The sequence below is a fragment of the Diadema antillarum genome, unplaced genomic scaffold (genome assembly GCF_040938485.1).
Source record: "Diadema antillarum isolate AM-2024a unplaced genomic scaffold, OU_Dant_1.0 scf00000022, whole genome shotgun sequence".
Classification (NCBI taxonomy): Eukaryota; Metazoa; Echinodermata; class Echinoidea; order Diadematoida; family Diadematidae; genus Diadema; species Diadema antillarum.
In genome coordinates this window covers 1578026-1638973 of record NW_027270911.1, presented here as the reverse complement: position 1 = coordinate 1638973, position 60948 = coordinate 1578026, and the positions used below count along the sequence as shown (strand labels likewise).

Below are 60948 nucleotides of genomic sequence, written 5' to 3'. Positions count from 1 at the left end.
TTCTTTTTTCTTTTTCTCCCCATCGCGAGCGACTCACGGGGACTGGGAGTCTCCATTCTCCATCTTCATCATCGTACACGGAGGCTGATGTGAACGAAGGAGCAAACGGGCGCCACTGGCTCGCACGCAGTAGATGTGCACAAAATACACACTAGTGTGTGTGTGTGAGAAAGAGAAAGTGCGCGGTATATTATGTGTGTGTTTGCATCCTCTGCCTCGTATACACACAAGACTCAACGCACGCGCTCTGGAGCTCCCCTCCATTCATACAATACACGCATTGTGCAAGTGCAACGACGGGGAAGCTAGGTTGGAAAGCTAGCTTGAGTGCGGATGCTCGATACAGCCCCTCGACCGTCCTCCTAAACAGGTCTTTCGCGTGCTCAACCGTGTCGTCGAACTGAACGAACACGGAATTATACGACATCGTCAAGGTCATCGATGATATCCAACACCACGGCTGGCATTTCTATACATTCCAATTAACGTCTGCCCACTTAAGCAGCTCTTGTGGGGAAGTATCTTTGTCCTGTTTGTGGCGTTAATAAGCCGGGATGGATGCCTACGGTTTCTCCTACAAGGCGCCACAGTGGACGGCTAAACTGAAGTCATCATGCAAGGGAGCATTTGACTTATACTCAGCGGTGCAGGATTTCATCGTTCCAAAATACTACTATGACAGATCTAACAGGTTAGTTATTCTCATTAAGTAAACCCTATGTCTGCATGCATGTCCACCCATTGTAGTCTCTGACCAGATTGCAGTCTTTGTTTGTTGTGAATGGACGACAATCGTTTTTTTTTCCCCCTTGAGTTAATGATTACGGGATGTTATCGCATTGACCACTGCTTGATCAGCGAGCAATTCATGTACGTGGTCTCAGCCTTCATAGTTCCTTTAACCTCCATCGGCTGACAAACTCGGTCACCAATGCGATTTAAATTCTGTCATTGTCGTTATAGAGCAAGACCGAACTCTGCTTGTGATTTACGGGTTCTTGAATGTCGCAAGAAATCTATTTCTCCCCCTGGACGTCCTGATTTATTCATTTGAGTACCGCTAATACCGGTAGCAGACTATAGCCGCGTTAAATGATAAATTACTAGTATTTTCTTCTTGTTGAATGTAATGCGTCTTTTCGTCTTAAAGGGTTATAACTAAAACATTAAAAAAATGGACTCTTCCATAATATATAACACAATAAAGCCCTTGTAATGAATATACAGAATTAGCAAAAGTATAAATGCAAATCACTTTCCTATCCTTGGGATATCTTTGATTATCGTCAAGGCATCTTTTTGCAGTGTGAGAAAAAGGCTGCTATGCAGTCCAGTCGCATCAGACGCAGCGGCGAAAATATGACTCTGTTACACGCGGACACATACTTACATACACACACACACACACACACACACACACACACATCCTGTATATACAGCACAGTTACTTAGATTAATGTTCATAGATGTTTATGATATATGCACGTATAACATAATACGATATGAACATGCCAAATAAATCTTAGTGTGGATATCACAGTGATTTTATTCCCACAAACTTGACGGTAAAAGGTGACACTGCGTTGCTGTAATTTTACTCCTGACAGCTTTTCCCATTATGGTAATATATATATATATATATATATATATATATATATATATAATATATATACATGAAAATAATCATTTTAATAGAGTACATGATATCATGGTGTGCGACAGCACAAGACGATCTATCTATATATATATATATATATATATATATATATATATAAACATATATATATAATACATCTACGTTATATAATAACAAGAATATATGATATATATACATTATACATATAAAGAGAGAGAGAGAGAGAGAGGGAGAGAGGATTAGATTTTGAGTGTATGCGTCATAATTATAACTGTATTGTGTTTTTTTATGGTTTGCTAAATGTATGCATAGTGTACGTGCCATGAAATGAGATGGATGATAAAACATGAAGCTATAATATTTATTAGCTCCGTAGTGAACAAGACATTCGAGTCTCTGAAATAATCTCACAACAGATTACAATCATTAACAGACATTTAGTGATACATTGTATACTGAGTAAATTCCAAGTCTGTTTCAATGAGAAAAGGTCTCGATCACTTTATCGTGACAAAGATTCAATTCAATGCAAAGCACAATTCTATCGCCAGTATCACATTTTCCCGATGTTTAGATACAAGAGAAATGTAATACAAAATCATATGAACATATATATGAAACTTTTTGTTCAAAATCATTGTATTATTGAAAAAGAGGGGCCGACGTAAAAGATACCTTACTTGGATTATATAGAAATAATGACGTCTGCGTACAATTCTGTCAGAAAAAACCCAGAACACGAAACCCGGCAGTCACAATTCATTATGAAGGAGTTGATGAGGAATATAGCGCAGATCACTACGAGTTACTCTTTTGTTGATAACACTGATGGACCATGATGTATTATCAATTTCCATTTCACCCCTTGCACAGAAAGGGTAAGACAAGTTGTAAATGCATAATATTTAGACTGCGCACGAGATGATTAACACGTTTCGCACATGACATTTTCCTTAAAAAGAATTTTATTATCATCAGAGGAAAACCCTCCCACAGGCAACGCTCTCACCTGAATGAAAAATTCATCAAACTCCTTGCGCGCGCGAACTCTAACATTTCCAAATCCAAATCTTATCATCATTATCTTATCATCTCTCTCCCGCTCTCCACCTCCCCCTCTCTCTCCCTCTCTTTCTCAATGCATGATTATATGGGACATTTACGCAGCACTAAATATTACACCATTTCACGCACTCGCTCATAAAGGTAAAAATAGTAAATTGTACACACAGAGATATCTTTTCTGTTTTGATTGTATATGTATACGTGACATAATTATTACACGTACATGAAGAGTCTATATCAAAATAATATCGTGCACATGCACACAAACCCTAAACGAATACATACACGCATGTTTATCTATTGGGAGAAAGAGAGAAGAGAGTCGTGTGTAGTAATTGCCCACTTGTCAATAAATCAAAAGATAAAAAGGTCTGTAAACAGATCTTGTCAAGGAGAGATTTCTCTTAATACCTGTTCTTATCGGAGTTAAAGTATAGCGTTATCTATAGATTATCGATACATCAAGACAAAAACAAAAACAAACACAAACACAACTTTTCCGTTAATCACAATTAGTTAACAGAGCTTATACTGTCAGATGGTTTTATTGGATTTTAGCCAAACGAGATGGGTCTGCCCTGTAATGGAAATTTTGATAAGAGAGCGATTTCACACCAACCGTCTTGAATGAAAGCGTTTGTCAGAAAAGGAATCCTCTATATAAAAGGAAATGGTAACCGATCTCATTATTTTTTTTAATTGATGAAAAACCTACACAAATTCAGAATGTTTGAAAAGATTCTAGGACGACAGTTTCAGAGAGAGAGAGAGAGGGGGGGGGGGAAGGAGGAGAAGAGAAATAAAGCTATCATATAGTCAGAATCTCTCAAGAAAACGGTCTGATAATCCCCTTCAAGATTTGATACTTACACGCCTGCAGGAATGATCCTGTGAGATCAGGTAAATGCGTCCGCGCCATTCAAATAGTTCCCATAGTCCAAAATCCATCGGTGTCCTCATGGGATGAACCGTGACGTCATCATCTCTGTCATAATACTCACCTGAGATGTCTCAATGACAGGCATCTTACCATGAGATGATATGCGATGCTGGAAATAACCTTTAAAGCGATGGAGTAGAAACTATAGGGAATATCACAAATCAAGATCTGGCAATCACTTAAAAACATAACCAGTAATGTCGTTGTTTCCCATTCACCGTCAGATAGTGTGCCAAAAACCATTCGTCATAACTCATTTAAGGTTTAACTGGATTTCATTTATAGCGGAACTCAACGATCGCCGTCGATTATTTTGACGGTTTCACTTTTCGAAAGCGCGATTGTTACTCAAAAAGATGTGTCATAATAAATGGAAAATGACGTTGTTGCCATGGTTACTGAAGAGGCGCACAATATTCGTGGGGTCCAGTTATAGAGAGAAAACTGTATTGTTGTGATATGGAAGATGTTGTGATATGGAAGATGGAAGATGCCAAGATTTCCTCAATGTGATGTTATCCGAGTCCTTTTCGCCTCTTATAAAGAAGCCCACTCGAATTTCAGATGTCACAGCAACTCTAATTGACAACATCTTTGTTAATAGTTCTTTTTCCAATATCACGTTTGGTGTAATAGTGTCTGATGTATCCGATCATTTTCCGATTTTCACTGTTCTGCCCAATGTTAACATAAGTAATGCCTCTTTTTATTCGCCCAATTCTGGTTTTCGAGAAATGTCAGAAACTAATCTTAATAGACTTAGGGAGAGACTAGGATCCGTTAATTGGTCAATTGTTAATAACCAAAGCGATGCAAATTTAGCTTTTGAACACTTTTTACAAATATTATCATCCGCATTCAATTCCATTATACCCGTTAAGCCATTTACTCGTTCAAACCGTAAAAAGGTTCCAAAGAAACCATGGATTACGAAATCTCTCCTGAGGTCTATTAACCGTAAAAATGCTCTTTTCTACAAATACCGAAGTGATCCTAACAGTCGAACTCGGTCTCGGTATGTGCATTATCGCAACGTTCTTACATCATCCATACGTTTAGCCAAACGAATGTATTTTTCAAAGCAATTTATCAAGCATAAAAATGACATTAAGAGTACGTGGAAGGTGATAAATGAAGCGCTGAACACTAAAAATAACATTGAACCACCTAGGCATATTATTAATAATGATAAGTACATTGAAGATGAAGCTGATGTGGCAGAAGTATTCAATGAATACTTTGTAAGCATAGGACCTAATCTTGCCAGCAGTATTCCACATTCAAATACTGATTTTTATTACTTTCTAAAAGACCAGAATCAGCAGTCTCTTTTTTTTTGAACCTGTCATTGAAGAAGAAATCAAAGATATCGTGCAAAACCTGAACACTAAGAAAAGCTCTGGATGTGATGGAATCACCAATTTTCTCCTTAAAAACATCATTAATGAAATAGTTATACCAGTAACACACATTTTTAATTTATCGTTGTCTACTGGCATAGTTCCACAAAAAATGAAAATAGCTAAAGTAGTACCAATTTTTAAAAAAGGACAAAAAGAATCTGTGACAAATTATCGCCCTATATCTTTGTTAACTTCATTTTCAAAACTTCTTGAAAGGTTGGTATATACGCGCACACACAAATTTCTCGAAAAGTGTGAAGTTTTTTGTAACTCCCAGTTTGGTTTTAGGAAAAACCACAGTACGACCCATGCCTTACTCACTTTTATCCATAAAGTTGCTCATGCTATAGATGATGTCTCCCACACTATTGGAGTTTTTCTTGATTTTTCGAAGGCCTTCGACACAATTGACCACGATATTTTGATTTACAAGCTACGACATTATGGTATACGTGGGAAGGCTTTGGACTGGTCTCGAGATTATTTATCAAACAGAAAACAATTTGTGAGTATAAATGGCCGTGATTCTCAGTTAAAGTTAATTTCATGTGGTGTTCCACAGGGCTCCTTACTAGGCCCACTATTGTTCATTTTGTACATTAACGATCTTCCTAGTTCCTCGCCAATTCTTTCCTTTATATGTTTTGCTGACGACTCCAATCTGTTTTTTACACACAGAGATCCTTATACTCTTGTTAACACAGTGAATAAAGAACTTAAATCGGTGCAATCTTGGATATACGCCAACAAATTGTCACTTAATATTGATAAAACTCATTGTATGCTTTTTAGCAATAGTCTTAAAACCCTTCCTTTTCATATTAAGTTTAATGAAACTGAATTAAATCAAGTCAGTATATAAACATAGTATAAAATTTTTAGGGCTTTTTATTGATAGTGATTTATCTTGGAAATCCCACGTTAGTTATTTAAGTAATATTCTTTCTAAAAATACGGGTGTTCTTAATAAACTTAAGAGTGTTTTTCCAAGTCAAATTCTGCTTAATCTTTATTCTACTTTGATTACTCCGTACCTTAATTATGGTATTCTTGTGTGGGGGAATGCAACTAGAAATCTTCTTGATATACTGTTCCGTATTCAAAAACGTGCCATCAGAAATATCAACCATGTCGGATATTTGTCCCACACGAATGATTTATTTTTGAAAAATAAAATACTGAAAATATCAGATCTGTTCAGTTACAACGTCGGCATATTTATGTACAAATTTTCTGCCAACGAGTTACCGGATGTTTTTACTAGCATGTTCAGAAAAAACTATTTGATTCATAATTATCCTACCCGCCAAAGTGACGCATTTCACCTTCCACGTACTCGAACAATTTTCGCTAAAAAAATGATAATGTATACGGGCCCTAGATACTGGAATGACCTCTCCCCCGAAATAACAAGCTGCTCGTCTTTATATTCCTTTAAACGTAAATTAAAAGAGTTTTTATTGAGTGCATATTTTGCAGACACTGAACAGTCGTAATGTCTTATGTAATACTGTGGTATGTTATTGTCCAATCAAACATTTTGTCAACACGTTGCAGATTCCATTTAGGGTCTTGCCATCGGGCTCTCTGAATTCATCATTAGCAATTCCACATTCTACTTCGTTTCCCTCTCTTCCTCTTTCCCTCTACCCCTCTCTAACCTTCTATGCAGAGCTTGACGGCAGGCACCAAATGGCTTAATAGTTGTACATGTTACTTTTTGTGTCTTACTGATCATATCCTGGTGAAAGTTTTAATGCAACAATAGTTTATAGTATATATACCAAAGTAGGCTGTATAATAATGATGGCTCGGTCACAGTAAGTTCATATTAATGTATAGTTTGTTTTTTTTCTTCTTCTTCTTTTTCTTCTTCTTTTTTATTACATAAAATTTGGCAACCTTACATCATCATTCTGGTCTCATCTTCTATCCGTTCTCCGTTTCTTTTTCACAAACACTGATTACTCGGGGCTTACAGCCAAACAAGCTAGCTTTCATGTAGGTCCCGTCATACTTCTCTTTGATCAACCCCATTTCGATTTCGATTTTGACCAGTTATCATTACATGTAATTACTGTGTTATCACCATGTATATTGTTTGTTTTCTGCACATTGTTCACAAGGTAAAAGAACTTGTCTGGTTTCTGTTGTAATGTTCATAAATGAGAAGTATGAAAATAAAATGAATTGAATTGAATTGAATGTGCGGCATCCAATCACGTCTGATATAATTATGGCCATTGATTTAGAGCCATTATTTACCATTTTCAGGTAAAACCAAATCAAGCTTTAGTGCATCCAAATAGTTCTAAAATGTGAGATATAACAGGGAGAGAAACACCCGATGTAAATTTGCTAATCAGTATTATGTATAATCAATGTTAAATATTATTAAATATACAAGAAGTGAACAATAGTTATGATAAAATTGTTTGTAGACTAAACCGTCTACAGTTATGGTTTAATGAGAAAATAGTGATATCTCCTTATATTTTAGGTTTCATTGCAATTCTTTATAATTATGGTAGGATGTTTTGTGATACAACTGACCTCCACTAATGCTTCAAATGTGATAACTCGAACATTTTTAAATCACTGCTCCCAATGGTAAATAATACCTTTTAAGTTCAGGAGTAACGTATGAAGTTTAATGCACGGGTGGCTCGATTCAATTCAATTCAATTCAATTCAGTTTAATTCAATTCAATTCAATTCAATCCAATTCAATTCAATTATATTATATTATATTATATTATATTATATTCAATAGTTTGTTTATTTCCATCGTCAAAAAAGAAAAAAGAAAACATGATTCAAAGCGGTACAACCTGATAAGTTATCGATTTGTCTTTCATTTATCTGATAAGAACAGTTTTTTTCGAGTGCAATATCATAAAGTATATGCACGAATGATGTCAAAAAATGAAACAATGCACACTTTATCACGGTAACAAAGTGTAACAAAATGATCTTGGAACTCCAATCTGGACTTCTGTGAAGACAAGTAAGTGCTGTATCTATGGTAGAGGCAGTTGAAAAAGGTTGTATCTTCTCATCTTTCTCTTTTTGAAACTCAGTATTTTATCGTGATGTGCGTTTGCTGACGTGTCATTTTGTGCCTTTTGAAAACATGATTCCAAAATAAATGAATGCAACCAAACAATCGTAAGTGCGGCACGTACTTTATATAACACTAAATGTGATAGAGACAAGAATGCTTATGTTTTACAAAGCAGGAATCCCAGGTTATCATATATATAGCACTTTCTGTTATTGATCAAAATGGTGAGTGTCCAGTCGTTCTTTCGTCAACAACATTACGGTTTTACAAGATGCCTGTTTTCTTCATTTTTCCCTTTTCTTTCATTATTATCATCACAGTAGAATGAACGTGCCAAACGATGGGTTCAAATTGCCCGTGGCATTTTCTATCTAGAAATGTCACCTGAATAATCCATGAATCCTATATTTAACCCCATCCTTCTCTTATGTATAGGCTGAATTCGATCTCAGTCGCCTAAACAAACAAGTCCGCTAATTTTCTAAAGTCGTTTTCGAGCAGATCAGAGGTTGAACGAGAATAGATTTATTCAAGGGCCAAAACATCCATGGATGATGCTATACAATAACGAGCCAGGACCAACTTCCATTATTGCAAAATACAGGGTATATGCAGAATACAAATGCGCTTTGATTATTATGCTTAATCTGTCAATAATTTCATACAAATTAGTATAAATTTTGTCTAAATACTCCCTATATACAACTTCATAATTTTATACACCATCACCTCGGATTCTGTGCATTGGAAAGAGCTCGCATTGTTCCCGTTGGTTGAGAATTACATTGTGGATTACTTAATTTTCTTTTTAAGAAGAAAACGGGTCTTTATTTGGGTCTTTATATTCCCGATTCCATAATACATGTGGTTACAAAAAGCCCTTTATCTCACTCTAATCTCACTCTATTCCTTATGATTATGGTGTATAGACCTATACTTCAGAAATGCAACGTTGGATGGGTTTGTAACCCTCTTCACAACAAAACTGAAAGATGTAATTTCATTAGGATTTAATTTACGTTGCTGCTTGATAATGCAATTAATAGGTAAGTTATGATCATACCCAGGGGCGGATCCAGGAATTCCGTAAAGAGGGGGCGCCTTTACAAAATTAAAGGGGAGGGGGCACCCGGCACGCCCCCGCCTGGATCCGCCACTGATACCGACTGTTTTAAGTCCCCTCCGGAAGCTTCTTAAACATGATCAAATTTAATTATTCATCGACGTCGTAAACTTCATCGTCATATTTCTCTTTTGAGTATCCTCGCATCAATAATCGCATATCAATAATTATGACGATGATGATGATGATAACAATACTAATGATACTAATGCTAATAATAGCAATAATGATAATAGCAATAGCAATAATGATGATGATGATGATAATGATAATAATAATAATAACAACAACTAAACGCATTTTATAATAAGACCTGGTCCAATGCGCGAGCTAGACACTATATATTAGCATTGTTAAGCTCCTTGCTTGTCAAACAGCCCACTTTATCGATGTCCATCTATAGCTTTAAAAACGTAAATCGCAACAAATCAATCACACAATTATATACAAGCAGAATTGAGAATTTCCAATCGGGCCGTTGCTCAGGCCCGCGTCATTAAACCCCTTCCATCCATGAAAAAAAAAAAAAAAAACTACTCCTATATAAAGCTTATTCTATATCCATGTGTACCATATCCCCCTTATAGGAACTAAAAAAGTTTAATGAAATAAATATGATAATCTTGTGCGCCATCCTCAACTCAATAGTGCTCGCTTGCCAACCGATATTCGTAATTTTGAATGCAATAATGATCTATGCATGGTCGGTAAAACTGGACGCGAAAATAAGAGGCGAGCTCAAATTTTCATACACTTTGTGCCGATAACTTTTTAAGACCTCCCACGCTACATTGGAAATTAAATTTACAACTTGATTCTGGGTCGACGCCATGCATAAGGTTATTTTCAGCCACCGGTAACTATACGTAGGTACTGCAATGAGGCATCGTACCCGCTCGATCACAATTTGCGCGCATCGTGCTATACCAGTCCTGTTCACAATAATTTTATGTGCACGTGTTCTGAAAGTCAATATGCTGTGTCAGTCATAGTCCCTTTCTCTCTATCTGTTTACTTTCACAGTCGTGTATCTTCGTCATCCCTTGATTATTTCTATACGCTTGGCATGTACGACCATTGTGATGCCATTTCATTAACTCTTTGGCAACAATTTCATACACATTACTTCATTGTTGAGGATGAGAGGATTAAACCTATCCTCCCACGCAGTCCTCCACGTTAGCCTTGCAATGTTCATCGTAATTCTCCTTCCCCAGCAGCACCTCCATGTCACGTGTATTCAAGTTTCCAATACTATAGTACATAAGAGTCTATTAAACAGGAAATCGACCCCAAAAATAAATAAAATCTAAAAGAAAGAGAGGAAAAAAATTCTTCACAGAACGCTCCAAAAATGACAAAAGTCGGATAAGAAAGGAAGATACTACTTTTTGAAATTTCACCTTTTTTTCGGAGAAGATTTTCTTCACCAGTTCTTATGAGTATTCATTGAGCGAGTTGATGCCTTCACAATTTTTCATGTACGTTTGTTGTATGAAATTCGGGATGTTTCTTTCTTTTTTAGCTACATCATTTATATAGTTTATTACAGGTAAAAGCATATTCCCATACCAAAATGTATCGGAGTTAGCATTTGTTCTTTTTTTTTATTTTTGGGTGGTGTTAAGGCAAGTTTTGTATTCATACAGCTGAAATGTGAGATTTTTGTCATTTCTGTAAAATGAAATGAATAACAAATTGTGAGAGCATGTCATCATCAATTTGCTGATTTGAATATTCATAACGACTGGTCAAGAAGTGTTTTCAGAAAAAAAAATGAAATTTCAGAATGTCATGACTTCCTTTTTTCTTATCCGATTTTATGATAATAATCATAACAATCAACACCATCATCACTGTCGTCAGCATCATCGTCATCATCATCATCATCATCATCATCATCGACGTCGTCGCCGTCACCATTTCAAGCACAGCAATATACGCGCAGGTTTATCCCAACGATTATGAAAATCATTTTCATTATGAGAATAACAATCACAATATTAATCAATATCACTATTTAAAAAAAAAATTATATATGATTTTTTTTTTAGCAGAGAACATAAAAAGCCGCCGTCATATTACTGAAATAAAAAAAAAGATAATATTTTAGAATACGGATTAGAGGTAAGGAAATTAGCGTTAATGAGGGGAACTTTAATTATTCATGCAGTTTATTAATTCGAATTAATTGATTTCACGGGTTGTGATTAATTCAACGTGTCATTATTTCCTTGAATCGTGCATGCAATGCAGATGTTTCTGCTGTTGTTTTTTTATTCTTTATTTATATTTTGTTTTTGGGAGATAGGGTGCATGAGGTGTTGGTTGTTGGCTGTCGTTTATTGAGTGTTTTTACTTGTTCCCTTTGTCATTCTCTATTAATATCTTATATCTTATAAAATTTAAGCTTTTTCATATTCATCTGTCTATCTCATTATTTTGTTTGTGCCGAGCTCTCAGTCCTTCCTCTCCAATTCTTTTTTCTTTTTTTCTCTCACTCCCTATAGTCTCTCTATCTCTCTCCCTATCGTTATTGCTTGATATAACACTCAAAGTGCTGCCACGAGGCAAGGTCTAGCGTGGTAAATGCTCGCCCCAATAATGATCATTAGAGGGGTGTCTCATTAGGGCCGCCCTGATGTAGCAAGATGAGAAAACAACGTGTTGAAATTACACCGTCTGCGCTAAGATATAGCGTCGCACGCAACCTCGGCGATACGAAACAACACAGTCATTTTGGTTAACATATCACAAGCATGATATTCGCATCGTTGAAAACCACGCATGTTTAGGCGGAGGGGCCAATATTTTTTTTTTCGATAATCTTTTATTGATTTCGTATTCAATTTAAATACATGAGAAATCAAAATACTTATACCAAAATAAACAGCATTACATAATCTTAATCGATGAAAACAAATCCAGCTGTACTTTCAGCGAACAATACATTCAATAAAAAAATACCTTAACACATATAGATAAAAGACGTAGAATCTATTTGCCTTTTGTCTCTCCCATCCATTGTTAAAACCAATGCCCCCCCCCCCCCATTCTCTCTACCCCTCCACTCTCATCCCCACCCTTCCCGCCATATCTTTCTCTTCCTCTCCCACCCCACCTCCCTGTGGACACGTGGCTCCTGGTTCTTCCAAACTAATTTTTTATGCTTCAAAATTTTCCCATATGTAATTACAGTTCCTAATGCGAGGCAATCTCTTTTATCCCGTCTTCGCCTTTGCGGAAGAAGCATATCAAGAGATCATAGTATAACACACGGGAAAGAGGACTATACAATGCGTCATCATTTCTATTTTCATGCCATTTTTCGCGATGTTATCTTTTCTGTGTTTGTCTTCCTCAAGTCAGGATAAACCAAGGAGGTACTATAATAGGCTATTATACCTCTTTGGATCCTGGACCTATACAACTGGGTCCATGGTTGGATAAACTGACCAATAGCGTTTGCATCCAACTCCAATAAACGCCTCACTCAACTACTACAAGTCATGTGGCGGCAAAGCCGCCTCTCCGTCCATTACTAGTATGTTATTAGAAGTTGTCGTAACTGATTTATATTGCACATACAACTTTATTACGGTAGTATTATATCCGGGTCAAAAGAAATACATTATTTCTTAGGAGTGAATGTAGTTCAACATAATACTAGGGCCACACAAGAATAATTATAGAGTATACGAGTCATCCACAATGAAGTAATGATTGGTTCATTCATGCGATGTTATTATGTATGGGAGCAGATCAAAGAATCGTGTATGGTATACAGGATTAAATAATGCCCTTTATAAATCGTAACATCTATATTGACAGACGGATTAGAGAGGTACTGTAGTTGGCGTTCGTGGGTGCAACTTTATCATACGTCGATGCGATTAAGGGGGAGGATTAAAATCCAACACGAACATTAAGGGATTAAAGTTTCAGTCTGGAAGGTGTAAATATTTGAGCGGCAAATATCAAATTTGCTCAGGCCAATGTGTCGCTGTGTACACCGACGCTTGAATTTTTGTATCCTATGTGACGAGTGTAGATGCATGATTGTATCTTATTCAATAAAGAGCGAAAAAAGAAAGAAAACCATACAGATCAAGCTTCAGTGATAGATGTTAGCATGCAGGAATCTTGCCCGCAAATCGCTCAAAATCAAGCACACTCTTTATATATAGTATTTTTTTAAAATAAAGTCTCATTCAATTCATATAATTTTACAACAATAGCACAATTCAATACTACTCTATAACACAGCGTCAAAAGCACACCATTTGATAGCAATTATTGGAAATAAATCACACACATACATTGTATACACGCTCAGATTTACAGATTAATCGACCAAATCTTTTTTCATCGTACAATCACAGTTCATGGTCAGATGAATTGGCGTCCGGTTGTTATGTCATGGCCTAATAATTGCGCCAATATGTGTATTTTTCTCTCTCTGTTAATCTGTCTCTACTATATAATGTGGTATACAATTCTGGGTATTTTGTCAAGATATTACTCTCATATCAATTCAGCTTTCTCTCTCATATCGTATACAGTATATTCAGCTTTTTTTTCTGACTTATCTATCAATTTATTTTACAAATTATGCATCTGTCCGTCTGTGGAAAAATGTCTATAAACACAACTTTCTCTCTCGCTCTCTCCCTCTCATTACAGAGCAATAACTCTCTCTGTCTTTTTTTAACTTTATCGAGCAGTTATTTATCCACATAATTATCAATCAATCTATCTATCTATCTATCTATCTATACTACCTATCTTTCTATCTATCTATATCTTTATTTCTTCCTGTATTCCTTTTGTATTTGCCTCATGTGTAGTAAATATTGTCTGTCTATCTTATCAATCATAATATCTCCGTTTGTCGATATTTTGTCTGTCTGCACACATACAACCACAACCCTTTCTCTCTCCCCCTACTATACATCTATAGCATTATTTTGTCTAAGTCTCTTTTTCTGTCTCTTATCTTTCTTTCCATCTATCTCTTTATATATTTCTTTTTTATCACTCTATGTATCTATATATCTACAATAATGCATCTGTCATGCTGTCAAGAGTCTGTCTACGTACAACCACTTTCCTCCGCATTGCTTTATATCCACTTCCCCTCTGTTAACCTATCTAATTGCTTTTCCACAATTTTTTTCCTATTTCTTTTTTCTTCCTAGCTAAATCTAATCTTTAAAAGGCATCGAAAGCATTTTCAGTCAGCGTCTATGCACGCAATAGAAATATATACTTTATTCAGAGAAACTGAATATTCTTTATGATTTCTGTCTGTTTCTCTGTCCTATAAATTTACCTCTTGGTCTCTCTCTCTCTCTCTCTCTCTCTCTCTCTCTCTCTCATATCTATGTATCCATCTATATCAGCTATCTCTATCTGTATATTATTATGTATTTCAACACACACACACAAATATTTTGTAGTTGGAATATCATATATATATATATTTATATATATATTCATGTGTGTGTGTGTGTGTGTATGTGTGTGTGTATATATGTTTAAGACTGATTTACTGTTATTATCGATGTTGAAGGGAGATTTTTTTGCAGTACATTTTATGAAAATAATTTGTTTTTGTTTTTGAATTGCATTTGTAAAGTATATTTTTTATACGATTTGTAATATTAATAGATTAATTCACGTATGATTTGAATGAAATCGATAAAGATCAAGTAAAAAAAAAAACACACACACACACAAATGTATATCTAACAATATATCTGTTGCGTCTCAATCAGGAAAGATTGGCTTATTTCTTTTCGTTGGATATGTTATGTGATAATAAATCTACTATAATATGTCTTATCTAACAAATTCTGTAAATGGAGTACATTCATAATAATGTTTGTTTTGATTCAAGCTTCCATGTTCCATGCAAAAGGCGGCACGAAATACTGTGCCAAACGTTAAATCAAAAGAGCAACGGATGCTTTCCAAGAAATCTTCCTCGTCAAGTCTACAATAGAATGCTTTTCAAGAAAAGTGTAGAAAATATTTGTTCAGCAATCCGACGAAATATTCTTTGATAGATTACCAATAACCGGATGATTCTGCATGGTTTTAAGGCCATACGAGTTTGAATCTACAGATGGGGTGACTTCGGATTTTGGTTGCTCTGTCTTATGTGCACTGATACCTAACCATGCATGTTCATCAATAATGCAATTTCAATTTACCCTAAACCCAGCAGAAAAGACGTTCTTCCGTTGGAGTATATGATAAGCGTTTACCTATCGAATTACGAGGTGTCAATAATGTCCAATTTGATATCCAGTTCATTTTGAGTTTTAGGGGCATCATCCGGAATGATTCAAGAATCAAATTGACTATATCGTGAAGCGAGAGAAGGGCATGATTGCGCCCCAGCCGTTTTCGTATTAGACACCCATCAATGCATTAGCTGAGCAGTTCGTACTCGGTGAACTTTAAAGGGATGGTATAGTTTTGGTTGAGATGGGGATTCGGGTTTCTTTTTTTTTTTTTTTTTTACTTTTTGCAAAATGATTAGAAACCGCTTGTATAAAATATCAAGGAGCATGCATATTAGAAGAGGAATTAAAAGTTTATTCGATGAAATCAATTTTGAAAAGGCTGAGATATCCAACAACAAAGTAAAGCAAAGTGGTCCTAAGAGGATGGGTCCCGCCATTTATTTGTTTTACTTTGGTTTTAGATATCTCAGCCATTTTAAAACTAATTTTCTTGAAATAAACTTTAATTCCTCTTAGAATTACATGCTTATTGATATTTCATATAAATGGTTTCTACTTTATCTCGCACAAAGTTAAAACCTGAAACCCTATCTAAACCAAAACTATCCGCGTTGTGCCATCTATTACGAACTTGGTTTTAGCGGCGTATACCTGCTGCCTTTTACAACCATGCATATCTAATCTTACCTTCATTTCGCAAGAGGATTCGATTTTCCTGTATGAAGTATACACCTTTGAATTTAAGATGAAAAGTACCCTAAGAGGATAGGAACGACAATAACATTCTTCCGAGCCCGCTGAATAATTTATTTTCTTTGTTCTTCTCATTTTCACGCCATCTCATTTTCTGCAAAGATGTAATTCGCATAAAGATCAAGTAAAATGCTCATTGTACAGTATGATACGAAATGATGACAACACCAGCGAGAAGTAACTCCAATGTATCTCCGGACATCCTTTGCGATGACCTTTGGTGTCAAGGAAAAATTACTTCCGAAATGTGTTATATTTCTGCCATAATTTCTGCATTTTTTCGTCATAGCATGCAGCCAATTAACAAGAGCATGCGGTAGCTGCTGATGTTCAAGAGAGTGAAACGTGACACATGTAAATCCCACCTGTTTCTACGAAAACCTTCAAACCTCCCAGTATCCCTTCACCCACCGGTCCTGTTATTCTTGGAATCGACCTATTACATTAATTTAATACGAATTATTTCATCACTATTTTCCATGATGGTTTATCGTGATGGCAGCATTCAATCTCATATAGCACGCCATCTCTAGTTGCATCTTGACAGCAGCGTGTCAAATCATGATATTATTTGTTACGTAAGACGACCAGTAGTAGTTGCCCTAGTCGTAAATGATGACAAAGTTCAGTTATGAAAAGGTACAGGCCATTGGACTGGCAAGTATAGAGTATTTATAGTATGCACTTTGTTTCCCCTCCTATATGGTATTTTCCCGCGGTTTGCTATAGCGCTGTAAAAGGGCTTAATTTCTAAACACAGTGTCTTGTTGCTTTATGATGAGAATGACGTTACTCTTACCTCCAAAAGACCATCTAATGTATAGCTATACGAGAATTGAGTTCTGTAAGAGACACTTTAACTCTGTCTGTGCCATGCAGTGAGTCGAATGTGCACAAAATCTATACACACCAAACCTATAACAGGTAATTCAATTTGGCATGCAGAGAGTTAAAAGGTATTTTGCGAATAAGCTCTTATACCGAGTGTTCTCTCACCTCCGTGGACTATCTTTAAATGTGCTTCAAGTAGGAACAACTTGAGATAACCAGATATATGTCTTGTCTGATTAATACAGCCTTGACGAAGGTTCGTCGATAAAATACCTCTGTTACCCCACTCCCCCGCAATGCAACTCGTCAGCTTGTTTGGTTCTATACTTCAACGTCAAAAGCGCTGCCGTGGGCATTCCTCCATTCAATTATTCCGTTCAATTGTGTTGCTACGTTCTTTCGAACAACTATACACACGGACAGCTCGCGAGGATTACAAGCAGCTGGTATTGTTGTTAAAACATTGTCTTGGAGCCTATCTTCGATGATTGACCAGATCTCGATACCTGTTCGCCAATAAATGGATGGAATCATAAAGGATTAAAACAAACAAACAGACAAACAGAAACCATATTATGTTTATGGATTTTTAACACTCTATATTAGGTTCAGGCTTGCGTTTATAAAGATATATAGTTGCCTCGGTATTGCAATGGGTTTCATTGAAGAGCTGCTCGATTAAGTTCACCAAATCTCTTAAGCAGTCTGCGTGCGCTATTATACTTCATGGGTAACAACATCATGGCTATGATAAGGCAGCTCTTTCTTGATTAACGCTTACATTACGCCACGAAATATCGTGTAGCTATACCATTCTATAACCAGTTCTCATTTTAATTATATACGTTTCCTGGTGAGATTTTTACAGGAGTATATACGTATCACGTAAACTATCATTATAATGGACGATGGATTTAACTTAGTCACAGCTTTTTGTGTCAAAACTTTGAATTAACCTGTAACTATACCCACCTTTCTTCAAACATTTTTGTTTTCTTCTTTTTTTAATTAGCCTTGCAGTCAAGATGCATTTTTTTTTTTGGAACAGCAGCGAACCATTCGCCTAATTTGGAACTCTTAGGCAGTCAGGTGTTATGGTGATACTTAAAGAAATGTACAATATTACTAGTTTATATTCAAAGCATTTTTCTTGTTTTCGACGAGACCTAAAATAACGATATTACCCTGGCAATAATCATGAATGTGTGCATAAAATATGTGTACCTATTGATATAAGATTACAGAGCAAACTTAAAGATGACGATCGTGTTTTCGTTTCCCTTCACTTTACGGATAGACCCATTGGCATCACCTTACTATATAGTACGTATTTACTTTCAGAAAACAACACCACTAATTATCAATGAGGCCGGGCGCCACCTATCGGTCGGCTACCAGCTGATCAGAATACATTGTCTCCAGACCTTTGGCACAAGTACCTGTTTAATTGACACCTGTTGCTCATGGCTAATTGCCAGACGAATAGGCTAACATTGCATCCATATACTGTACCCTTGACATGTGGTACAGTTTATTTGTTGAGAAATCACGCATTAAGATCCTACGAACTGTTAGTGTTTCTCTTAACCATTGTGGTCGACATATCACAGTATGTTGCGTGTCTGACATAATATTTATGTTATTCACGTTCACTGCGTGGCTGTAAGACATTAATGAAGTTATTCTACACTACGTCTGTTGAAAGTGAGAAGGGCGTTAAGTTGTCTTGAACACTGTGGGTTTAGTGGCTGCTTGACGCCCTTGTCATTCTCAACTGACGAATAGTAAATACGCATTGCTTTCAAAATGCACTGATAATTTGAGGAATATTTGAAAAGCTGTCTCACTGCGGGATGAGAAAAAGAAATAGCTCTTGAAGCGTCTATATAAGGGTTTTACTAAACGATTGTATAAAACATGTTTGTGCAAAACACACACACTAAGAATGCCTTTTTTCCTCTACGTGTATAGATCAATGCTCGCTTTTAATCGAGAAATGATGTTTGAAATAGAATTTATTCAAAAAAAAATGTTGAGAAAGTTAAAATACGTATATCGACAAGGCAGGACTGATAGCAGCTCAATCACGACGCACACAGCTTGTCGAGGACGGCGTATATTATTTCCCCCACCTTTTTCACCCGTATAAGGTTAGTCTCGTAAATGTCACATAGCTAAATCACTGTAAATGGCGAGGAACCGATTCGCCGTCCATATGGTAACGATTCTCGCCCTCTTTGACATCGCGCTGAAAAGGATGAATTTCCCAGCGTTCGAAACCAACGAAATTACTGTAATTTCATGCGTTTTTATCAAAACGCTAAGACGTGACGTAACGGAATCTTAAAAATGCACTCACACGAACAATTTCAAGTGATTTTCTTTGTTTATTGTTTTTTTTCCTTTTTTGTTGTTGAACGACCCTGGTGAATACTTGTTGAAAACGAGATAAGATTGACGTCATATCTCTGGTTACCATGGCAACGAGAGAATTCCGTCATCTCCCCATGGCTGGTCCCTTTAAAGGGACAATACGGTGCGTGGTGATTCGCCTCGAATGCAAACACACTCACGAACACACAGACCACAGAGACAGCGAGACTGAGAGTTTAGTTTGTGTTTTTCCCCCTGAAGTGATGAAAATAATTATGAGGATCATTTTCCCGCATGAAGATGACTTTTTCTTGCATGTCAGTAAGAATTGGACTGAATTGGCACTCAGCCAATTTAGTGCTTTTGTGGGTTTTTTTTTCCTCTTGTTTGACAGGTGATGACGGGTTTTAGTATCTCTGTCACGTGGACATGACATTCTTCACCAACGAACTATCTTGAAACATTAGCAATTATCACAAAGAAATGTCATGATAGTAATGACATGAAAAAAGTCATTTTCACCAAAATTGCAGATACAAGGTCATATCACCCCAGCGACGAATAATGTTAATCAGCAATGCATTTGCCTTTGGGTACAACAATCATCTACTCAAACTATATACACGGTATAAGAATTACAAAGGTAAGCGTATAGGGCTAAGGCCTTTATAGGACCTAGATGTGACATGGGAATAAGTATAATGCTAGCATTCCATTGATTTTAGGAATAGGAATAAATAAGTGCCACATTGATAATGATTCCAAACAAACGCCCAAGTAAGTTGGGCTTTCTGCTTTAATTCTCGATTTTAGTGTACCCTATTTATGGAGGATTGATTGATGCTCTCTATACATCGGCAAATTAGAAGTGAATGAATTACTGAATAGATAATGAATAAAGGCATGAGCAAATAATTATTAAATATACATACCTGCTGATGTAGGGCCTACATAGTAGGGCCTACATACAAAGTGTTTGTTCGCAAAAACCGATAAGCCCATATTTGCCAAATGGAGATATTTGCGATTAGAGGTCAAGAAGAATAGAGAGAATAATAAGAAAATTTTTGCTTCTTTTGACCATAACTTCAAGAATATACCTCTATATGAAGTGACCAATATATCATTTAAAAGGTATTATTTTGTACTTTTTGAGAGAGACTGTACTTCAAAATCTCCAAAAATGGACTTACGGTTTTTGCGAACAAACCCTTCATACATTCATTCATACATACATACATACATACATGCATACATACATACATGTTATTGTATACACACATGCATTACATACACACATGATATTTTGAGATGATACGTGACACTCCTTCGATTGTTAGTGGTTCATCTCTTTTCATATCACTTCGATTGCCCAGCTCTCTCTGTCTTCCATCAGTTTAGCTTTCGTATGAACATATTATGCAGTGCGCCAACAAAATAAATGTTGATCTATAGAAACTTAATTGCCACAGTCACTGACCGTATAGATATCTTTGCAAAGTAGCCTAGCAATGATGTAGAGGAGCTTTCATTTTCTGTTGCTTTTTAACAATTCATATTTCCAATACAGCTACAGAAGCACACAAAAATATAAGATTATAATGTCTATCCCACTACTTTATTCAAAACTCATTTTCCGCCATTGTACGATTTGCCTTTTATGATTACCAGTACCCCCCCCCCCCCCCCCCCGCAAAAGGCAGTAGGCCTATCTGCAAACAGTAGATTGCATTCCAAAAGCGAGATATTCACCATTTTATGTTTTTACCAAAGCCACTCGAAAATGTTTTTCTTTTTACAAATTGCTTCATTATAGAATTATAGTCTATCTTTAATAATCTAGCTATCAATTTTCCTGGATAAATATCATTTGTACTTGTTGTTGGTGTTTTAACATAATCATTACCTTTTTAAAAAGGTAAAGGCGTTTTGGTTATTGTTTTTATTAACACAGATCATTCTTGCGTTTTATTAAATTAGGTTGTGAATAATACGCCGGGCACCCACGACGTGTGTAGTTATGCTGTGCTCAATTTTGTATAGCACTCCCACGCACAACAAGCACATAGCATTTCTAGTGCTAGTACAACTACTGTGTGGTCGGAGTTCTGCGGGGTGGAACGATAAGGAAGTCAGATGAAAGGAGTTGAACTTTAAGATAAGTGCTTTCTAGGAAGGTCTTTCATCATGCGAATTCCGGCCATTTTAGATTCGTAAGTAGATAAAGTGACGACTATTACACATTCATGTTGAAATGATTCAATGGAAAGAATGTTTGCGAACACCACTACCACTTCGTTGTGCATTCGCGTTCGATACAGGCCTGGCGCTGGTGTCAGCGAAACTTTTTACGTAGCACCAACCTACGTGTACGGGGGACCGTGGGGCTAGCTACTACGGCTGGTAGAGGCGAGCTCCTGCGTTGGAGGTGGGGTTAGCTAGGCCGGCTCGGCAAAGCTAGTGGCGATGGGTGGTATTGTAAACTGCATGCAACAATTGACGCAAACAACAATGCAATAGAACTTGTCCTAGTCTATGTAGTTTTAAACTTATGATTTTTAAATTTAGACGCTAGTATAACTGCGACAGCCGCCACACGCAGTGTGGCGGCTGCGCCGTGCTCCCATAAAAGATCTTCATGTTGAACAAACGGGTGCCTTTGCGGCGCTATATTTCCTTAATTTTTCAACAGAAACTACTAGGAATACTTACATGGGTCGATGAAACCTAAATGACTATCATCGGCGACTGTTTGATGCATTTCATTGCTTGTGATGCACAAAATGATGTCTTATAAGCAGCTCACCGATGTTCACAGAATTCACAATCACTTGCACAAGCGCACAGAATACTTGAACTATAACATAAGCGAAACTGCGGGGAAGCCGCCAGGACCGCGCCTGGCGGCGCGGTCTCCGGGGCTAACGCTAGTAGTAAATGCGGTCTGTCTGGTGCAGTGTAGGCTAGGCCTAATTTAGGCCTGCCCTAAGCCACAAGCACAAGGCTAAATAGAAATAGATCTAACATTTAATAGCTATCTATGCTTTGTAATGTAGATGTCTATGCTTTAATTTATTGCTTGTGGATTTTCATATTATTAATTTTCTTCATAGTTAGGCCCTATACAAGTTCCTATATTCCGCGTACCATACAAGTACTGGAACATGGATAGACCGTCTAACAGAGATGGGCTCTGCCTCTAGCACCACCCGACATCCGGAGCATAAATTAATCAACATGCAACAATGCGCAACAACACTCTGTCTCTGAGTCTTATTTCAGATCAAGCAACTAACTTTTTCCGTACCCTTCCTCCTTGTTTGGTTCCACATGTAACATTGAGGAGTAATTAGAAGAAGAAGCAGAACTATTTGAAAGTAGAAACTTCAGCAATTTAGGTTTTTTTCTTCTTCTTTTTTTTTTTTTTTTTTTTTGGGGGGGGGGGGGCGTCTTGGAACAGCGTTTTGACCTTAAATTACTCCAACGTTTGATGTTCTTAGCTAAGTTTATCAAAGGGAGTCTAGTGCAAGCCGCCCGTATTAGTCAACCACAACGCCGTCCAAAATTTGACCACCTGCTACATACAGTGTACAACAGGGTGGTCCACAACTTAAAATTTGAGCATGTTGCAAGCTCAGAATCTGAGAATATTGCAGAAATTGAATATGCGCAGAGCGCACACAGTGAGTATGTAGTACGCAATATTTTATTGCTGCTTATCTCTCTTTGTGCTGCTTACATTCAATGTTCTCTCTCATGTTTTGCACACAAAAGTACCAGGTAGTTTGATGTTTCTTATGTTACTGTATGCACATGTTTTGCACATTTTTGAATACTTTTACTTTGAGCTTGTTGCAAATTCTTGAGGATGTTGCATAGCAATAGCATGTTGCTGGCTTTTGAGGATGTTGCACAAGAATTTTAGCATGTTGCAGCGACATGCTAAAACCCCTCGTGGACCACCCTGTTTAACAATGTATATTCCTAGAGCCTATTCTATGTGCTTTTGCGTACAGTCGAACCTTGGCATGGGAGCTTGAACCTTTCTGCAGGTGCTGATATATTGTCACATGTTTCAGCTTCACTATGATGTCATTACTATGCAACTTTGGCTATGAATCATGAAATTATTGCAATAGACATTGCCAAGTGCATGCAGAAATAACAAATGCTCATCGTACTGTATGCATACAGCTGTAACTAGAGCGTTTGGAGGTGTGTACAGGCTCAGGAGGCTAGGCTCAGAAGCGCTCTTGACGCGCTCTGAAGTCTAAACACTGTATTATACGTGTCACCATTGTTTAGAGCACTCTGAATGTGGAATGCGGTGCGCACTGTGCAAACATGATACAGTTTGCAAAATGTTTCTGAAGTTCCCGTGCACTTGAAGGTCACCATGACAATTCAGTTCAAATGGCCTTCTCAGCCACTTCGTTTGTGGTCTCAGTGAGGGGTGATTCTCTGTGTGAACAGACTCAGAAGGGCTTATGAGCAGGGCAGTTCAGGAACACTCCTGGGCCCAACTTTGTGTATAAATGGGGTATGAAATACTTGGTAATTATTTTGTAGAGGTCTTAGATAATACTTACCCACTGTATTAGCAATTTATGTGTACAACATCTTGATTTAACAAGCATTCATTTGTACAGTTTTTACATACACAGGATTGTACTCTGAGCAACTGAAATCATTCAGTTTATTCCAACTCTGATCTACTCTTACACATAAACAGACGTGTATCATGAAAATAGCTTTTTGCTGTGTAGCTGAAAGGAACCATTCTTATTGGATATAATTTATGCAAGATTGCGAAATATTGGAATGATGCTAAGATGCACCAAGCATCCACCAGAATTGCAGAAGGAAATGGGTATTACGAGTATATTAAACACAATGGACAGATATTTCTTGAAATCTATCAAACACAATCCTTTCAAGTCATACACAATAGCAAAGATCTTGACCTTTTTCTCTAATGTTACCAACGTGGGTATGTTTTATATTTGTCGCAGTTATCGACACTCAGCTCTGCACTTACTCTCTTACACTCAGACAGTACGGTAAGAGTCCAAATTTGTCTCTTGAAGATACCACACAGTTCTATACAAGTAGGTAATCAATATAGAGACAGTGTGCTATAAAGGTCAGCAGTTAACCTCTCTCATTCATTCTCATCTGATTTCACACCAACGCCTTTTCACACATGCCAAAGACTTGAACCCCAAGCATCACAAAAAAGCGGAGATTCTCCTGCCTTGACCCCTTGCAAACTGGAGAATGATCGCACACACACGGCGCATATCAAGTGTGAATGCGATGTCCCTTGCGGCTGGGTCGAGAGCCTGCCTGAGAACCCTGGAAGCTCAAGAGTTATGTTCTCTAGTGTTTTGTAAGTTTTTTTTTCTTTCTTTCTTCTTAATCATGTGATAAGACTAAAGTTACATTGTAGGTGGGAGAAAGCTAAATTTTAAGCAAGGGAATATACAGCTGTACATGTACATCTTAAAGCAGGAAACAGCCAGCTACTAGTAGAGTGAGAGGAATTTTAACTCAAGCGGGAGAACAGGGGATTTTGCCGTAACAGCCTCAAAGCAAGAGATGATCTCCAGTCAAAAGTTGGAGATTTTGAGTCTTCTGATATGCCTACTTGACTTTCTGAACTTAATTCTTAGATCTCGCCAATCTTGTGTTGTGTATCACAGCGCTGGGACCACGCAAAGGCATTATTCATGTGTCATGCACCGTGCAACTCCAAGCACCACTTTGGGGTCATGCACCGTGTGCACCGTGTTCGGCCTAGTAAAACTAATCTCTTGATACTGGTAGTTTCTGTACATTCTGTAGCCAGCTGCCAATCTGGTACTAAGGCTACAAGGTGTATGTGGAGATGGCACGTATATGATTACAAAGGAGACACCAGGTTTTTGCCAAATGCAAAGGGATATATACATTTATTTTGCAGAGACTTGGAAATGATTTTCACATTCCAGTAATACATTGTTTATTTTTTTTTGTATTGATACAGTATATAAATGTATGTTTCAAAGTCAGTTTGCAACAAATTGCTTGAGAAAAAATGTTATCAGTGTGAAAATGCTTTTGCCCTGACAGATTCCTGCGAGCCAGAAATTACACAGAAAACTTTTGTTGCAATTAGCATTCACATGCGTGAAAAGTGTTACTCAAAAATAGCTTTCTAAATGATGAGATAGTGTGTCCATCATTGAGGCTGTTGGATAGAAACACCATAGGAGGTGAAAATTAAAGATGGGTATCGGAAAGGCGTGTTTGTACATGTACTTGTAGTCTAGCAAAATACATTATGTTCACCTCAGTCAAAGCAAAATGTAGTTTGTACAGTATACACTTCTATAAAAGTACTGCAACTGTTCATAGAATTCTTCGTTATTGTCCACAAATCAAAGGAAAATGTATGATTGTACTATGAATTGAAGAATGACGACTGGTAAACTTCACCACTTGACCTTTCATGGTGTTTGTTAAAGACTTTTTAAAAAATTTATTTGTCAATTAGTAGAGTGTGCACTGTAACTGAAAGACAATCTTTAAAGGGACTGTACAGTACTGGTTGAGGTAGGGATTCATGTTTTGAACATTCCTAAGTGAGATAATGATAAGCCTCTTATGAATTATGAAAGAGCATGTAATTTTAAGAACGATTCAACGTTTATTCGATAAAAATTGGTTTTCAAATGGCTGAGATATCCCAAAAAGTGATAATAATAAATGGCGACAGGCCACGCCTTTTATTAGGATATCTTTGTTTCACCTTGTTTTTGGATATCTCAGCCATTTCAAAACCAATTTTCATCAAGTAAACTTTTGATACCCCTTAGAATTGCATGCTCTTTGACATCTCATAGAGTGGTTTCTGAAAAGCTAAATCCTCTCCTCGACCAGAACTGTACACATCCTTTAATAGCAATATTTTGTTTCTGTCTGCATGATATCTGTGAAAAATATCTCCTATTATACCAAGTTAATTGCATGCATTATTTCTCAACTTCCTGCTGCAGGTCAGTACAGATGAGGCTGTACACGCTGAGTAAGCGGCAGTTTGTTCTGGTCTTCATCTGCTTCTTCATGGCGTTCGGTATCTCGGTGCTCATTGGAATTGCAGGTTGGTGTCTTTTCAAATTGTTTTATTAAAGTACAGTTTAGAGCCAATAATCCAATAATCCCCACCAGCGCCTTGCGCCTCAATTCATTACGTGAAGAGTGCTACAAGTGTAGGCCCTGTTGCTCTGTGAAATTTACATTGAAATTAATGAAACAGGGTTCTGCATTTCATTAGGCCCTACAGTTGTACAATGCACAAGAATGTGCAAAGTACAATGTAAGACTCACATAAAAAGAATTACCAGTATCTTTGTGCAAAGTTAGACAGAACTATCTGCCTGGTTTGAGAATGTCTATAATACATTTTAGATGTCAATATACCCCAACACCCCCTTCTCCAAATAGCCAAACAAACAAGCAAACTAAAATGTGACTGGGGTAATGGCTGAAGTACAATCCTGCATGTAATATAAAAAAAAAGATATGCATGATTTTTCATGGAAACATATTTTTCCATGAATATATTTGGAATCAGATCAACTATAGATATCAGACCAACTATAGTTTAATATCTGACCTGTGAGCTAATTCCTTGATTTGTCATTGTTGTGGCAGCTTCTATAGGTTTCCTTTTCTTCCTCTTTAAAGCTAATTGAGAACATACGATGCACTTACGGACACTGACGATAAAATTACCTGATATTCCTCTAGCAATTACACAATCACACAGTGCCACCAAGGCTCAAGCACGCTTTGCAGAGATTGTTTCGTACATGTACATCTCCACAAGAAATTAATCTGCTTTGATTTTTTGGCTGCCGTATTAGATTTTTTTTTTTAACAATAAAAAGGCAAAATTTCGATTTGTTCTTGCAGCGTAATCCAGCCGTTGAGCCTCGCACATGCACAGCCTGTGGAAATAAGACTACCCAAATAGCATTGTTCTATGGATGGCCATCAAAAAACAAACAAACAAACAAAACCAAAACGAGTACCTTTAACCTCTTTTTTTTTTTAAAGTTAGGATGAGAAACTGATATTGTTTTTCTTTAACTTGCAAGGCCTTAGACTGTGAGTAAGTGCTCAGAATACATTACAAAATTATGTTTAAAAAAAATCTTATGGAAGTTCTTATCTGAGGCAAAATTGTGCCTTGGCTTTATTTTTACACTGTAAAGGGAAGATACAATGTTGTACAATGTTGTGTTCAAAGTTTATTTGTGTGGTAATGATGGAGTTTGGTTGAAGCGGGGAGGTGGCTTCCGCCTCCCTGGTTGAAGTATCCTACACACAAACAGGCACTATTGATTCGATACTAATGTGTGATGCACTGACTTGGAAAAAATTATGCTTAAAGGGATGGTACAGTATTGGTAGAGATGAGAATTGGGCTTTTAACTTTTTGCGAGATACCAAGAAAACACTTATGAAATAGTACAGAGCATACCATTTTAAGAGGAATTCAAAGTTTATTTGATGAAAATCGGGTTTGGACTGACTGAAACATCAAAAAACAAAGTAAAACAAAGCGATCGTAATAAAATGTGGCTCTCACACTTTATTAGAATCACTCTGTTTTAGATATCTCGGCCATTTCAAAAACAATTTTCATCAAATAAACAGTGAATTCCTCATGGAATTACATGCTCTTTCATATATCATGATATTAAGAGGTTTCTCTTTATCTCACCAAAAAAAAAAAAAAAAAATGGTAGAAACCTGAAATTAGGTCTCAACCAAAACTATACGATCCCTTTAATGTGTAGCAGTGCAGCAGTACTATTAATGGTGTACATGTATGAATTGCCTGGAGTCATTGCCCTTTTAATGCTGGAATTTTATGACCTACGTACCTCAGGAACTGCCCCTTTGTGATAGGTTGATGATATGGCCTCCATTGTGAATTCAATATAAAGAGAAGATGTGTACAGTGTATCTCTCATTATTTAAGTGTTCTTTGTGTTTGGAAGGTCACATTGCTGCATGGGGAAGGTTTTAAACCCTTCAGTACCACCAGCTCTAAATACCATTAATATTGCGCACAAATAGGTTGCCTACGACAGTGATTGAGTTTATGCAGACCATAGAAGTTTGCTGTGTGCAACATGGAATGCATGATGGTCACATTGCTATTAAAGGGAAGGTTTTAAACCCTTCAGTACCAACAGCTCTAAATGCCATTAATATTGCATACAAATAGGTTGCACACAGTTACATAGAAGTTTGCTGTGTGCAACATGGAATGCATAATTGGATTGATGTTCGCGTTGCTAAGGGGAAGGTTTTAAACCTTTCAGTACCACAAGCTCTAAATGCCATTAATATTGCATACAGAGAGGTGGCCTATGGCAGGGATGGAATTTCTGGTAATGCAGTCAGAAGTTTACAGTGTGCAACATGAAAATGCATACGATGTGCGTGCACTCCATACTTGCTCCCTACAAGTTCTGCTTTTGTGCCCTGTGATGATTTAAAGTGTAAATCATGGCCAGTGTAAACAGTGCTACAGCTGACGCACCAGCTCTGTTTACACTGGAGGCTGACTTCCGATCGAATCAGGTTGGCGGCGTCCCTAGCTGTTTTCCTTGTCTCACCAGGGCTTCAAAGAGTGCACTCGTTCCTTGCGTTTCGTTTGCAGGCATTTTTACACACACACTGCCCCCGATTGTACATGTACATGGTGACTTTTGAAGCATGCAAACACAACATGCGTGCCAAAAATTGATTTGTATGATTTAAATTCCCGCAACTGTACATGTACATGGGTCAAAAACATCATTGTGAGCATGTGTTCATGATCAAAATGGCGGTTGTGTTGTTAAAATAAGATGACAATTTCACAATTGCCCTGATAGTTCAAAATCTGTTAACTGACATGAGAGGTCTAGATTCTCAGTACATGATGCAGATGTATGCATAACTCATAATCAGTATCATGTGTACTGGTACACATGAATGTAGCACAAATAAGAATGTGTACCAGTGATTTTTTTTTTTCTTATCACTAGATAGTAATTTTACACTTATTGTAGTTTCAGATTTACACTGAGAGCTTCAAAATTATCAATTTACAGTGTACATGTACAATCTAAGTGTATGGTGTATAATTTTGTCTCAATGAAAGTCTTTAAATGTCATTTTATCACATAATTATCTTTTTTTTTTTATGCTTCATAAATGTAACGTGCTCTCGAGTCTATTTCTTGTAAATCTCAGGGATACTTTCATTCTAGCATGCTTTGTTATTATTTTGACTACATAACGTGTGAATTGTAGTTGCATCGATAAAAAGCCACAACATGTAATGTTCAATCTTTTGCATTCTGTTTCATTTCCAGGGCCAAATATACAGATTGAAGATACACGGACCAAGACAGAAAATCTGCCTGTGAGTAACTACATGTATACTTGTATAGGAATTCTGTCAATGTGCATGTGATACACATACCGTACTCGCTTGTACCTGCAACTTTTAGATACCATATGCTCAACTTTCTCTCTCTCTATTCCTTTTTTTTTTTTGGGGGGGGGAGGGGAGTTGGGGGGATGGGGGGGGGGTGGGACGGGAAGAGTGAATGGAATTGGCATGAATTATTAATGAGTCATGTTCATCACATATGGTTTTGTAGTGGCAATTGACATGTATGTGTACAAATGTAAAATTTGTATGTAATGTGTTGCTTTTCATGTGCGTGTTCATTTTTATCAGGAAGTGCAAATGAAATGTCAATAAACATGTAGATTGTTAAATGAGTTAAATACACGTACATGCAGTCACTGTAAAATGAAGTGGTTCATCAAACAGATATACTTTTGTGCGGTGTTTGAATATTGAGTCTTGACATACAAAATATATGAAGTAAATCCCTATATCAGCTGCAACACAGCTAGTACCTGAATGGGTTGTTGCAGTGGCAGTATGTGATGGTGCATGTGTAATACCAAATTATACAATTAGAACGTGATGTGCAAGTATTAAGATGCTCTTGATCAATCAATTATCTTTCTTAGATACATGTAGGTGTATAGAATGAAACTGGTAGGGTGGGACAGAGCTACATCCTGAACAGTTTAGTGAGTGATTGGTTGGATGGATGAATGAATGAATGGATGAATACAATAGATCAATTTTAAAGCTACAACTTTAGACAAATAAAGAGACAGACATTGTAGCCACAAAAAAAGATATAGATAAAAAGATGAATAGATACAAGTATACGTGTACAAGTTGCAGATAGAAAGATAGATGATAGGGAAAAGGGCAGATACACCTTGTGCAGTGTAGGTTGAGACAAGTTGATAAAAGATGATTGATTGTCATCTTCATAAATAAATTGGCAATTGCAGCAGGGGAGGCTCTCAACAATCATGCATGAAAATGTATAAGTGTTCAGTTAAATTGCAAAACATTATTCTACCTTTTTTATTTTATTGATATTTTTTTTTCCTATCAGGAAGGTTACTCGAATACATTGTACAAGTTTGTCAATTAAGAGTAGAAGGGCGCAAGTACAGAACATTCTTGATATTTAGTGATTTTAATTGTTGGTGTCTTTGCACAAAGAAGGATGAGTGTTGATGAATTGCCCATAGCAGAGTATTCCAAAATAGAATTTGGAACTCGGGATCATGAAGTGTGACGGGTTAGGAGGGCTGTTGTAGACAGACCTCTGTGGGATCGCACTTTTAGCTGTAGTCACGTAGGACGGTATTGAGTGTTTAACTAACAATAAGTTTGAAGGATGTCAATTTGTTGACATTGTCCTTGTTAGATAAATTCGGGGGGGGGGGGGGGGGTACCTGCAAATCTCTTTCTCACTTCGAAGGAATTCAAATGCTGAGCTATGATATGCTGCATGGATGGAGCAGTATTGTGTATGACCCCCAAATGTCTGTCCTATATTACCTGCGCCCTATAATAAACCCAGTCATATTTTTGCACTATTGAAAGAAACCAAAACCCAAAGAGAAATGTGGATTGAGTGAAAGCAGCAACATTTTAGTAGAGCACATCAGCGAAAGTTTGATGAAAATTGGACAGTCGATGCAAAAGTTATGTATTTTTAAAGTTTTGATGTTGGAACCGCTGGATGAGGAGACTACTAGAGGTTATCATGTCATGTGTGGACAACAATATAAAGAAAATATAAAGGGAATTCCACAAAAAATCATTTTTCATGAAAATCACACATTCCATCAACTTGATACTGACCTACAGTTGTATACTACCCTTAACATAAGGGTAGTAATTATTCTCCCTGCTTTCTGAAAGCAGTTATAAAAACGTACACTTGTAGTCAAGTGCTCTTTCATTATAAAGAGTGAAAGCATGTTGATTTTTTTTTTATATTTTCTTTATAATTGTTGTCCACACACATAATGTCATAGACTCAAGTAGTCTCCTCATCCAGCGGTTCCAACACCAAAACTTCTTAATTGCATCGATTGTCCGATTTTCCTCAAACTTCTACTGATCTGTTCTATACTAATGTACACAGCTTTCACTAAATCTACATTTCTCTTTTGGGGTTTTGGTTTCCTTTAAAGGGACTGTACAGTACTGGTTGAGGTGGGGATTCATGTTTTGAACATTGCTAAGTGAGATAATGAGAAACCTCCAATGAAATATGAAAGAGCGTGTAATTTAAAGAAGGATTCGACGTTTATTTGATGAAAATTGGTTTTCAAATGGCTGAGATATCCAAAAAAGTGATAATAATGAAAGGCGACAGGCCACGCCTTTTATTAGGATCTCTTTGTTTCACCTTGTTTTTGTATATCTCAGCCATTTCAAAACCAATTTCATCAAATAAACTTTTGATACCCCTTAGAATTGCATGTTCTTTGACATCTCATGGAGTGGTTTCTGAATATCTCGCAAAACGTTGGAAGTTAAATCCTTTACCTCAACCAGAACTGTACACACCCTTCAAAAGTCGTGATGCACTATGAGTATGCATTGATAATTCTTAGTTAAGCTTCTAAAGCTTCTCTGAGTACGAGTGTACCAGGTAACTTAGACATTATATTGATTTGCTGTTAGGAAGTCATAAACCTCGTTCTCTGCTTGTCTGCTGTAATCAATATACAATGAACTTGTACAAATACTGTAAATGCCTAGCCGGGACTTACAAAAAAAAAAAAAAAGAAGAAAATGTACAGCCAGAGTAGGCACACAAATTCATGTTTTCACATTCAATCAGAAAGACATAAATGATGTTGCTAGATATATTGAGTCAGTGTATTGCATTCTTCATTTGTTGTCCCCGCTGAACGAGTTCGAGCAAGGGACTATGAAACGGGCTCCGTACGTGTGTGTGTCTGTGCGTCCGTGCGTCCGTCCGTGTGTGCGTCCGAGTGTGATCAAAATGTTCAATTTGCTACTTCTCTGTCATTTATGAGCCAATTTTGATTCTGTTTGCTTTATATGATAGCACTACATGGGAGCTTTAAAACTTCTACACAGAATTTCAGTTGTGACCTTTGACCTTGACCTTTGACCTATATTGTACATTTTGCTACAAAATGCTACTCCTTCGCCATTTCTAACCCGATTTCGATTCCGTTTGCTTTATGTGATGGCACTAGGTGAGGGCTTCAAAACTTCTACACAGAATTTTGACCTTTGACTTCTTTGACCTTTGACCTTGACCTTTGACCTATATTGTACATTTTGCTACAAAATGCTACTCCTTCGCCATTTCTAACCCGATTTCGATTCCGTTTGCTTTATGTGTAGGTGAGGGCTTCAAAACTTCTACACAGAATTTTGACCTTTGACTTCTTTGACCTTTGACCTTGATTTTTGACCTATATTGTACATTTTGCTACAAAATGCTACTCCTTCGCCATTTCTAACCCGATTTCGATTCCGTTTGCTTTATATGATGGCACTAGTTGAGGGCTTCAAAACTTCTACACAGAATTTTGACCTTTGACTTCTTTGACCTTTGACCTTGATTTTTGTCCTATATTGTGCATTTTGCTACAAAATGCTACTCCTTCGCCATTTCTAACCCGATTTCGATTCCGTTTGCTTTATGTGATAGCACTAGATGAGGGCTTCAAAACTTCTACACAGAATTTTGACCTTTGTCTTCTTTGACCTTTGACCTTGATTTTTGACCTATATTGTACATCGGCTACAAAATGCTACTCCTTCGCCATTTCTAACCCAATTTCGATTCCATTTGCTTTATGTGATGGCACTAGGTGAGGACTTCAAAACTTCTACACAGAATTTTGACCTTTGACTTCTTTGACCTTTGACCTTGATTTTTTACCTATATTGCACATTTTGTTACAAAATGCTACTTCCGGCGGGGACATATATTACGCACCGCGTAATTTCTACTTTTCCTTGTTCCCCTATTACTAGTGAATCTGTAGCATTAGATTTACATTACAAATAGTACATGTACACGTATGCCAATGTTTTCATCATCATTTTACATCTTTTTTTTTTCTTTTTTTTTTAACAACTGGTGGCATATGTTTGTTTACAATTACTTTGGCTTGCACTGATTGTGCACAGTGAATCTCAGTTCAGTGCACTGGTACTTGTACACATACAATTTGTATTGTGTTCTAATGTGTGCCAGACTATGTACAACATCTTGCCCAAAAGTTAAAGATGAGTGTTTAAACAAATATGTTGGAATTATTTGAGTATGTAATTTCTTTTTGAACTAAAAATGTGGGGTGAAATAGTTGTGTTCTACAAAAATTATGTCTAACTATGTGCAGAAGATAACTCAGCCAAATGTGAAGTATTCTATGCAACAACAAAAAAAAGTGATATTAAAAAATGCACTTTTGCAGTGCTCAGTTGAATTGTCATTGAGTAGAAATATGCATTGTAGTGTCATCAATGTCACTCTATTCAAGTGTGAATGGCTGTTATAAAGAGTCATTGAGCCATTTCAGGAGTCATGTGGGCTACACAAAGATGTTTAGTGTTTGATCAAAGCAGACATACTGTACAAGTATGTTAAAATATTCATTGTATCGTGTGATTTCTGTTCATAAATTGATGACAGTAGTGATGTCATATTCCGTGGATCTACAACTGTATGTAGTGTCAGAGCACAATGTATGTCATGCACACCCCATGTTGAAATAACTTTTGAAACTTTTTTTAAAATTTGGTAAATAAATACTGCGCATATATGTTCTGTAAATCTGCACATTGGAACTATACATTATTTGTCAATGCCTAGATATCAAACACACTTGATGGCTCACTAGAAAATTATACATGTGTGGGGGAAAAAACAAGTTCTACATTTTGTATGTGTATGTTGCTCTGAATGTTTATTCAGATAGCCACATTTTTGAATATGGCAAGAGGAAGGAATGACAAAAAGAAAAAAAAAGTGTTTTGTAGATAATGATGCTTGTTGTAAATACTGTACAGCAGAGGGCACAAATGTGAGAATGAAACAGAGAATTTCATGCGCACGAGGGTGATGATTGTGGTAGGGGAGGATGTGGTGAGAATGCGCGACACTCTGCCACCTGCCACAGGTCCGCGCTTCAGTGTCCACCTGCTGCCGGGCTACTACACTGTACCAGCAGTGTAAACCAAATCACGTGGTAGTGAGTAATCAATAGGAGGATTTAATCCCCAGTCTGCTTGTGTATGAGGTTGCTCTCCTATTCAAAGTGTACTGTACTTGCTTTTAAATACTACTGGTACAATATACCCTCTATGAAGCACACTCCATATACATAGTACATGTATAATGAACCATTCAAGTAATTGCTGAATGCCTTACTTCACTATTAGTATACCATACTTACAATGTACATACTGTGCCACCTACTTGTAGTAGCATATTATATCCGTATTGTACACCACATAATATACATAATGTATCAAAGCTACACTGTAGGCCTACAGATGTACATGTACACTGTACTCAAACAATGCCATACCTTTACTTGAACAGCCTTCACTGTACTACACATTGTACATACTGTATTGTACACCAATGTAACTCTGATCTGTACCATAAATACCAGCACATCCACAGAGACTCCAACCCCAAGCACCTTCTGATCTGGAGATTCTCCCGCCTGAAACCCCTAGCAAACGGGAGACTCCAAGTTGATGTGTGCGAAGCGCGAAGTTCCTAGGGTTCTAGATGTTCTCTGGTGCTATCTAAGGCTTATTTTTTCGACATACGATAGCAAAAAGTAAGAAATCATTTCCACTGGGAGACACAGAGCCAGGGCGGGAGAAATCAAATCTCAAACGGGAGAACGGGAGATTTTGCAAAAAATGGGCTTTCGGCGGGAGATCTCCCGTCGAAAACGGGAGAGTTGGAGTATCTGCATACAGTGTATTGCATCTATAGAAATATAGAAACAAATATATGAATACTACAAAGTCTGTCTTTAAAGGCATTATTTATCATTTGCAGATGAAACAAAAACCCAGCTTTAGTGCTGTAAAATGATTCTAAAATGTGAGTTCGCACTAAAAATACCAATGTAAAAATTTTAATCAGTATTTAATGTTTAAGTATTGTAAAATATTTACACAAAATGTGAACAATAGTTATAATAAAATTGTTTTTAGAATAAACCATCTACAGTTATGGTCTATTGAGAAAAATAGGGATATCTCCTATTACGATGACGTGTATGTTAGGCTTTATTGCAAAGTTTTTATATATGGTAGGATGTTTTGTTACACTACTGACGTGTACAGTTGTACATTCTTATGTCGTATTGTTAATGTTATAATGTTATTCTAGTGCTATATTCTTATGTGATAAATCAAACATTTTTTAAGTCACTGTTCCCAATGGTAAACAGTGCCTTTAAATGAAGCTTGCTTTGTGTTAAATCTGAGTCCTTTTGTGTAAGAAGATGATGTTCTCTATTGATACATGAAAATCAATACATTTCTTCCAAAAAAAAAAAGAAAGAAATATAAAAGCCAATCTTGTAGAGTAGTCAGACCCGTTTAGTCTGACCACCCATCTATAGGAACCACCTGTTTTATCTCTGTCAAGTTACAATCTCCCCCAGAGAAGAATTACTTACATGTACAATGTACCTTAATTTGTCACCCGCAGGCAGTATTTCTGTGTTGATGGTACATACATGTATAGCAGCCACATAATCCATCTCAAATCCTATTTAGAATTTGAGGATATATCACTTCTGTGCCAGCTGATATTTTATCTGCCAGAGTTTACGTGTATGTATCTATGAAAGACAAACTCATTAAGCAACAAATGTAACTTGTTTAAGGAAAATGGAAAGAGAAAAATTCTTTGGACTAAAATATTTCTGTAATACATTGTGGGACACAAATACGACGTAGAAACTCTTTACATTTCATATCATTTATGTATTAGAAATATTCAATTCATGTATTAGAGATATTTGTATCGCATAAATCTACATATATGTTTTACAACCTTGTATATGAATGCATTGTGATAAGATAACAACTTCCAACTTGTATAGAACATTGTAGGCTGTATACAGCGTACGTCTTTAAAGGTTGTCTTGAATGGTTGCTACAGTCACTGTATGTTGTATACAGCGTGCAGATTCAACTGTATAATTACCAACACCAGCTTTTGGAAATGAAATACTGCTTGATGCAGTGTGCCATTCACTGCCAATGATTATGGGTGTAAAAGGCTGTAACATGTAGAATCTGCAGTGCATACAGTATATGCTGTACCAGGTACTGTATATGCCATAGCGCGTCTAAATTTTTGCGAATTAGTACTTCAGGAGGATTTCACGAGTGGTTAAATTCACAATCGTGGAGTGTTGTACTGGACGGAGAAATGTATACGTTCATTCATATTGGGATCATCTATGGAGTCATTATTTTAGCGAGTCTTTAATTTCGCGAATAGCGCCTGACTCACGATATTCGCGAAAATAAAAACCTCGCGGGATATTCGGCGTATACAGTAAATGTACATATGTATTAAAATGCATTGTGATATCAATTCCAGTTTTTAATTCCACATACAAGTGTCTTTAACAGAGACTAGCAAGCTGGAATTGGGTAGCCCAGTCCAGAAACAGTAAAAGGTCAAGTGTGAGTGATGGTCGTCCCACTGCAAGTGCATGTAGGCTACATCTACAATTGTACAGAGAGTATTTTGATGGCTTAAAGGGATAGCTTTGGTCTGTCTTATTTCAGCAGCTGTAAAGTCTAATTATACTGCATGACAGAAAAATGATTGAGTGTTCTGGAACTACACTTGCAGTTGATATAGATTTGTCTTTCATATTCATGAAATTCATCGGTCGAGAGATTTTTATGCAGCTGATTGACAAATTCCCTACATCGACGTAAATAAGCACCGAATTGATCATTGTTTTAGTAGTAGCCATGATAAAATTTTCACTGCATGCTATTGCTATAAGGATTAGAACCAACACTTGCTGTCGGGCGGAAGCTCAGTGGTCTAGTGGAGATGACGCCTGTCCGGTGATCAGGAGGTGGTAGGATCGAATCCTGCTCGAGTACATATGTACGCCCATGATTTTTTATCATGGCTACTACTAAAACACTGATCAATTCAGTGCTTATTTACAGTATGTCAATGTCGGGCAATTTGTCAATCAGTTGCAATAAAAACATCTCAACTGAAGAATTTAATGAATTTGAATGAATTTGTTTGTTGTTACATATTACAATATATGTGTGAGCTATTGATTGGTCACAGGATGCAAGATTGTTCATTTTTTTACTTCTTATTTCATACATAGGGAATTCATTTTGCTTCGTGTGCAGAATATGAATCGGTCATTTTGTCATTTTTGTCCCCCTTGTTGCAGAATGGCCCATTTGAGTTGACGTCACCCATGCTAACGAAATTCAACAAGTCCTTATGGCTAACCACAGTCATAGAGGCAGGAGACAAGTCAGGTTTGTGTCTCATTTGTATACATGTGTGTGTGTGTTTGAGCTAAGCAGGCTATTTTTTAGTCTGATCCTTGGAAGGTATCTTCAAAGAGCCGAAAATTAGTTGTTTTTTTCGAGGGGGGGTGCTATATAACTTTTTTTTTTGTTCATTCCAAATACGGAAAACTCTTTTGAAATAAAAAAAAAAAAATAAGGATTTGTTAAAAATTTTATGTAATACCGGTATGACTTGTGCATTATTTTCCCTTATTTTTGCTGTTCTCGGAAGATGTATTTCTGTAGTGTCCATTTGTATGTTTGTTTGTTTGTTGTTTTTTTTTTAGTTAGTAGCAATGTTATCGAAATTTATTCCTTCTTTAGGTCATGTATGAAGATGATAAAATGAGGAACCAGCGTAGTCTCAACACTGTAATAGGATTTTTAATTGAATGGAATGATAAAAATTGTTTTGTTTTTTTGGTGTGGTTTTTTTTTTTGTTGGAAGAGGGAGGGGGTCAGGTTGAGTGTGTGTGTGTGTGTGTGGGGGGGTGATTGTGCTTAAGCAATAATGAATATGAATGGTTTCAACTCTTACGGCCCATTGATTGTAGATAGGGAATGCCATGTATAGCACATGTTTTACCAATACCCATCTTTACACCTCCGCTCAAAAACAAATATACAAAATAAAACCCAAGAATGTCTTATTTTTCCCATCCTCACAAGACAAAGGATGCACTTTATTCATACAAGTTAATAGAAAATCAATTAAAGGGAAGATAAACCCCAAGAGCAATGTGGATTGAGTGAAAGCAACAACATTAGCAGAACACATCAGTGAAAGTTTGAAGAAAATCGGACAATCGATGCAAAAGTTATGAATTTTTAAAGTTTTGGTGTTGGAACCGCTGGATGAGGAGACTACTAGAGGTTATGACGTATGAGTGGACATCAATACCAAGAAACTATAAAGAAAATTCTACAAAAATCAATTTTTCATGAAAATTACAAATTCCATCAACTTGATATTGACATATGTTAAGGGTAGCAATTATTCCCCCTGCTTTCTGAAAGCGGTTAGTCCATTGCTCTTTCATAATTCTAGAAAAGTGAATTTTTGTTGAATTTCCTTTATATTTTCTTTGTATTGTTGTCCACTCATACGTCATATCCTCTAGTAGTCTCCTCATCCAGCGGTTCCAACACCAAAACTTTAAAAATTCATAACTTTTGCATCGATTGTCCGATTTTCCTCAAACTTTCACTGATGTGTTCTGCTAATGTTGCTGCTTTCACTCAATCCACATTGCTATTTGGGTTTACCTTCCCTTTAACATTTTTTTTCTTCTTCTGTGTGTGTTCAAAAAAGAGGATTTCTAGTCATGTGACAGCCCAGTCACATGATTAGAATATCTGTTTTGTCAGATGCCCATGGATTTCGCTCTCAGACAATAGGTTCCCGAGTTCTATTTGTTGTTGCTGTTTTACACAAATTCACATTGAGCTTTTGCTTGTTCCCCATTGATTACAGACAAACAAACATCAGTCTAGTCTGGGCAGATAATGGTAGAAAGAATTGTTTGTAGTGATATCCATTCTTAGATACATAGATACCTGACTTCATGTCATGTAGACGTGTCAAACTGTTTCATCTCAACAAAAGAGTGTACGGGAAAATGTTGGATGAGTTGTAATTGATTAAGTTGTCGGATCTTTTTTTTTTTTTAGTCTGATGATGACTTCCTGGGTATGTGGTCTCATGTGCATTTATGTTAAATATGCTGTCCTCTATTACAGGTATATGACCCTGGAAATATTCATTCAGTTCTTCATGTTAATTATTTTAGTGGGATAATCAGGTTTCATTGATCTTTTCTTAATATGTATGTAAGCCTATTAGTGTCTCGATGCATCCATTATCAAACTGTAATGTACACCACTTTGCGATGTTGCCTCCTTGTGCAGCCGAAAACTTCCAAAAGCCGTTCAACGTCAGCATCATGCTGAGGGGTGTGGCCCAGGATTCCAGCCAAGTGATAGTCAATGCCGTCCCCTACAACAGGACCAGAAAGCTTGTTTGTGAGAAGGTGGGTTCAGGACCAGTTTTTGTTTTGTGGGCCAGAGCTGGCTAGAAATGAGGAGACAATTCTTTGGTTCTGTGAACGTGGCTAGCAGCTTGGAAGAAGAATAAAAATGAAATAAAACCCCTCAAAGTATTTAATTTGGTATAGTGCACTTCTGCTAAACCAAGTCCTTGAGACCCGCAGTCTTCTTTCGTTATATCAAAGAACATTATAGCCAAACAGTACAAGTGTATAGTGTATAAAGATATATAGATGATAATTGTTGGATCTGAATTTTAATTTCATTGGAAGCAAAATTTCGTTATAACCATGTTCATTATAACGGGAGTACACTGTGGTTTTATGTGAAATGTTTGATCATGCAATTTACCTTACACAAGCAATGCAAACAAGCAACAGATTAAAGAATTAAAGAATCAACCAATCAAATCATCAAGTTAATACAGGCTGACAGATGTGTGGATTTAAAGTAAATCAAATTTCCATAAAAGAATATATATTTCTGAATGCATACTCCCCTATCCAGGATTTTTGTCGCTTTTGTTCTTCATTGTTGTCTTCTTGTTTTTCTTCTTTTTATAACTTTCATCTATTGTGATGATTGTTGTAGTACTTAATGATTATGATAATGATTTGATGTTAATGTTGTTGTTATCATTGATTGTCATCATTACGATCACCACCATCATGATCATCATCATCACCATTGTTGGTAATGTAATGATGATGATAGTAATGATAATGATGTACTTAGTAGTAGTTGTAGTAGATGCATTACTAGTGTAAAATAGACATATTCTTGAATGATTTTTTCTTGCACTTCAAGGGGAAAGGGTAAGGGAAGATACAGGGCAGGAAGACCACAAAATGAAGGCTGGGTGCAGCAGACATGCTCTTTGTTCATGGTCAGAAGCAATTCATTCAGCATACTGTGGAAGAATCATGTGACTGTGCAGAGTAATATTTGCTTGACTACACTGCCAAATTTTGCTGCTGAAACACACTGCCAAATTTTGCTGCTGAAACACACAACAACAACAACAGCAGCAGCAGCAGCAACAACAACAGCAACAGCAACAGCAACAACAACAACAACAACAACAACAACAACAACAACAACAACAACGACAACAACAACAGCAACAACAGCAACAGCAAACAAACAGGAATGATATACCGTCGCTGGGGCGATAAGACCTCGTATCTACAAAATGTCAAATGTTCAGGAGAGCCAAAAAACATGCCGGCCAAAGCACTGTGGCGAATGGGATAGCCTTTCCTTTGACATGCCGTGGTGGCTTCATTTTTGGAGTAAGACAGTTGGGATTTGGACAGGACATCACTTAACTCATTATTTGACCATTAATCCAAAAAACTCATTTTCACCAAAATTGCAGATACAAGGTCTTATCACCCCAGCAACGAATTACACTATCTGTAGTCCAGTGGCAGATCTTGATGGGTAGGAGATAGAATAGGAGAAAACCATGAGAATGTGATGCATGCTTGTTTAAGGCAATCCTACCTGCATATCCATACGGATACAGCAGTTTTGCAATGTATCTTATCTGTCAAATTTTACCTACCTACGTAGATACATACATACATACACTGTACATACACACATATATTCATACATACATACATGCATACATACATGCATACATATGTAAGAGTAATATACTGTAAAGCGAGGAATTTTCGCGTGCACTTTAATTTCGCGAATTTCGCGAGCGCCAAGATTCGCGAAATTAAAATGCCCGCGAAAGTCCTTGTTTACACTATAATCACTGAACGGCAGTTGTACTTCGCGAAAATTTCATGCCATGAAAAAGGCTGTCGGCTCCAATTCGCGAAATATTCATGCCGCGAATATATCATGTTTTACAGTATCCTATGCATCCCAGACATTCATACATAGATCTATATATCCCCAGTGCTGTCGAGTTGCAGTAGTTTGTAGCAGCATCTCCCAGGAGTAATGAATGAAGAATGCTCAGATTTTGTTTCTGGCATTCCACTGTCTCACAATGACCCTAAAGATTTATCTTTCTGTCAGCAAATTTACATACAGTGTATTTCATTCGCCAACTTACAGGACGATTTTTGATTTATTACTCATGTTATGTATCTATGCGGCTTCTAAAATCCTCAGCCATACATCATACTTGCCAACTAATAAGATTTTATCAGATTCAGTATTAAAGATTTTTTACATTAAAGATAGCAAAATAAGATTTTCTGTCAGAGAAATAAGATTTAAAAAAAAGTATTTAGATATACCTTTCATGTGTATTTTCTGAAGATTTGACTGAAAGTAAGATTGTTAACTTCAGTTTGCACATAAAATAAGATTTTTGCAATCCACGAGTAAGATATTTCATCTTGAAATGTTGGCAGGTATGATACAGGCACAGCTGAGAAACCTACCGGGTATGTGTGCCTTTTGTATTGCAGAGATTTCCTTTTTATCCTCCTCCACTGGTAAACCACCTTCTCCCTCGTTACCTCTCTCTCTCCCTCCCTCGTCCCCAGGGGAAGGCATGTGACGAGCTCTTACTGCTTCATCTCACCACCTTGCACTACTCCACCTACATCATCACGGTGAAATTCGAGGGGCTGGAAACCCTCCACGCCCCCGTCTCGGCCGTCAATTTCTATGTGAGTGTCTGAAAGGGGGCGACAAAGAGAAGTGCAGTGGTAAAATGTAGCATGTATCTCTCTGCAAATTGAAAAATAGTCTTTGTTTGCAGTATATTTAAAAAAAAAAAACAAGAAAGTTTTATTCAGTCATTGTTGGTATGACCAGAATTTATTCCAGGACAATTTGATTCAGAACATAAATGATTATTTTCATTATTCTGAAAAAGGCAATGATATGATTGATTTTTAGCTCACCTGAGCCAAAGGCTCAAGTGAGCTATTGCGATCGCCCTTCGTCCGGCGTCCGTCGTGCGTCGTGCGTCGTGCGTCGTGCGTCGTGCGTCGTCCGTCGTCCGTCGTCCGTCGTCCGTCGTGCGTCGTGCGTAAACTTTTTACATTTTCATCTTCTTCTTGAAAACCCCAAGACCGATTTTCATCAAACTTGGCAGGTAGCATCCCTAGGGGGTTAGGAACTCAATTTGTTAAAATGGGCACCATGCCCCACCCAGGGGGCCCCCAGGGGGGCCCAAACCCCCCAAAATTAAGGAATCTGTAAAAATCTTCTTCTCTAGAACCAGAAGTGATAGAGCTAAGTTAATAATATGAGTTAGTACATTGATGACTGTAGTTTCAAGTTTGTTCATGGCAGAATCAGGGGTGCCCCCCTTGGGACCCAGGGGAGGGGGGTGGGGAAGGGTTCTAATGGGGCCTAAATTGTACATTTTCATCTTCTTCTTGAGAACTCCATGACCCATTTTCACCAAACTTGGCAGGTAGCATCCCTAGGGGGTTAGGAACTCCATTTGTTAAAATGGGCACCATGACCCACCCAGGGGGCCCCCAGGGGGCCCAAACCCCCCAAAATTAAGGAATCCGCAAAAATCTTCTTCTCTAGAACCAGAAGTGATAGAGCTAGGTTAATACTATGAGTTAGCACATTGATGACTGTAGTTTCAAGTTTGTTCATGGCAGAATCAGGGGTGCCCCCCTTTGGACCCGGGGGGGGGGGGGGGGGGGGGGTGGGGGTGAGGAGGGGTCCTAATGGGGCCTACATTGTACATTTTTATCTTCTTCTTGAGAACCCCATGACCCATTTTCACCAAACTTGGCAGGTAGCATCCCTAGGGGGTTAGGATCTCAATTTGTTCAAATGGGCACCATGCCCCGCCCAGGGGGCCCCCAGGGGGCCCAAACCCCCCAAATGAAGGAATCTTTAAAAATCTTCTCTAGAATCAGAAGTTATAGAGCTGAGATAATACTATGAGTGAGTACAGTAATGACTGTAGTTTCAAGTTTGTTCATAGGAGATCCAGGGGTGCCCCTCTTGGGGGTGGGGGGGGGGGGGGTGGTTGGAAGGGTCCAAATGGAGGCCTGAATTGTACATTTTCATCTTCTTCCTGAAAACCTCATGATGGATTTTTGTCAAACTTGGCAGGTAGCATCCCTAGGTGGTCAGGATCTCAATTTATCAAACTGGGCACCATGCCCCACCCAGAGGGCCCCAGGGGGCCCCAATTCCCCCAAATTAAGGAATCTTGAAAAAATTGGGCCCTTATTGTACATTTTCATCTTCCACTTGAGAATGCCTCGTCAAATTTTGGTAGAGCTGTGAATAATTTAGATTAGTGACTGCGTGAAAGGTGAACTTGCGATACTCAGGTGAGCGCTAGACCCGCGGGTCTCTTGTTTTGTTAGCAGCAACTGTTGAAAATAGACCCATGCATCACGAAAACAGTGATTGTACTTGAAGCAGAGCCCAGCGTTTTGAATGCAGTGTTGCATTCTTCACCACATAAACATTTCACACTGCTCTGCTGTAATGTGAATTGGGTCTTAAATATGCAGCAAATCAACATTTTTATTATTATTTATTCAGATGCCAGCTGCTTTTCATGTCAGTGAAAATCAGTTCGACATACACAGAAGCTTGCTATGCAGCTAGTTCTACAGGTATACAGAAAGCAACCTGCCTAGATTTTATCTGTTTGACCTAAAGACTGCTGGCAGCATTGTCATACATTAATTGTGCTGCTGTTAGGGTTTGTTTAACTCAAGTTTATAAACATATTTCTGCTTCTCAGATATCGCAAACCTACTGTATAAATAAAGGTTAAATGTAAGGTGAGGAGAAATATGTGTACATGTGTCACCTCATATGACAAAGACACTATTGCTGATGCTAGCTGTATTTTCTTAATCTTAGCTCGTAAATTGTGCAGGAAATATCAACTTTTGATTACTAGTGATGTTAATAAGTCTTGTGATAGACAGCTCATTATCTTGTTTAATAACCTTTTTTGGTTTGTTTTTCTCACTTTCTATTTTTCTTTCAGTTCCGTACCTATAATCCAGCCTTTTCAAATATGGTCATCTGGTTCCGATTTGTGTTTCTTGTGACAACATTCATTGTCACGGTGAGTGCAGAAAACATGTTCAATTTCCTTTCTCAGCCCTGTCTGGTTGCAGTATCCATTGTTAACGGCGTAATTTACCTTCTACAGATGAAACAAAAACCCAGCATTAGTGCTTTAGAATAGTTCAAAAATGTGAGCTAGGGATAGAAACAACCAATGTAAAACTTTGAACCAGTATAATCGATGTCAAGTATTGTTGAATATACAAAATGTGAACAATAGTTATAATAAAAATGTTTCCAGATTAAACCGTCTACAATCATGGCTTAATAAGAAAAATAGTGATATCTCCTTATATTTCAGGCTTTATTGCAAAAATTTTATATGGTAGGATGTTTTGTGATACATCTGACCTACATATATGCTTTAAAAGTGAGATCTTGAACATTTTTAAAATCACTGCTCCCAAAGGTAAACAGGACCTTTAAAGGAGACCTCCAGATGATTTTCAGGCTTTTTCATTTGGACATCTATAAACTTGGTTAGACTGGGTACAGAGCGACAGAATTTAAAGTGATTGGGATGAGGAATAAGAATGCTTTCAATATTCATAACAAATCCCAGTGAACAAGGATGATGACAAAGCAGCTTTATCATAAGAATGCTCAAGGAAGCAAAGCAAAAGAAGAAAGCATACATAAATTTTACACGGGTGAAGTTGTTCATTAGGCAAGTGATATTGTAATGGAATTACATTGCTACATTACTGGAATATGTGAGCCTCTCATGGCATCATCCTTGTTCAGTGTATTATGTTTTGGGCTTTTCAGAGCATTTGTTTACCTGCTTTTTTGAAAGACCACAGTAAATTCCACAAATCTATACATTGTACTATGGATTTATGTACATGTAACTACATGATGTGAAATTGTATAAATCATCTGGAATGCCCTTTTAAATACAGTCAAACTACAGTCAAACCAGCCTAATTCAATCTCGCCTCAGCCAAAATATTGGATAATTTGAAGACAAATTCCACTCCCGTTGGCTATTTAAACATGTGTTTGTAAACATGTTTTGTGAGTCAAAGTTCATGTAAATTGAAGGATTTTCTCTGGTTGCTTTGGATTTGACTAAACTCACAAACACTCACACATACATGTATAAATTGTTAAAGATCATGTACACCTCATTAATACTGTCTGTATACTAAGAATCTTTGGCTGCCAAGGAGCGTCAATAGTGTATTTCTAAAATGATCAGGAGGAACTAAGAGTGCAACTCCACACTGAACCTAACTTGACTGTAATGAACAAACAGAACAGCGAAAATGTCATTGAAATTGGACAAAAATCATAAAGTCACTAATTCTGTGTGTCGTGATGAAGCAGTGAAAATAGCTTGCATTAGCATGCATACTGAAATTTGCAAATTAGATGGAGTTATGATTTTTACCATAAATTCACAAATTTCCCATTGACTAATGCACAAGTCATTAATGCATTTTTCTTTTTTTAACCTTGTAATTGAAAAAGAGAGATTCAATATGCCCTTTCCAGCAAATTAATGCACAGTTAAATTGATGCAGAGTTGTAATAACTGAGTAGAGATAATTTTTAAAGGGGAAGGAGTTATGGGTACTAAGTTTATTCTTGGGGAAGGAGTTGTGGATACTGAGTTTATTCTTGGCGGAAAAAAAAAGAGAGATCACAATGTTTTTAATGCCAAGAGGGGAGTTATGATAGATGACCTTATAGTCTAGTATATAAGGAATATTTGTGGCTTTCATGTATAAGGCAAATATTTGTTCACATCTCAAGGACAAAGTACAAACATGTGATATCAATCCGGTTTTCACTTTGCACAATTCAGTGCAAATAATTAATCACTCATTACTTAAGTGGTGCCTCATCAGCTTTTGCTGCGTCTTAACTGTAAGGGACCTGTCACCAATCTCAATTCCTCCGATACACACCTGTCTCCAATTGTGGTTTAGTCTGATTTGTGGATTATAGACCTGCTAGTGCTCAAGTAGAATCAGATGGAATTCGCAGATCAAAGCAAATTTTCCATCAGTTGTCAATAAACGGTAATGAGTACAACAGCATGTGTAGAAATGTTTGTAAAGCAATGTGCTTGTGGTGGGATGTTTTGAAGAAAAAGATTTCCTGCGTCCAGTATTCATACAAACCTGTAGCCCTTTTAAAATTTGGTGTATGTTTGTATAGCCTTTTTTGCAGCCTTATACAGTTGCAAATGTTTTATGGTATTTTTTTGGACAAATTTATCTGCTGTCGTGCTAACTTAACAGGAGAATTATTCATGGGCAAGCACTGATTTTAAACTTTGGTGCATGTCAGCACATGTGCATGCAAACCTTGAAATTTTGAACGTTCATTGCATAAAAACACTCTCTGATCAGCCACTGTTTTATATTTTCTTTGTTTCAGTGTTTATTTGCTCACTCGTTGCGGAAATTCTCGATGCGGGACTGGTCGATTGAGCAGAAGTGGCTCTCTGTCTTACTGCCCCTGCTTCTGCTCTACAACGGTGAGAGACTTAATGATAAAATGTGTTGTTTTCACTGGAAATTTGATATATAACTCAACTTGGATTTATAGTAGACTCTTTCTTATTATTCCATTTTCTTGGGGGGGGGGGTGTTCATTGCTGATCCACATTTCTACAGCAAGCACTACATGAAATCCTCTCAGCTATGACCTTAGCATGGTGCTGTCAAGGATGTTAGAATATTTCTCTTTGTAAATGAAGCATGATCAGATGTGTTTGAGATTCATTAAAGGAGAAGTGTCATGTGTGCTTGGAGGCGACATTAATGGGATATTGCCGTAGAAACAGAAACAAATGGGTTGAAAATATACTTCAGCCCTTGGAAAAGAAATCATGTTTGATAAATTGTGTTTGTCTTTTCAACCTCTTGATGTTTGTACCATGATTATAGATTTCCAGTTTAATTGAGGGTAAAAGTTTGAAGATAAAGATGACATTTGTCCTTTCAGTGACACAGTCTATCATTATAAACTTGATGTGATGACAACATTGAATGTCCCCCCCCCCCCCCCACAGATCCCATCTATCCGCTGACATTGCTGGTAAATAGCTCCATACCGATGCTCATCGACAACATCACCCAGGCCACCTTCCTCTGTGCGCTCCTTCTGTTCTGGCTGTGTGCATACCATGGCATCCGGCAGGTAACCATGACAACGAAATAGCCACCATACCTCCTCTTTTCCCATTAGTCATTTTTTTTTTCCATGTCCTTGCCATCATTCTGAAAGATGAGGCATCCCAGATGCTTTTGTAGTTTTTGCTTTTCTTTATATTCCATTTTGTCAATGTGTTGCTGGTCATAGCTATTCTAAAGAAGTTATGTTGTGAGGGTACTTTTGTTTCGTGTAACTATTATTTACTATTATAATCCAGGGGCAGATCCAGGAATCCTGTAGGGGGGGGGGGGGTGCAACTAATATTTCTGGTGCCACTTCCGGGTTTCATTTCATTTTGTTCTTTTTATTTCTTTTATTTTTAACGAAAATTAAAGGGGGGCGCACGCCCGGTGTACCCCCCTCTGGATCCGCCACTGTAATCTATTCGAGGCATTTTTGCGACACCTAAAAATGCCTGTGTTTGTCCATTTGATTTCCACGTGCAGTATCAAAGCATTAAGTAAGGAAACATAGAGGCTAATGTATTAATTCCCCACAAGCTATTGTAGAAAAGGGTATTGTATTTTTGTCTTGTCTGTTGCACTACATGCATGAACTCTTGCGAAAAGCATGCAAACATGCTATTTTGTTTTTTTAGTGCAGAGTCTATTTCAAATTCTAGTAGAAGTACCGGTACTAACTACTTTTTGCAGTTTATGCCCTTTCTAGTATCCATTATGATTATAGATAATAATGATTGTATTTGGTGGAATAATGTATGAATGTAATTTCTTACAGAGGAATATTCTTTCATGGAATACCATGGAATGTTGCACTCATTCAGGCCAATATTTCCTGGTACCCCATTGCCATCAAGTATAATATGATTATTACCATGATGTATTCATTACATCTGTAGTCCTTTCTGCATTAGCTAATGCAAATATATACACAGTATGGATAAACTATTCTGGCACAAGGATTGATTTTAAAATGAATGTGTGTGTGTGTGTGTGTGTGTGCATTTTTTTTTTTTTTTTTTTGGGGGGGGGGGAGCTGGTGCGAATGGAATAGGAAACAAAAATACTGAAACTATATTTTATTTCCAATAACATACCAAATAAAGAAACTTGTAAGAATACATGATGTTGACAACACTGTGTGAACAGTAGGGTCCTAAAGATTAACATTTATGGAAGTTTTCACTTTACTCTAACAAATGATATGCTCTACAAATAGATGACAAAGCAATAGATAAACCAAAATTGAACGACCCACTAGACATGAAAACTATACGTATCCCAGAAAACATTTATTAAGAAAAAACTACTCAAATAGTTTTTGTGTGTTGATACATCTAGTGTGCTTTACGTTTTAAAAAAAAAAAAAAAATCCATTGCCACCTCCAGTTGATGCTGTTGGACGGAAATTTGATTTGACTGCTGTTTAGTGATGTGTTTATAATTATTGTGCAGTGGTTAGACACTGAATCAATGGCGATAGGTGTCAACATCCATCAATCTGATACCTACCGTGTCTCATTGTCTCTCGGCTGTGTTTACAGAGTGACAGGAAGTGGGTGAAATTCTACCTTGCCAAGCTATTAATAGTCGGCGTCCTGTGGGTGTCGACGCTCGTCTTGTCGTCGTGGCAACTCTACTGCAGTCTCTACGACCCCACGTTCAACTACAAGGTCGATTCGGGAGACTTCATCGTAAGTACGGTACTCTCACTATGATCGGGTGGCTGACAGAAAGTTTGCGGCTCGCTTTTTGACCTCTAAACAATCACACGTTCTTTGCCAACATCCTCTTACTGCTTTGTCACATGTCATTAGTACATCTTTCTGAGTGATTATGGCCAAATATGGCTAATCATTACTCTATCAAGAGGATGTTGAAAATTCTTTTGGAAATAGGCACACGAAACTTGCATCATTTTCTGCATCGTGATTGATGCCAATCATTCTCTGCCAGCCATATGACAAAAGAGTACTATCATGTGTACATGAGATGTAACATCTTTGTGATGTCTGGACACTTTGTTTGTCATGCACCTAGTGTAAAAATGTTGCTTTGTGTACTACTTAAGAAAGCATACGAAAGAAAAATAGGAAACTAAAGAGCTATTTTGTCTTAAAACACATCTTCTTTAACAAAATTAATAAAGAGTTACAAATTAAATCTGTTAAAACTTGCAAAATTCCTACTTCAAATTTAGATATTGTCATATTTCACAACTGCTTGTACAGCTCAAAAAATTCAAGCCACAATGAGGATTTGATGATGATTCACAATTCAGTTAAAAACCGAGTATTTCGTTGTGTGCATGGCCAGTTGTCGTTACAGCGCTTCCCTGCGCATGACGGATTGTCATTAGGGTATGGGAGTGCACGTAGGGTTAACAGCATTCTGCCATGCGCAGGGAGGTGCACTAACAGCAATCTTCCAGGTACAGGGAAAAGCTGTATTGACAAATCTACCATGTGCACGACAATTTAATCTTACAGACATTTCAGAGGCTTGTATGAATGATGAAATCAAACAAAAGTCAGACTGACTATTTTTGAATGACTGAATTTCAAGAAAGCCAATGTGACCCTTGAACTTTGACCCCTGTGCAGGGCATGGTCATCTTCTTCCTGGTGGTTGGTGGGTTCTACATCCTCTATCTGCTCTTCCTCGTCATCCGGGCCTTCACAGAGCTCAGATCGCTTCCATACATGAGTGAGTACCATGGCAACGCATCATCGTTTTATCACAGATCTCCTGGTGATGGAGATCTTCCCTGTGACTTCAGCAGTAGTGATGATAAATGCCTGCACCAGTGGTTTGTTTGCTGTGCTTTGAATAGCAAGGTTTAGGGTTCTTAGTGCTGCTGTCACCCTTTTGATCCTAAAACTTGATAATTCATTGGCAACGCCCTTCACAACCCTTCTATTCCTTGTAATTGTGTTTTTATTAGACCCATGACAGTGAGACTTCATCTTTCGGACACTTTTATCGCCAGTTCTCAATGTTAAAAGCCTTCATGCAAAATCTCTCTTGCACTTGGCATCAATTTTGACTGGTTATTTTGAATTTCATTAGTGTAAATAGTTTATTTTGTTTTTTTTTGTGTGTGTGTTTCTTAAAATTTGCTAGCAGACGTGGAATCAACATCATGCACTGCAAAGGTATATTCATAAATGATTTTTTGTTTTGTTTTCCCGAATCAAGAGATTGTTTTGAAAGTGCTCAGTAGAATCTGTATGGATTCCTGTGTCACTTAATAGCTAATAACAAACCTGTTCATGTGCTCAGAAGTACTGAAGTGCAGTTTGTTAGAATGTGTATAATAATGTTATAATATTGCTACTATCCCTTCTGTCTACCATACCTTTTATGTGATTTTCCTCTCTCTTTCAGATTTGAGACTCAAAGTCATGACGATTCTAATGCTGGCGGTCGTAGCAGCAACGTAAGTTTGTGCAGAAGGCTATGACAATGCTGTTCTGTGTGAAGTTAACCCTTTATGTGCAAAGCTTAACATGCTATGCTTTTTCATCAACATTTAGTAATACAGCCAGATTGGCTTTATTGTAAAGTTAGGAAGTCCATTCAAGTGTGCCTTGTTGTTAGTCTCAGTCTCTGGGCAGGCCATGGTGACGTAATATTGATTAGGGGGATTAGGTAATCTCTATTCAGGGACAATAAGTTTCCCAGACATCCCTGCCAGTTGGCAAGGAAAACATCCCAATGTATATGCTAATCGGCAAATACCAGGTATTGTGCGGTAAGGATTAGGTAGTCAAAAGTGGTATTTTGTGAAGCACTTATGAGTGGGGGATGTTTAGGGGAAATTCTCTATTAAACTGTAGGAGTGTTTGCCAAACAATGCTATGCTGAAGTATCAGACGTTTCAGATTTGGAGCTGTTGTACATTTAATGATTTCTTTTTTTCAAATATGTATTGCAAAAGCAAAGGGGGAAAAAAAATGAAATAATCTGTTTTGTGTCTTCTGTGTGTTCTTGTACATGTATGAGGTACTCCTGGGCACCATTTCAGGAAAGTTGTCAGCCCTGACAAGTTATGCGTATCCGACAATTTCAGTGAAATCTCTGGTTTAAATTGGTTGAGAAGCTCTGGTCACTGACTGTTACTATGGTAAATTGCCACAGACTTACAACTTGTCAGGGCTGACAACTTTCATGAAACTGTGCCCTGTACTCCTACATTTTTTTGGGAATATGCATTACTTGCTCACAGCAGTTACAGAAACGTTCTTGGAGTACATAGTAAACACAGTCTATTGCAGACAGTTTATGAAGTCTGTTCAGTTTGCGCTTCACTTTCTGTTGCTACTTCATACATTGTACAGGACCACAATCACAGTAATGAGGTACGGCGTCAACATTCTCAACGAGAACTTTGTAACGGAGCTCTCGACGTACTACAACAACTATATCCTTTTTCACTGCATTCAAATCTGATTATAGTCATCACAGTCTCATTGTATAGCTGTTGCCATAGTAACCTGTGACATTTTGGCTCTGAATGAGCTTGCATTTCTATGGAGGGGCATTCACCAACTCAGTTGGTTTGGATGGTAATGGATGTTTGTGCTGAATTCTGAACAATGAGAAAAGGCAGTAGATAGGTTGGTAATTAATAAATTCATGCATCCTTCCCAATTTTTCAATGCCAAGTCAAGCTTGATATTGAAGGTAATGATAAATTTCACATTTTAACCTTTAACCCTAACTAGGCCGGGGGGGGGCCTCCGAGGCCCCCTCGACGTTCCGCGTGATGTATCGCTAACGCAAAAAGCTATCGCCGCGACGTTTCATGACTTTTTTCTTTTGAGTCTCCCGCATCTTTTGACACCAAATTTGCCATGCCCGGGTGCGCGGTTCCAAAGTTGCGCATAAATATGTACGTGCATGTTAAACCAAAAATTGCTCAAAAACGTGAATTTGTGTACAATTTCAATGCAAACTGTGCTTACAGGCAAATTTCATAAAAGCATGATTATTTGGGGGTTTTATTGATTAAAATCAAGTAATAGCATATTTTCTTGTTCAGAACAATGTTGCGGAAAAGTTTCATCGTAAAAACAATGAAAAACATAAAGTTGAAAAACAAAAAATATATAAGAAATTCAAAAAACAATAAAATACTTAGGACATTTTTTCTGATGCCGCAATTTTGTTCTCATATTTGCTCAGGACACTAAAAAGAATATTTACACAAAAAATGTGCCCATTTTGAGCTTTATTTAGTGATTTATACCAAATTGTCTGATTTCATGCATCATTATGCATAAATTAGCATAATTTAGCATAAATGATAATTTTGTAAAAATTCAACTTCGTGGTACCGTAGATTACGTCATAGTCAATGTGTGTGCCAATTTTCGTCGCGATCGCGCGGTCGATGGCCGAGATGTGGAGGGGGGGCCTGGGAGGCCCCCCCCCCCCCCGGCTCTATGATCTACCTAAATAGCCCGGCCTAGTTAGGATTAAGGTGAAGAACCTTCTGTTGCCTAATATCTTGAATTAACCCCCCAAATTAGACTGCAAAGCACTTTCGCGTGTGTGTGTGAGGGCAATCAATATGAGTTATATAGTATATAATAAGACTGATGTGAGTGCTCTGGCTTTTTGATATTCTTTATTAACTTATTCCTCTCACAACTCTCTGAAAGCCTTCAATGCCCCCAAACGAAATCCTTTTTGCCTCTCGCCAAAGAACAGACAGGTTGGTAATCTGCCTGTGCAAAAGCAGTCAAGCATGCGCCCCATTTTCATGGTCAATATTGAACAGTGAAAAATATCAATTGGACTTGAGATATGAATTGAGCATGCGCTGGGCTCACAAACTCTTTTGTTATACACGTATAAAGCGCGCCCATATAGGTTCAGCGAAAGTCAAAATCTAGTGGCCGTAACCTTGATTGCGCTTTACGTCTTTATGCAAGTTTTATTGCAAAACAAGTGCGCTATAATGTTTGAAGAGGTAAATTAGACAAATCTAAAGCATGCAGTTTTGTTACAGAAAAGAAGAGATCATATTGATTGACAAAACTCTTATCTTTCCATCAAAGTCATTTTTCTGGTGAGCATAACACAGATAAACAAGAATTTAGATCACAAAATAAATGCAGACACTCTGGTCTACATTTCTGAATCTGGTATACCAGGGTCCAGTATATGAGTTGACTTGATGGAAACGTGGTATAACAGATTCTTGTAAAGAACAGGTTTAAAAAAACAGAAGGAAAGATTGGGCCCATGCAATCATTGATAGATTTTGTCATATGGGAAAGTTGCTTCCCTATGATCTATAGACGAGTTTGGCCGTTGTATGGTATCGTCCAGTTTTGATGTTCTGGTCAAACATGTGACCTTTCCTTGACCTTCTGACCTCACGTGCTGAGTTTTTAGCCTTCTACAGTCTGCTAAACTGTTATCTCTACACCATGGCGTTTGTCTACTCTCCCTCCAAGAATGCACATAAAGGTGAGTCTCAGCAGTTTGCTTTGCATGTATGCATATACAGGTATACTCATAAAAATAATGCAAATTAGTCAAAAACACCTGAGAAATCTCTGCCCAGTTTATGCTTTACCACTAAACATTCATTGATCAAATCATTACAATATTCCATTAAGTATTCCCTGTTTGTTTGTTGTTGTTGTTTTTTTTTTGCAAACGCAATTTGTGTAATTGCTTCTTTTCAGCTATTGTTTCATTGTGAGGTGAAATCTTCAAGCTCAGCTTTCCGTTAGTTATCATTTGGTCTGTCATTTTCATTTAAGAATTTTGAAATTGTACATATGTGTAATTAATCTATTACCCTCCATTCCGCTTGCGTGTATTAAGTGCTTTTTTGTATCTTTTTGAATTCATTATTATCTGATGTCTTATTGAACTTTTCATTGAGACGCCATGAAAATGTGAAAAGGCAGGGAGACCCACTTCAGAACCAGTGTGACTCTACTTCTTTTTAACTGCGTCTTTCTTCCCCGAAACAGATACATATTTCAAAGACAACCCGACTTTCTCCATGCTGAATGAGTCAGAGGACGAACTGATTTACGGGTGAGTGAAAACGAATGGTATACGACATGTATTTCGCCAGTATGATAGTTCATGAAAGCTGCCCTGTAAGACAATAGGGAGCTTTAGATTTTGACGCATGGACGTTCAGAGGGAAAAAAACATGTTTTGAGCATGCGCAGAAGCACGCGTCAAGTTGATCTATTTTTAGCTTGTGTCGCCCGAGTTTTTCACTATGCGTACTGGGCTATTTTTACGCCCGCACAGTTTGCAACGTAGAGAACTACTTCATGCACCGATCATATGGGGGCGCCATTTTATTTTTTATATGTTGCGTCCCAGCGTAATCTAAAGCTACTTTTCGACACGACGCAGGGGAGAGGAGAACGTCCAGCTCAAGCGTCGTCTCAAACATCCGCGCGTCAAAATCTAAAGCTCCCTAATTTTGCGTGTGGTTGAACTCCTGATTGCAAACAACATTGACAGAACTCAAAAAAAAGTATAAGCACTTTTCAAAGAGGCAAGTTGTGATTCCCCACCTTCGAGATGATATAAAATGCATTACTTGTAATATGAAGCAATGCTTTATTGAGTTATTAATTATGCAAGTATCAGACAACTTAGAATAATAAAGAGACATCAATTTTAAAAATAAAGAGACTGCTGAATATACCATGGCATCGGCCAGGGAGCAGCTGATCAACAAGGCATGAAGTGGAAATGTTGGTACTCCCATGAATCTTGCAGTAAATAGTGTCAAGAAATCTGCACAGATAATTGGATAAGGGAGGATCTTGCCACATTGTGACTTTTTGTTATTATCATAATTACCCAAGATAGTTTCCCCCATTCTGTCTAATTTTGCCCATTTTTGCCCAATCCCCTCCCCCCCCCCCCCCAAGCTTTTTCTCTCTGCTAGGTTTTTGGAATTGATTCCTGACGACAAACCTGCTTGAATGCAAAATTCAGTGTAATCGTATTTGGTCGTTGATTTTTTTCCAGAGTCAAAAGCAGTCAGTGATCAAAATAACTGCCCAGAAAGAAAATATAATGATAAAGATAGCCAACTTATTCTATGATAATCAATGATTTCATTGTTGTTTATTTATGAAGAATGAAAAATGGTGATTGATTGTGCTTGATTTACTTTATTGTCTTCAAGGGAAATACTTTGTACATTGGATATTACAACAAATTATTCATAAGATATACTACAAGTACATACAATGACATTTCACAAACTGGAACTGAAACTGAAATCGATTGACATACAATATCGCAGACACCATCACAATTTGATATATTGATCAAATGTGTCACTAATTTGTTATCCCCCTGTCTAAATTGTTTATTTTTCTTCTAGAAGTGACAGCGATGACAATGTACACACCTCCCTGACCGGTAATAACAGACATCTGTCCAATGAGGAGGAGTAAGGGGGTGCAGAGTCGCATCCTTTTTCACCAAGCCACATCCTACACATAGGCTGCACCCCACTCAGACCACGCCCTGCCCGGACCATGCCATACCCAGACCACGCCCTACTCCAGCAACGCCCTTATCAGCCACACCCTTCCACTTTCCATACCGGTCTATTTATCATTGGTGATGCCATCCTCTGAGATGATGAGACCATTTAGATGATATAGCTGTACTTCTGGTTTAAAATAGAGTTCGAGAGCCTACTGGTGTCATTTTTTTTCCCAAATATTTTTGTCAAATTTACATATAATCAACATGATGTTGTCTTTTATACACAGAGGTTTGGCTGGCAGTACATTCAGTGACGAGTGGCATTTTGGCATTTTGTATTCTGAGAAGATTTTTGTGTCTTTTACTCTATGTCTCAGTCGAATTGATGAAACCCAAATCTAGTAGGTGAGGTCCCATAATGCATCAAGAGCTCATGCAACATAAAGCAACAGAGGAAGGGGCTTCTTGCATGAATTCACGGGATGGTATATTGACCGATTCTGTGACGCGCTATGTGTATTTTTGACATGGGCGCAGCCGTAGTGGGTGTCTTAGCCGACCCCCCCTTCCCATTCCCCACCCCTCTCCCTACATTAGCACGCGCGCAGAATGAAAAACTGCTTTAGCCAATGGGCGTCTCGTACTGAGTGCGCGAATGCTTGCTTAGTGCGCGAACCTTTGTTATAAGTGCGTGATAAACATGTTGCCCGGGGTGGGGGAGAGCAGGGGGGGTCGGCTCAGACACCCACTATGGCTGCGCCCAGTGCCATGAAATGTCTGCTGCCCTCAACGAACCCGAATCGGTCAATAGTTCTGGTTGAGATGGAGACTCAAGTTTTAACATCTTGAGAGATGATTAAAACCACCTATATGATATATGAAAGAGCATACAATTCTAAGAGGAATTCAAAGTTTGTTTGATGAAATTTGGTTTTGAAATGGCTGAGATATCCACAAACCAAGAGGTTCTAATTAAAGCTGGGTCCCACTTTTTATTAGGACCGACCCACCTTTTATTAGAACCACTTTGTTTTACTTTGCGTTATGAGGAGACCAAGCAGGGTCGCATTTTCAATTTTGATGTGTGCACTTCCAGTAATGCAGAGGTACGGTGCAGTGTGTGTACGCTGTGCACTCGCACAGCATAAGTTGAGACATTTAGTTGCAGAAATTGAAAAACGTTGACGCTGTTGGAGCTTTTACATTTGTATACGATAGCGGGAATTGACTAGACATGACAAGATCCGACAATTTGTCTTGATTATCCAGTCATCTTTACCTGTTCCTATATGAATGAACATCTCCGTAGAAACAAGTTATGTTTTGGGGTTGGTATTTATCCTAATTTCCTTTTTCCATTCTCTTCTCTTATTTATAACATATCAATGAGTTTTTGTTTGCATTTGTGTTTATGTGTTTATGTTTGCGTAGTTTTGGCAGCACACTAAAATTGAAAGAAATGTGATATAATAGAAGTTGTGTTTCTTTTTTTCCATCAAATGTACCAAGGTGTAGTACATTGTTGTCACATACATAGCAGACTCATCAGTTTTCTGTTATTGCAGAATGTGGATGAAGTCATGTTATGTTTTGTGTGTACAACTTCTAAATATCTCGAAGAGCGTACAGCGGCACAGTGAGTAGTCTTCCACAACTTTTTTACAGAGCAGAAACAAAGATTTAACTGTAGAGGGCAGCATCACTTTTGCTGTTTAAAAAGCCAGCTCCTCATGTCTCAAATACCACAAAAAAAGGCCAAGTATTTCTTCACATAGATTTCTCTTTTCAATGAAAGTGCAGTCAGCTTGTCTAGTCCCATTTCAGAAATTCCAGGTGTTTCTATCCATTTTCATGCTTTTTATTTTGAGGTTTTCTATTATTGTCATTCCACCCAAGCACTTGTAAGAGAATCAAATCAAATGTTTACTTAACTTGTCCTTACCATTGCAGTGAGAAATGTATTTTGACTGTCCTTGTTTATATCTCTGCAACATATGGTGACCAAAGAATCTTTGCCTGCCCCATGTTGGGTTATAATCAGAAGCTTTAAGGAGGCTGAAAGGATGGCTTATAGAATTTTGCTTGCCAGTGGTATTTTTTGGTGCCACTGACAGTGGAACACGCTTTTGGTACCCATCTAGAATGAGTGTCTTTTTGTTTTGTCTTCTTGTATATCAACACAGTCTCAACCAGTGAAATGATATTACTGTGTGGGGAGTATCATGTGTTTGAAAAAGAATTTCAATATAGATTCCACACCTGTACACTCAATTCCATGTTGAAAGAGAAGAGTGACCCCTCAGAAAATCAGGAAGTATTACTGAGGTGTGTTCAGTCGGAAAATAGTATACTCTGTAAACCAGTATTGATATGCTATTCAAGACTGTAAAGCCAACAGAACATGAAAGGGGTGGGACTGCAGAGTCTTCTTTGTAGTGAAAAGCTTTTGTTGGACCAGAAATTACTTATTAATTACGTTTCGGCGGAAAAGATGGATTTTAGTGAGAGACAAAACTGTCAGTTGAAAAGAAATGACAAATATTTGTGCAAGATTTATGATGAAATCACTTCTATTATGAAGCTGAAAACATCAGATTTGAATTAAGTAGGTAAAATGAATCAGATTTGCAAATTATTTGCCTTGATGTCAAAAACTATTTCTGTTACTGTATAAGCTGTTAGTTTCACGAGGGTTTAATTTTCGCGAATTTTGCGAATCACAGTTTGACCGCGAATTTAACAATACGCGAAAATGTCACCATACACAAATGTAGTGGTGCACTTATGTAGGCCTCCGTGTGAATTCGCGAAAACGACATCGCGCCTAAATGTTTGTGACCTCCTCATTCGCGAAAATATCTGTACGCGAAAATAACAGCGTATACAGTACACTCTGGCCCTCCTTTTTTTCTTGTGCATAAATTTCGTCAAAATTGATGTTCCGTAATTTGGCGAGGTGTGGACCACAACACTGTGTTCAGTCTAAGTCAGGTTTTCTCACAAAATTGTTCATTGTTTTGTCATATATGATTTGTCTTTGTCAAGTTATTTCCGTGACCTTCACTTTAAATACCATTTCATGTTTTGACTTTCACGCAGAGAGTTTCAACTCTGAATTTTTGTTATATTATTGTCGTTGCTTCTTCTTTGCTTTCTTTTGTTTTTAACACTTTTTTTTTTCCTCCAGTTTGTATGATATCATTAGAGATTTTTATTTGACTGTCTTCAAGTGCTCATTGGAATAGTGTGGGATTTGTCTAGAAAGGATATATTAACGTGTGTTCAGTGCAATAGAAAAACTTTCTCTGTGGACCATTTTTTTTTTGGGGGGGGGGATGAAAGGAGGTGGGAGATGTGTATTATTTTCTTTCCTTTTTTTTTTTTTTTTTCAGGGTTGCTTCAAGGATATCTGTGTGTTTATGTTATGAAAGTATGTTATGGACTTGCCCTTGTATTCATGAATTCATATTTAACTTTTTGTAATGGTTGCAGTGTCTGCGTAACATTGCAGCAACTGACTTGTGGTTGTATCTCAACCATGACTCATATGCCTTTGATGCATGTTAAAAGCATCGATTAGAAGTATCTATTCCAGCACTTTACATCCGTAATGGTTTTGTATATGGTTCTACAGTGTATCACGCAATGCCAAGTTTGTTTGTTTTTCTTGTGCAGTTTCTGCATCTAAGCCATATTTTTGCCCCAAAGCCATGCATCAAGTGCAAGTATGTTTCAGTTCAACGGCAGTAATAATCCCTCAGGGTGTCCCGGCCTTTAC

The 60948-nt window shown here is 37.5% G+C and overlaps 1 protein-coding gene across 1 annotated transcript; it reads left to right on the top strand.

Annotated features, from left to right (window-relative positions):
- The first annotated feature begins 475 nt into the window (after positions 1 to 475).
- Positions 476 to 57370, top strand: LOC139730362 (transmembrane protein 181-like). Its single transcript, XM_071641233.1, has 16 exons — positions 476 to 691; positions 26477 to 26580; positions 29858 to 29907; positions 38340 to 38430; positions 40372 to 40493; positions 43026 to 43151; positions 45467 to 45547; positions 47938 to 48037; positions 48575 to 48702; positions 50222 to 50371; positions 51281 to 51383; positions 52065 to 52116; positions 53018 to 53100; positions 55068 to 55157; positions 55673 to 55739; positions 57061 to 57370. Exons 1-16 carry the CDS (start codon positions 555 to 557, stop codon positions 57131 to 57133), a joined length of 1557 nt encoding a protein of 518 aa, XP_071497334.1. The 5' UTR covers positions 476 to 554; the 3' UTR covers positions 57134 to 57370.
- Positions 57371 to 60948: the final 3578 nt, after the last annotated feature.

Excerpts from the sequence above, each read along its gene's own strand:
- LOC139730362 (XM_071641233.1), top strand. The coding sequence starts at position 555 with ATGGATGCCTACGGTTTCTCCTACAAGGCGCCACAGTGGACGGCTAAA. Across the intron at positions 692-26,476 it reads TACTATGACAGATCTAACAG|GTCAGTACAGATGAGGCTGT; the intron begins GTTAGTTATTCT and ends TTCCTGCTGCAG. Across the intron at positions 48,703-50,221 it reads CATACCATGGCATCCGGCAG|AGTGACAGGAAGTGGGTGAA; the intron begins GTAACCATGACA and ends CTGTGTTTACAG.